General features: G+C 38.4%; 4 protein-coding genes, 1 non-coding gene and 1 pseudogene across 5 annotated transcripts; all 6 read right to left on the reverse strand.

Annotated features, from left to right (window-relative positions):
* Window positions 1-1,249: 1,249 nt before the first annotated feature.
* LOC120874405 (olfactory receptor 8D2-like) lies at window positions 1,250-2,179 on the reverse strand. Its single transcript, XM_040255775.1, has one exon. The coding sequence runs from the start codon at window positions 2,174-2,176 to the stop codon at window positions 1,250-1,252; it is 927 nt and encodes a 308-aa protein (XP_040111709.1). The 5' UTR covers window positions 2,177-2,179.
* Window positions 2,180-20,969: 18,790 nt separating this feature from the next.
* LOC120874885 (olfactory receptor 8B3-like) lies at window positions 20,970-21,901 on the reverse strand. The gene is given in 2 exon segments (XM_040256565.1): window positions 20,970-21,727; window positions 21,730-21,901. Coding segments are annotated over 2 exon segments (930 nt in total).
* A 5,641-nt stretch (window positions 21,902-27,542) lies between these two features.
* On the reverse strand, window positions 27,543-28,475 carry LOC120874364 (olfactory receptor 8B3-like). Its single transcript, XM_040255739.1, has one exon. It carries the CDS (start codon window positions 28,473-28,475, stop codon window positions 27,543-27,545), a length of 933 nt encoding a protein of 310 aa, XP_040111673.1.
* A 10,749-nt stretch (window positions 28,476-39,224) lies between these two features.
* LOC120874365 (olfactory receptor 145-like) lies at window positions 39,225-40,157 on the reverse strand. The gene has a single exon (XM_040255740.1). It carries the CDS (start codon window positions 40,155-40,157, stop codon window positions 39,225-39,227), a length of 933 nt encoding a protein of 310 aa, XP_040111674.1.
* An 11,650-nt stretch (window positions 40,158-51,807) lies between these two features.
* LOC120874379 lies at window positions 51,808-52,738 on the reverse strand (annotated as a pseudogene).
* Window positions 52,739-68,771: 16,033 nt separating this feature from the next.
* Window positions 68,772-68,873, reverse strand: LOC120874905. Its single transcript, XR_005723746.1, has one exon. It is a non-coding gene; the product is annotated as a U6 spliceosomal RNA (small nuclear RNA).
* Window positions 68,874-72,089: the final 3,216 nt, after the last annotated feature.

A 72,089-nucleotide genomic window follows, 5' to 3' on the forward strand; every position in this document is an offset into this window, starting at 1 on the left:
TGTCAGGGCAAGGAAGCACCAAGGAGGTTGTGTTTCTGATCTCCAAGAGGGCTGGATTCCTGCACCAGAGGGAAATTATGGATACAGGCAAAGTCACAAGGTGATAAAAACAAACAAACAAACAAAGCAAACAACACTATGATTCATACAGAGGGTGGGTGAGAAAGAGCTATATACAATTCCAGGAGAAAAGAAAGAGCATTGCCCTCATTAAACTGATCATTCCAATACAGAATAGTAAGTTAAACTCCCCAAGTTGGAACAAGACTCTATTAGACTTCTATCGGATAGTTATGGCTTAAGTGATAGCCTCCAGAGAAAGGCAATGTGAGATTTTAGATTAGTTATAATTGATCTTAACTGAATATGATAAGACTAAGAGAAGGCAATGGCACCCCACTCCAGCACTCTTGCCTGGAAAATCCCATGGATGAAGGAGCCTGGTGGGCTGCAGTCCATGGGGTCGCACAGAGTCAGACACGACTGAGTGACTTCCCTTTCACTTTTCACTTTCATGCATTGGAGAACGAAATGGCAACCCACTCCAGTGTTCTTGCCTGGAGAATCCCAGGGATGGCAGAGCCTGGTGGGCTGCAATCTATGAGGTCGCACAGAGTCAGACGCAAATGAAGCGACTTAGCAGCAGCAGCAGGCTAACTTTGACATCTCTTACCTTCACCTCTCCACCCTAAAGCTATTCTCCCCCAACCCAACACACACACTGCAATCCACCTATATGTGGTTCTTTGCTATAAGTACTGCATCCACACAGCTCAGTCATGATATCAATATTCTCAATATTTCACTATAATGGCTTGGGGATAGAAAAAAAAAATCTTCCCTTGGAAGTTTAAAAATACCTCTCTTTCTGCCTTTCAAGATGTTGAATCAGTTAACATCATCTCTTTTCAAACACAACCCTGAATCCACTTCTTATTTATCAAGCACTTTCAAAATTAATATCTTTAACATATTCTTTTTTTTTGTTGTTCACTTGCCCTCCCTCTTCTGCCAAATCCTGTTCCTTGAATACAAGTAAAATTTCCAAATATTAAATTGGCTATGAGAAAACCTTATTGTTTGATAAAAATGACCAAAATGCCTCAAACATTCTCAAGTACAAATATATATTTTGTAAGTAACAGTGCATTTTGTCTCTAGAGGAGAAAAAGAAATAACACAGAGCTCATGACAATTTTTCATCTGGTTCACTTCTTCCTCTCTGTGGAAATCTCCTTTGCTGGGGTGACTACTTTCCCCTAAGCATCTTCCTCAATGCATTCTTCACATCCTTGTTCCTTAAACTGTAGATCAAAGGGTTCAGCATGGGGATCACAGTGGTGTAGAACACGGAGGACACTTTCTCCTGTTCCATAGTATTGCTCGAAGGAGGCTTGAAATACATGAATGTTATAGACCCGAAAAAGATAACCACAGCCATGAGATGGGAGCTACAAGTGCCAAAGGCTTTGGACCATCCCTTGATGGAGTGCATATGGAGGATACTAGAGAGGATGAAAGCATAAGAGATGAGTACAGCCAGTATCGGTGCCAAGGTATTAACTCCTCCAATAATAAACAACAGTATCTCATTAACGTGGGTGCTGGAGCAAGAGAGGCTCAACAAGGGAAGAATATCACAAAAATAATGACTGATAACATGAGACCCACAGAAGGACAACATTGACATGCAGGTAGTATGAACTGTGGCCCCAAACAAGCCCAGTGAATATACTATACCCATCATTATGGAACAGACCCTAGGGGACATGATAATATTGTAAAGCAGTGGGCGGCAGATTGCAACATAACGATCATACGCCATGGCAGTGAGAAGATAACCTTCTGCTATTACAAAAATAAGGAAGAAGTAAAGCTGAGCCATGCATTCCAGGAAGGAAATAACATTCTTCTCTAACACAAAGTTCACTAGCATCTTTGGAGTAATGACAGAGGAGTAGCAGAGATCAATGAATGACAAATGGCTGAGAAAATAATACATTGGAGAGTGAAGTTGAGAACTGATAGTGATTAAGAAGATCATGCCCAAGTTCCCCACCATGGTGATCACATATATTCCAAGGAACAGGAGGAAGAGTGGCAATTGAAGCTCTGGGTATTTTGTTAACCCTTCAAGGATAAATTCACTCACTGAAGAATGATTTAAAGTAGTCATTCTTTACAAGATATTATCTGCAGAAAGAAGTGAGACAAAATAGGTGCATTCAAGTTATTTTCTGGTTCCCAACGCAGCATGACAGGTCCCGTCTTGATTGGGTCCATCTTTCCTCTGTCCCTTGTCTTCATCCTTCCAGTGATCTCTTAAAAGCTCAAGGACATGGTACTGAGGAACCTATTTGCAGGGCAGGAGTAGAGATGCAGACATAAAAATGGACTTGTGGACACAGATGGGGAAGGAGAGGGTGGGGCGAACTGAGAAAGTAGCATTGACATATATACACTACCATGTGTAAAATGGGCTTCCCTGGTGGCTTATGTGGTGAAGAATCTGCCTGCAGTGTGGGAGACCTGGCTTCAATCCCTGGGTTGGGAAGATCCCCTGGAGATGGAAACAGCTACCCACTCCAGGATTCTGGCCTGGAGAATTCCATGGGCTGTATAGTTTAAGGTGTTGCAAAGAGTCAGACATGACTGAACGACTCTCACTTCCATGTGTAAAATGGATAGCTAGTGGGAAGCTATCTATTTTACACATGGTACTGTATAGACATCAATGCTACTTTCTCAGTCAGTATAGCCAGCATTGTATAGCCCATCCTGGCACTCTGTGATGACCTAAAGTGGTTGGGGTGGGAGGGAGTCTCTACAGGGATGAGATATACATATAACTATCACCAATTCAATTTGTTGTATGGCAGAAGCCAGCACAACATTGTAAAGCAATTATCCTCCAATTAAAAATAAATAATAATTAAAAAAGAATAAGAATCTACCAAAAAACAAAAATAAACAAGCACTCAAAGACAAAGACTGGAAGTATACCTAGAGCCTTGGTTCCATCCAACACTCAAATACCACCCCTCCCCCTCATAAGTCATAGCCTTTTCATTTTACTCCCAGGCTTAAGCCAACAACTACCTCACTTTGAAAAAAAAGCACAAACTTTTAAGACCTAATTAGTTTTTCTTTAATATACTTAAAGGAATGTTGCCCATCCTTTTCTCTGACATATATGAATAGAACCTTCAAATTTGGTTAAAACATGGCTTCTAATCTAGCTCTAATGAAATGAAAGTCATCCTTTTCAATATCTCAATCCATCTATATGAGTTATCATAATATTTTCTAAAATTGGGAATCTAGAAACATAATAGACTTATTAAAGAAATTGTTTATACAAAAAGAAATTCAATCAGTGTCTTTAATCAATTCAGACTCCCACTTATCTCTCTATTGTTCTCTGGATGGAAGTCTTTAGTTAAGCCAGGAAACTCTTTTCATCCTCTATCAGCAGATGTGGTTAACAGAAATAAGATGCCAAAGGCTGTTCTTAGTCTGTATTTTACAACTTTCTTGTTCAAGGGACAGCAAAAAAGGAAGATTAGCTTTCAGGTATATTTTCTGAGCCATCAACAAATCAGTGTTTTATCTCTGGCTCTTCCCTGCTGTCCATAATCAGAGGCCAAATTTGCACTGAACTTTCTCTCTCACAGCTGTTATATCAGAACTGGGGATTTCTCCTTCACTAACTTAGTTTCCCCTAAAGAGGAATCAGGGGAAAGATATTCCTGCTTTCAGTGCATGCACTCTTTCTTACCTAAAGGAATCAAGCCTAATAACTTTTCATTGAGTGAAAAAAAAAAATCAATGGAGAAAAATTTCTGTACATAGAGTGATATAGAATTTGATTTTATTTTGCATGAAAAATAAAAATAAATTCTGTTTCATCACAAACAAAAATGTATGAAACTTCACTTTAATTTATTTTCTCTACCTTCCACAACATGCTGAGGGTGCTCAATATATGTGTTGATTAAAATGCTTAATTACACAGGGTCATTATCTTTGAGAGCACATGAGAATAAATATCTTTTGAAATTGCTTATACGTGGAATCCAAAGTATACACAAATGAATACACTCACAGACATAGAAAACAAACTTATGGTTACCAAAGGGGAATGGAGGTAGGGGAGGGATAAATTAGGAGTTTGGCATTCACAGACATACACTATTAAATATAAAATAGATAAACAATAAGGCCATAATGTTTAGCACAGGGAATTATATTTAATATCCTGTAATAAACAACAATGGAAAAGAAAAATAAAGAACATATGAGAAAAAAAATACATGGTTCTGAATTGAGAAAATTAGATAAAACTTAAGAAAAGAGGATCAGAGTTGCCAGGATAAAACTCAAAGTAACCAGATTAACAAAGACAATGAAATTCAAACATCTCCAGGTAGATGCTCTGAATTTGTCTGAATATAGTTAAGACTGAAGGCAGAGGCTTTTGTTATTCAAACCAAATCAACACTCCATGAAAGGGAGAGAGGTGGGACATTTTGGGTTGAGATTCACTTTGGGTCGAGTACTATAGTTTTTTAATAGGCTCACTCATAAACTGACTAAAACTCTTTTTTAAATCCTAAATAATACTAAAATCATTACCAGTAAGAAGGGTTGTCCAGAGGTCAGAACCAAAAACGATTGTTTTCCTTGTCCAGATATTCCTGCTGATGTTGAGACTCAAGTTGCTGATCTGTCAAGTAAACAAAGCCCATTATTAGATTATGCTTTGATGGAGTCCGGTAGAATAAGAAAAGCAATATATATGCATTAACTCTTCACTTATTTGGAGATGTTTGTCTAGTAACTTACAATTTACCAAGAAACTGAAGGTGAGTAACAATACCTTGAAAAGTGAAAGTCATTCAGTCATGTCCAACTCTTTGTGACCCCATGGACTATACTGTCCATGAATTCTCCAGGCCAGAATACTGGAGTGGGTAGCCTTTCTCTTCTCCAGCAGATCTTCCCGACCCAGGAATCAAACAGGGTCTCCTGCACTGCAGGTGGATTCTTTACCAACTGAGCAATCAGGGAAGCCCCAAATACCTTGAAGACACCAATATAAATGTCACAATATCATGTAACAATATTTATCCATTTGTCAATCCGTTTAGGTTTCTCTTAGTGCCCTGTTATTCTTTTCCTTAAGAAATACTTCTAACAAACATGGAGGAGATCAGAATGAGGCAGAATTTTAAAAGGGGAGGGGAGATACAAGAAAGAAGGCTCAGGATATCAAGAAGAGCAGCTTAACAGCAACAAAGGAGGCCTCCAGAAGAGTGCTTAAAAAAACAAAAGGAAAAAATCCTCAAACTGCATAGGTATATAGGACTTGAGAAAAGTTGAATGTATCAAAATGCAGAATACATGCACAAAATACCTCATGTGCATAAAAGTAATTGCCCTGAATCATCAAAAGAAAGTTAATTTTAATATCTTTAACTCAAAATGCCAGGGGAGCATGAAATGCAATATTTAAATTTCCTATCAAAATAATTCAGTAAATGAAGCAAGAATAATAAGATATTTATATATGTGAGATTTTTATTAGAAGTTAAATGTTATTATGCCAAATGAAATGAAAGCGAATAACTACTATATATGTAGGTAATATGCTCCTCTGTGGGGAGAGAAGAAAAGACAGTACATTGTTTCCCTCTGAATTTTTCTCCCCCATAGCTAGTGGTCTAGGATGCTACTGTGTTTAAACTTTTATAACACCACCAATAGTGAAGGCAGGAAAGTGCCACCTCCTATCCCTGGAGACCATAAATGGAAGTAGCATCATCAACTACTCAGAATGTAAGAATACTGCTCTTTATATCCTTCATCAAGTTACCCATAAAAGATTCAGAGTTAAAATTTTAATATCTATACAGTATAAGTGTGCTTCCCTTGTGGCTCAGCTGGTAAATTATCAACCTGCAATGCAGGAGACGTGGGCTCCATCCCTGGGTTGAGAAGATCCCCTGAAGAAGGGAAAGGCTACCCACTCCAGTATTCTGGCCTGGAGAATCCCATGAACTATAGCGTTTGCATATGTGTATGTCTGGGTGTATGTGTCTGTATGCCTAATTAATTTTTTTAATTCTAAAGCTTTGTTTCTTTAATTTAACAGAGACACACAAATCTAAGAAAACTCATCTTGCAAAGGCCTACTTTTTTAATGCAGAACTATTTAGGGCAGATATTGATTTGTTACTTTCTCTCACTGAAAGATACCATAACACTAATAACATTTTCCTAAACTAATTTGTTGCAGGATGTGGAATACAGAGTTATAGTTATGGGAGAAATCCTGTTCTTATTCTTTCTACGATGTAACTTTATTTGAGAGACAAGAATAAAATTGTCTGGATACTGGAATCTCAAATACTGCTGGGAAAGTAGATGCCTGTCCCTTTCGGATCTGATGAAGTGGGTATTTTTGTCAAGAAGGTAGAATTCATAAAGTTTAATCTTTTGGGTAGAGAATGAAGCTTAGTTCTTCATAGAAGTCAAATATTGTGGAAAGGAGATATTCCTGTTTGTTTCTTTATCCAAAGCAAATGTTATAAAACATCTGTATGACTTAGATCTTTATCAATTTCAAATCTTAAATGCTATGATTGTATAATGACACACAGAGTCTGAAGAGGGGGCTAAGAGCACTTTGTATAGTCTGTGTGACTAAAGCAAATCACTTACCCTCTCTGAATCTTTGTTTCCTCAACTAGAAAGAGTAGCTATGAAGATAAAGACTTGTACTGAGATTTGAAGACTTTATACCACTTGTGATTTCTTACACTTACAAAACACGTTCTGAGTTTACTTTACCTGTGTATGCCTGCTGCTGCTGTTGCTAAGTCGCTTCAGTCGTGTCCGACTCTGTGCGACCCCATAGACGGCAGCCCACGAGGCTCCTCCGTCCCTGGGATTCTCCAGGCAAGAACACTGGAGTGGGTTGCCATTTCCTTCTCCAGTACATGAAAGTGAAAAGTGAAAGTGAAGTCACTCAGTCGTGTCCGACTCTATGCAACCCCATGGACTGCAGCCTACCAGGCTCCTCCATCCATGGGATTTTCCAGGCAAGAGGACTGGAGGAGGGTGCCATTGCCTTCTCCGCTGTGTATGCCAATGTTCCCCCAAAGTAACAGGCACCCTTACCCATGTAATGAAAGTATAGGAATGTATTCACCAAGAAAAGCAGTGTTTGTTCCAGGGTCTCATCAAGAAGGGCACTCTCTTTAACCATGAAAAGCAAAAAAAAAAAATTTAATTATAATTTAAAAAGCAAAGCAGTCAGGAGATTCCAGGTGTTTCTACAGTGGCTTTGGGAGAACTCTCAAGAGTTTGGTGCACATTCGAGGCTTTGAATAACAGAAAGTCAGGATTCAGATTTAAGAAGGAGCTGTGTTAGCCACTATATCAATTCTGTTCTTGTCGTAGGAACGGATTGCAGTAAACTGCTCAGAAAAGCACTGGGAGCAACAAAAGGATGAGGTCATTAAATGCCGCCAATCCCTGACATGCCGTAGTCCATGGGGTCACAAAGAGTCTGATACAATTTAGCGACTGAACAACAACAATAACAATATAGCTGAGCATTCTGACCTTTTCATATCTAAATATCCTCACCAATTTCTTAAACTTTAACAATGGCAGTTAACAGCCCAGTAACTTAGGTCTGATAATTTAGAGCTGCATTTTCCAGTTCTGCCTTGGATAGGGCACCATTTTGCTAGCAATTTCCATCTACATAAGAAAGATCATCTGGTGTTCAGTTAAGCCAATGTAACAGATTTCAGGACAAGAGGAATTTAAACCATTGGGCTCTGTGAAAATCCTTTGGTTCACCGGAGCATCTGATTGGAAATATTGAAACTGAATTGCAGATCATGGGTAATTAAATCAAGAAAATTGTCATCCAGTTTACAGCCTAAAACCAAGTAAGTACATTTAAAGTTCAGGATTACCTTTTTCCAGGCAAAGTTTTCAGAACAGTTGGCTTGTCTTGAAATGTATGTCTTTTTCTTCAGTCACTGAAAAATTAAATGAGTATAATCTCAAAAAAATAAAGAATAGGGTAACATATTGATTAGAGCTTTAATGACACTCTAGCCTCAGTCTACTTAGAACCATGTGTTGGTTTTACCACTTAAGATTTGTGTGACTTGGGACAATTATATCACTTGTGACTCAGTGTCTTCATGTGTAAAACCTGTCTCCTAAGATTTTTTTAGTTAATAGAGGTTAATAAAAAAAAGGTACATATTAAGTACTGAATAACTATTTCATACTATTAACCTAATAACATGAAGAAAAAAATGATTAATTAGGCTGTTTAAATAGAACCAACCCAGACATCACTTTGAACTTTTACTCTGCTGAGAAGTTGATATACACTCACCTTAAGATATTTATTTATTTTCCTTCAAAGACTGCATTTTGATATTGTTTGCAAATATTGAGATGGGGCTTAGAAATACACAACAACTAATTCCCAAAGATCTACAAATCTCTCAAGATTTGGCCCTATGTGCATTAGGCAATCAATGAAAAAAAAAATAGAAATTACATCTCAAAAAGATTTCATCACCCAAGGGACTGGTCTCTGTTAGTAAAACACAATAATAATACATACATTGTCTTCTGTAACACCATGGAATTTACAAACTGTTTCACCAAACATTTCTCTTAGCAAAAATTTTTTGTCTGAATCTACTCTAGTTCTCAGACAGCCCCAAAGAGATGTGCTATCTGGGAAAGCTTTTGAATTTTTTCTACTTAATAGTCCATCTGTTTTCTGTCATAAAATTAATAATAGAACATGGGGTGTCAAGTACAGTTGTTTCTGGAATAAATTTAATTCTTTTGTGTAGTGTATGATTTCCATATTTTAATTACTTTGGGTCACTAGGTCAAATCTCAGCTTCCTTAGCTGTGAAATAATGCTAGACAAATTACATATTTCTGTAGCATAATAGCAAAAGTAAATTTCTGATGCTTCCAAACAGGGTGAAAGTCACTCAGTCATGTTCGACTCTTGTGACACACGGACTCTATACAGACCATGGAATTCTCCAGGCTGGAATACTAGAGTGGGTAAACATTCTCTTCTCCAGGGCATCTTCCCAACCCAGGGATCGAACTCAAGTCTCCCACATTGCAGGTGGATTCTTTACCAGCTGAGCCACCAGGGAGGCCCTCCAAACAGGTTCACTTCAGTTCAGTTCAGTCGCTCAGTCATGTCCGACTCTTTGCGACCCCATGAATTGCAGCATGCCAGGCCTCCCTGTCCATCACCAACTCCCGGAGTTAACTCAAACTCACATCCACTGAGTCGGTGATGCCATCCAGCCATCTCATCCTCTGTCGTCCCCTTCTCCTCCTGCCCCCAATCCCTCCCAGCATCAGAGTCTTTTCCAATGAGTCAACTCTTCGCATGAGATGGCCAAAGTACTGGAGTTTCAGCTTTAGCATCATTCCTTCCAAAGAACACCCAGGGCTGATCTCCTTCAGAATGGACTGTTTGGATCTCCTTGCAGGCCAAGGGACTCTCAAGAGTCTTCTCCAACACCACACTTCAAAAGCATCAATTCTTCGGCGCTCAGCTTTCTTCACAGTCCAACTCTCACATCCATACATGACTACTGGAAAAACCATAGCCTTGACAGGTTAGGTTGCCTTATTAATAGTTCTTTCTTATACTATCATCTTTTGGTGAGCTCTTAGTGTTATTTTTAACAATTTAAGGGAGCTATCCCTCTAGTTCTTCTCCATAAAAATGTTCACATAAATTAGAGATATCTATGTTTGAAGTTATATGTAAATTCTATATATGGAATTTATATGTAAAACCACCACAGAATTTTTGTGAGGACAAAATTTTAAGATTTTAAAATACATGTGAATCAGTTCCAATGAGGTGGATGAAACTGGAGCCTATTATACAGAGTGAAGTTAGCCAGAAAGAAAAACACCAATACAGTATACTAACGCATATATATGGAATTTAGAAAGATGGTAATGATAACTCTGTATGCAAGACAGCAAAAGAGACACAGATGTATAGAATAGTCTTTTGGACTCTGTGGGAGAGGGAGAGGGTGGGATGATTTGGGAGAATGGCATTGAAACATGTATAATATCATATATGAAACGAATCACCAGTCCAGGTTTGATGCATGATACAGGATGCTTGGGGCTGGTGCACTGGCATGACCCAGAGGGATGGTATGGGGAGGGTGGTGGGAGGGTGGTGCAGGATGGGGAACATGTATACACCCGTGGCAGATTCATGTTGATGTATGGCAAAACCAATACAATATTGTAAAGTAATTAGCCTCCAGTTAAAATAAATAAATTTATATTTTAAATAAATAAATAAAATACTGATCTGATTTTTTTTATTGTTTAAAGGTTTGTTCAGACTACTTTCAAGCTATTTTTAATTGAAAGATTATTACTTTACAATATTGGTTTCATTTCTGCCATTCATTAACATGAACTAACCATAAGAGGGGACATATGCACAGACTATTTTTTGAAATGAGTTTTTGATAAGATGTCTATTTACACAAAGTTACCAGTTGCATCTGAGCTTTCAAAGTTATGTAAAATTATTCATATTCTCAGTATTTTTAAAAAATCATATCTGACATTTTACCTTTGTAACACTTCCTAATACATGATTATATAGTTGCTATTCTGGTCACCATGTTTCTTTCTGTAGTGGGAGGGCCTGATCTTTGGGATCGAGGATCACAATAGAGCACATGAATGCCAAAGAATTGATGCTTTTGAACTGTGGTGCTGGATAAGACTCTTGAGAGTTGCTTGGACTGCAAGGAGATCAAACCAGTCAATCCTAAAGGAAATCAATCCTGAATATTCATTAAAAGGACTGATGCTGAAGCTGAAACTCCAATACTTAGGCCACCTGTTGTGATGAGCCAATTCATTAGAAAAGACCCTGATGCTGAGAAAAATCAAAGGCAGAAGGAAGAGGGGATGACAGAAAACAAGAAGGCTGGGTAGTATCACTGATTCAATGGACATGAGGTTAAGCAAGCTCCATGATATGGTGAAGGACAGGGAAGCCTGGCGTGCTGCAATCCATGGGGTTGCAAAGAGTTGGACACGACTGAGGGAAGGAAAAAGGAGAAGGTAAATAAATGGTCTTCCCAACCAGGTAATGGCTAGCAAAAGGCGAGGTGATTTCACCAATGCTCCTATTCCATATGGAAGGAAACTCCGAGAGCAGAGAATAAGTATCCCCTTATCCTCTTTTCTTGGAGTCCAAGTAGTCCCACAATATATTTTATAAATTAATATTCTACTAATAAAAACTGTTGAAGTTCTAATGTATCTATTTGTTGTTTGTGCTACTTCCCACTCACACTGAATCATTCCCTTTCCTGTTTAAGCATTTAATTTCCCATGAGAAAATCCCCTGCAGACTGACAAATGAGAAATTTCCACCCAGAGAAGTTTTGCATATTTTTCAGGCACCCCAGTATTATTATCTAAGATGAAGGAGAAATTGAATTCAAAGAAGGGAAAGACATTAAGCAAATATACACAGTTAAGAGATATTTGGAATATTACCAGGAAAAGTGGGTTTTGGGGGAGAGGGACTAAAAGGAGGCAGTATACCAAGAGAAAATGCTGTAGCTTTGAAAGAGGCCAAATTATGAAAGGCAGTGTTATTATGGTATTTACTTTGAAATATACATACCTGGTGGCTATTTTTAATTTTTCCATATTATCTTATTCTGATAATTTAATGTAACCTACAAATCTCTACATGGTGTATTAGTTGATCTGCTTTTGAACAGATATAAGACAGATTTGGTAAAAGTAAATAAAATGTAAATATCCTGGATGATAAATTTAGAAGCATTGGGACTTCTGAGATAGGTTTCAAAATCATCTTCTTTTACCCAGTGAAATACATCAGCAGCATATTTCCAAAGCACCAGCTATATTTGCCCTTGAGATATATTCTTAGAAATTGCTACCAATGTTAACAAAACATCTCTAACTGTTCTAAAACTCTTTTAATTTCTTTCTGCTTTTTATTTACCCTCAATAAAATTCTTTGATTTCTATTTCCCTGAACAATTTCTCTTGGGAATGAGAAAGCAATATGCTTGCCATGTGTTAATATTTGAAAATCGTCTTATTTCAAACAACCTCTAAGACAAATATTCACCTAATTCATTGTCAAGTCAAAGTAGAATTGTTTGTTGTCAGAAGTTAACAAATCCTTTCATATATCTTATTTATGCCTTAAGATATGAAACTGCAACCACTTTTATAATGATTTTTAATAAATTCATGCTCTAAAACTACAAAAAATAAAATACACATGCATCATTTATATTAACTTTCTGAAATTTTTAAATTAAAAAAATCACTAAGTTTAGATGCAAAGATAGAGACTGGAGAGTATTTAAGCATTTTAATTATCTCTTAAAACTTTATATTAAGCAATATCTTCTTCATACTGAATGGTTGAAACACCAGATTTTATGTTTTAGAAGCAAAAAGTATCATAGTTTATTTTATATTATAATATTAAGAGTATAAAACACTGAATGATTTCCAAACAAAAACTGCATCAACACCAGGAATACAAAGATTCAAAAAAAAGTCTGAGTTTCATAGTCTATTAGGGGTAGCAGAGAAATATTATTTTTCAAGATTAACTGTGTCAAGTAGTATAATAGGGTTAACAAAGACTACTTAAAATGATGAAAAACAGATTGATGCTAGAGAACTTGATAGAAACCAGACTGTGAAGGGCAGCAGTCACCATCGTACTTATTTTCAACACACATTTACACTGACTGCCATGTTATATTTTTTCATCTAATAATTTCTACAGACTAACAGAAGTTGGTAAAAATTTTGCAAATGTTAATAAAACCAGGAAAGAATGAAAGCAGTAAATTACAAAAGCTCTTGTTCACTGCTTTTGTTTTTGTGAGCAAATTTGAAACTGTCAGTTTCATATGAATTCAACTACTGACACCAAAGACGTCCTTAGCACTATTCTATTAATTTATTACAGAATCTGCAATATTTGCCCCAGAGATAGATATCATTCCACAGAGCAAAGACTAAGTAATAGTAAATTTCTCTGTTTTCCTTAATGTTGCAATTACATAATTACAATTGTAAAAGCTAAGAGATGAGGGGAGAGGAAATGTTGAGAAACCTCAGAAACAGAAAGAGAGAAGAAAGAAAAAAAAGAATGCAAAAAAAAAAAAGGAACGAAAGAAGGATGGAAGGAAGGAAGAGACTCTGAATTAAAGTAGAAAATGTATTCCACTTCCATGTGATTAAGGCCAAGATCCAGCCATGAAGAAACCCAAATAAAATCAGCAGAACAATCCAGTCCTAAAAATTCCTCACACAAATTGTTGCTGCCCAAGAAAATACATTTCTCCTTAGAGTTTTCTTCATAGCAAATTTGATATCCTTACTGCATAAACTATAGGTAATGGGGTTCAAGATGGGCCCAACATTTGTATGAAAGACTGAAGTAATATTTCCCCAGCCCATAGACTCTGCATTAGAAGCTGAGAGGTACATGAATGCTGTTGCCCAGAAGTAAAGTAAAAAAATCATTATATGGGAACATCATGTACTGAATCAAAGCTTTAGCTCTGCTCTCTATGGAGCTGACTGATGATAAAAGTATAGGTGAAAGTAGTGCTGATGAGCACCAAAATGTTCATCCTATTAGAAGACAGAATGCAAGCTCATTGCTGCAGGTACTTGTGCAGGAAAGCTGATGCACAAGAAGAATATCACACAGATGGTGGTTGACAATATTGCGATCATGGAAGTTCAGTCTCGCCATACAAGGAATGTGGGCTCTTGTTCCCCTTGGCAATTTCCCATATGTATTATTGTACAATTCAATGTATATGATATCTAATACAAGATCTAGCTATTGTGTACAAATGGGGCCCACCAAAGTATCTAATTCAGCACATAGAAAAAGGTGAAAGTTGGTTATCTTTTATTTTAATATTTACAGAAGTTTACATTGTTAACATTTTGGAAAAAAAAAAGATTTTCTAATGGTTTTTTCTTTTCTTCTGCACTCACCCTGAGATTAGAAGAATACTCACATGAGTAATCTATGAATATTTTCTACTCCCTCCCTGTCCTCTTCTCCTTAATCAACTGCAATCAGACTTCTGCTTCTATCATTTCCATAATATTTACTTCCAAAAAATATAGATCTCCAGTGCAGTTCAGTTCAGTTGCTCAGTCGTGTCTGCCTCTTTGCAGTCCCATGGACTGCAGCATGCCAGGCCTCCCTGTCCATCACTAACACCCAGAGTTTACTCAAACTCATGTCCATTAAGTCGTTGATGCCATCCAAACATCTCACCCTCTGCCGTCCCCTTCTTCTCCCGCCTTCAATCGTTCCCAGCATCAGGGTCTTTTCAAATGAGTCAACTCTTCCCATCAGGTGGCCAAAGTACTGGAGTTTCAGCTTCAACATCAATCCTTCCAATGAATATTCAGTACTAATTTACTTTAGTATGGACTGGTTGGACCTCCTTGCAGTCCAAGGAACTCTCAAGAGTCTTCTCCAACACCACATTTCAAAAGCATCAATTTTTAGGGACTTAGCTTTCTTTATAGTCCAACTTTCACACCCATGCATGACTATTGGAAAAACCATAGCTTTGACTAGACAAACCTTTGTTGGCAAAGTAATGTCTTTGCTTTTTAATATGCTGTCTAAATTGGTCATAATCTAGGAGCAAGTGCCTTTTAATTTCATGGCTTCAGTCATCATCTGCATGATTTTGGAGCCCAAGAAAATAAAATCTGTCACAGTTTCCCCATCTATTTGCCATGAAGTGATGGGACCGGAGGCCATGATCTTAGTTTTCTGAATGTTGAGCTTTAAGCCAACTTTTTCACTCTCCTCTTTCACTTTCAGCAAGAGGCTTATTAGTTCTTCTTTGCTTTCTGCCATAAGTGTGGTGTCATCTGCACATATGAGGTTACTGATATTTCTCCAGGCAATCTTGATTCCACTTATGCTTCATCCAATCCAGCATTTCTCATGATGTACTCTGCATATATGTTAAATAAGCTAGGTGACAATATACAGCCTTGACATGCTCCTTTCCCGATTAGGAACCAGTCTGTTGTACCATGTCCAGTTCTAACTGTTGCTTCCTGACCTGCATACAGTTTCTCAGGAGGCAGGTCAGGTGCAGGTCTGGTATTTCCATCTCTTTCAGAATTTTCCAGAGTTCATTGTGATCCACACAGTCAAAGGCTTTGGCACAGTCAATAAAGCAAAGTGGATGTTTTTCTGGAACTCTCTTACTTTTTCAATAATCCAGTGGATGTTGCCAATTTGATCTCTGGTTTCTCTGCCTTTTCTGAATCCAGCCTGAAAACTTTAAGTTCACTGTTCATGTACTGTTGAAGCCTGGCTTGGAGAATTCTGAGCATTACTTTGCTAGCATATGAAATGAATGCAATTGTGCAGTAGTTTGAGCATTCCTTGGCATTGCCTTTCTTTGGGATTGGAATGGAAAACGACCTTTTCCAGTCCTGTGGCCACTGCTGAGTTTTCCAAATTTGCTGGCATATTGAGTGCAGCACTTTCACAGCATCATCTTTTAGGATTTGAAACAGCTCAACGTGAATACCATAACCTCCACTAGCTTTGTTCCTAGTAATGCATCTTAAGGCCCATTTGACTTTGCATTCCAGGATGTCTGGCTCTAAGTGAGTGATCACACCATCATTATTATATGGGTCCTGAAGATCTTTTTTGTATAGTTCTTCTGTGTATTCTGCAACAGCTCCACCTTTCAGCAGAAAATTGGATTAAAGATTTATTGACATGGCCCCACCCATTAGAACAAGATCAGGACCAAGAGACACCACAGAGACTGAGAAAGAACTATGTTTGAGTGTCTCCTGAGGAGGTATGGTTCAGCAGTGGACTGCTGCAGGAGCAGCAGCTCTGGGTACAGCAGAACTGGGTATGGAATACGTCCTTTTGGAGAAGGTCGCCATTAACCCCACCGTAGAACCTCCAGAGAGGAGTTACCCCACATCCAAGGTCAGGAGCAGCGGCCATGAGTAGATACCTCACATCCAAGGTAAGGAGCGGTGGCTGCACTTTGCTGGAGCAGCCATGAAAAGATACCCCACGTTCAAGGTAATAGAAACCCAAGTAAGACAGTAGGCGCTGAGAGAGGGCATCAGAGGGCAGACAAAATGAAACCACAATCACAGACAACTAGCCAATCTGATTACATGGACTACAGCCTTGTCTAACTCAGTGAAACTAAGCCATGCCATGTGGGGCCACCCAAGACAGACGGGTCATTGTGGAGAGGTCTGACAGAATGTGGTCCACTGGAGAAGGGAATGGCAAACCACTTCAGTATTCTGGCCTTGAGAACCCCATGAACTGTATGAAAAGGCAAAACGATAGGATACTTAACTCCCCAGGTTGATAGGTGTCCAAAATGCTACTGGAGAACAGTGGAGAAATAACTCCAGAAAAAGAATGAAGAGATAGACCCAAAGCAAAAATAACACCCAGTTGTGGATGGGACTGGTGATGGAAATAAAGTCCGATGCTATAAAGAGGAATATTGCATAGGAACCTGGAATGTTAAGTCCATGAATCAAGGCAAACTGGAAGTGGTCAAAGAGGAAATGGCAAGAGTGAACATTAACATTTGAGGAATCAATGAACTAAAATGGACTAGAATGGGTGACTTTAACTCAGATGACCATTATATCTACTGCTAATGGCAAGAATCCCTTAGAAAAAATAGAATAGCCATTATAGTCAACAAAAGAGTCTGAAATGCAGTACTTGGATGCAATCTCAAAAATGACAGAATGATCTCTGTTTGTTTCCAAGGCAAACCATTCAAAATCACAGTAATCCAAGTCTATGCCCAAACCAGGAATACTAAGAAGCTGAAGTTGAACGGTTCTATGAAAACCTACAAGACCTTTTAGAACTAACACCCAAAGAAGATGTCCTTCTTGTTATAGGGGACTGGAATGCAAAAGTAGGAAGTCAAGAAACACATGGAGTAACAGGCAAATTTGGCCTTGGAAGATGGGATGAAGCAGGGCAAAGGCTAATAGAGTTTTGCCAAGAGAATGCACTGGTCATAACAAACATGCTCTTCCAACAACATAAGAGAAGACTCTACACGTGGACATCACCAGGTGGTCAATACTGAAATCAAATTGATTATATTATTTGCAGCCAAAGATGGAGAAGCTCTATACAGTCAGCAAAAACAAGACTGGGAGCTGACTGTGGCTCAGATCATGAAATCCTTATTGCCAAATTCAGACTTAAATTGAAGAAAGTAGGGAAAATCACTAGACTATTCAGGTATGACCTAAATCAAAGCCCTTACTATAACACAGTGGAAGTGAGAAATAGAGTCAAGGGATTAGATCTGATAGACAAAGTGCCTGAAGAAATATGGACAGAGATTCGCAGCATTGTATAGGAGGCAGTGATCAAGACCATCCCTAAGAAAAAGAAATGCAAAAAGGCAAAATGACTGTCTGAAGAGGTCTTACAAATAGCTGAGAAAAGAAGAGATGCAAAAGGCAAAGGAGAAAAGGAAAGATATAGCCATTTGAATGCAGAGTTCCAAAGAACAGCAAGGAGAGATAAGAAAGCTTTCCTCCATGATCAATGAAAAGAAATAGAGAAAAGAATAGGATGGGAAAGACTAGAGATCTCTTCAAGAAAATTAGAGATACCAGGGGAATTTTTCATGCAAAGATGGGCACAAAAAAGGACAGAAATGTTATGGACCTAACAGAAGCAGAAAATATTAAGAATAGGTGACCAGAATACACCCAGTGCAAAGGTCATCTAAACTCTCTACAGCACTGAATACTACTGACTCCTCTTTCCTTCTTGAAATAACCTAATTAACTTTCTTGATACCATGAAGTTGATTATTATTAAAGTTTATATGTGCCCACATATCTACCTGTCCAGACACAATTTTAGAGTCACAGAATATTAGAAGTGGAAAGCTCTAAATCACCAGTTAACCAAACAGTAACATAGTCTTTTGAAAAGAATTTTTAAAGTGCATAATCTTGAGCCCTGATGACAGATATATTCTGATACAGTAGGTCTTGAAATGGGAAAGAAGATAATAATATCAATTATTATTCTGAGTGACTCTAACACATACCCAAGTTAAGAATGATTAATCCAGTTCAGTCCTATTGGCATATGAGTCAAGAAATTGAGAGACAGTGACTGCAAGATATTTTTAATGAATAGAACATGTTATCATCCAGCAAAGCCTCTTATTTTTCACATTATTAAACTGAGATTCTAAAAATGAAATGCTACTACTATGTAGGGTCAAATCCAGGACTATACCTCATTTACTGTAGCTTGAATCCCAAGCAAATAAATAACTACCTTCCAAAAATCCTTTTAAATTGATATTATTATTTTTCTAATTTTGGAAATGAGGGAACAGATATTCTGAAATGCTAAGTAACTCTTTCAGAGTCACGTATTTAGCAAATGACAGAACTGAAATTTAAACACAGGTAGTAAAAATTTACACCAGAAACTGTGAGCTTGCTCACCCTAATGGGCTTCTAGGAGTCTGTCCAACTCATACCTTCATTTCCTGACTCTTAAATACACACAACAATCTACATAAAAATAAATCAATCTTTGTTTTCCATCATTGTGCATTAAGAAAAGCACCGTGGAAGTAAATTGTTACAAAACTCATTCTAGGAGGAAGTGGTAATAATTCTTAGAATGACTCACATTCTCCCCAAATGGGTTTCCCTGGTGGCTCAGAGGTTAAAGCGTCTGCCTGCAATGTGGGAGAGCTGGGTTCGATCCTTGGGTCGGGAAGATCCCCTGGAAAAGGAAATGGCAACTCATTCCAGTATTCTTGCCTGGAGAATCCCATGGACGGAGGAACCTCGTGGGCTACCATCCACGGGATCGCAAAGAGTCGGACACGACTGAGCGACTTCACTTTCACTTTCACTTTCTCCCCAAATATCTCTTTATGACTCAAAGTTTAAAATCAAATAGAAGGATTCACTTATTCCAGACATAGTTACTGAAACTTTACTAAACACCCAACACTATGTTAAGCCCTAGAGATATAGCTGAAAAGACACCCAAGATGCCTTCCCTCACAGGAAAGACAGTTAATCAGATGATTAGAAAAGCATGTGAAAATTGGTCTCATTACTTCATGTCAGGCCTGACTGCTACACTCTAGGAATTAAAAAAAAAAAAAGAGCACCTAAACTACAAGGTGGGTTAGACAGGTTTCCATTCAACTGATACCTAAAATATCAACAGAAAACAAAGTGGGTTATAAAGATAATAACAGCATGCTAGAAAAAGGAAAGCAAATAAAATGTAACCAGGGAGGAAGCCTCATCGTTCAGTGAGCAAAATGAGTTTTCATGGAAAGGTAGGGAAAAGAAAACAAGAGAAACCCTTTATGTTCTCGATAAGTTATCATGTGATTCTCTTCCCAGTTTTGAAAATCCAAGTTGAATAAACATATGTCTTACCTAACATATTCCTTTGTATTGAACTAAAATTTTTCCTACAAATAAATATCCCATAATTTTCTTATCATTAAATACATAGAGTTAGATTGAACATTTAGAAAGGAAAGAAATTTCAGTACAGTGGAATATATGCCACAACAGGGTAAGCATATACTTGAAGGTCATCTACCCATCTTTCTGTCCAGGAAAGACCTCCTGGAGTTCTGGATAACCTAGTACCTGAAGGATAGACAGGCTGCATAAGACAAAGGACTCTTTCTTTGTACATGAATGTGTTCCAGGCTAAGAGAAGAGCTTGTAGAAAAGTATGCAAAGGAACAAGGGTTTATTTAATTTGGGAAGGTTCAGTATAACTTTAGCAGAGTACTGGGAAGAAGCAGGGAGGAAGGAGTGGTAGTGGGACAGTAGATTGGACTAGAGAGGTGAAAAGGGTTCAGACAGAAAGATCCTTGTTTGGTCTACTGTGGAAATTTGGTTCTACCTTGAAAGAAATTCCAGTGAACAGAGTAAACCAGGATAAATGTGATCGTATTGGAAGCATGGAGGAGCATTCCGGTTGCAGTGTGGAGAATGGATATTAAAGGGGAAAACAGGAAACGGAGAAGTCAGTTGGAAGGCTGATGTCTGGATAGAAAGGATGAGAAATGTTCATGAGAAGAACAAGAATTATTAGCACTTGATAAATTCATTATGGAGGACAAGTAAAGAGAGGGGGATCAAGAAAGAAACCTATGGGATTTGAGCAGTTAAATAGAGGATGGCACCATTCACAATGACAGAGCAAAAGAAGAGAAGAGAGTTTGGTAGGCTTGATGATGTTTATGTGATTACGGTGGTTCTTACAAGTTAACTTCAGATGCTTATAGAGCATTCAAACAGAGATATTAGGCAGTTAAACAGGTTTGAAATTCAAATGTGAGTTCTGTGTTTTCTGTGTAGAAATTTTTCATAATCAGAACATTCTTATCTGCTATGAACTAGTCAACTTACTTTCAAAAGGTGTGAATATTCTTGCTGATTTTGGGGAGAAAACACTGGAAGGGAAGATGAAGATACAGAAAGAAGAGAAAGGAGGAAGAAATACATTTCACAACTGTGAGACCCCTGATTCTTTGCTACAAATATTAAGTTGCGTCAATTTCTTCCCAATAATCCTATAAAGTAACAGGATGCCCGTATTCTGCAGTGTTCAACTCAAACCTTCTATGTCAAAGTCTTTCTTTTATACCTCTTTCAATTATGCATCACTTCTTCCTATGCGAAAGAACTCTATATGGAAACAAAAACGATTTTGAAAGAAACCTGTATTCTATCATAGTAATTAATACTGCTCTAGCTCAGAAAGATATTTTTCTACTCAAGGTTATTTTCAGGGAAACCTTAACCTCCTTGTTTCTGAAGCTGTGGATCAGAGGCTTAGGCATGGGCACCACAATGGTATAGAATATGGTGGTCACTTTGTTCTGGTTCATGGACAAAACAGAAGAAGGATGAAGATACGTGAATGCCTCTGACCCAAAGGAAAAAGGAACAACAATTATATCTGAGCTACACCTACTGAAGGCTTTGGACCTTCCTTCTGTGGAACTGATGCAGAGGATACTGGAAAGGATAAAAACATATGAGACAATGATGGTGAGATCAGGCACAATGACATCAAATCCTACGATAATGAGAACCACCAGTTCATTGATGTGAGTGCTGATGCAGGAGAGCTCCAGGAGGGGGAGGATGTCACACAGGTAGTGGTTGATGGTGTTGGCATCACAGGTCAACCTCAGCATGCATCCTGTGTGGGCCCAGGCAGCAATAAAGGCCCCCAAGTATACAATCACAGCCATTAGAGAGCAGACCTGAGGGGACATGGTGACCTTATACAGCAGGGGCTTGCAGATGGCCACATAGCAATCATAGGCCATCACTGTCAGTACATAGCACTCAGCGTTGACAAAGAAGCAGTAGAAAAACTGCTGAGTCATGCATCCTGCATAGGAGATGGTGTTCCTCTTCGACATAAATTTTACCAACAGCTTGGGGGTGATGACAGAAGAATAAGAGAGACCAATATGGAATAAATTAAAAAGGAAGTAGTACATGGAGTGTGGAGGCGAGAAGTCAGTCTACTTATAGTGACCAAGCCCAGGCTTCCTGCCATGGTGATGATGTAAATTCCCAAGAAGAGGAAGAACAGGGGCTCCTGGATCTCTGGATGTTTAGTTAAACCCACAAGGATAAACTCAGTGACCAGTGACCTGTTTCCAATATTCATTTTCTTCCAGTGAGATCTGAAAGATAGGTGAATAGAGTTATATTTGAGGCAGAACCCAGATTCCCCAGGCAATCTCATGCCCAGTCCATTCTGGAGCCAAGAAGCCCAAAGATTCTGCTGAGGCTTAACTATTTTACAGAAGTAAATAATTAATAAATGGATCTGGCTCTGCTCATACCAAGAAAGACAAGTGCATGGTTGGGGGTGGGGGGGCATCAGCATAGTAATACTGGGGGAAGAGTTAAGAGTGCAAGAGAATGTAAGAAGAGCATGCATTTCTCACCATTTCTCCCCTCAATTTGTCACTAACAGTATTTATTCCTTCAGCTGCTTAAGTTTGTATTTGTTAATATTTACTCACCATGCTTCATCTACCCTGTGCCAGCTACCAATCCAGACTGGACACTGTGTAGGGGGAGATCATAATCACAAGTCCATAGCAGAGCTGGGAAAACAGGGAGTCAGAGAGAACCTTTGGCTTCTCAAGTGTACACAACAAGGAAGTCATTAAGTCAGGCCTAGAACCTGGGGCTCCTGCATAAGAATTCCCTAAAGGGCACGAAGCTTAGAAACACTGCAAACCCACTGATCTCAGCACTACCTTTAATTTTTAATTTCCTCCCCTACAGACCTGTTAGTCATCTCTATCTCAGGGCCAGAACTGGAGGAAGCAGAAAAATCTGTTACTTTCCAATGGCTATGGGTTATGAAAGATGTAAAAACAAAAAGGATTCAATGCTCACTTTTCTTTGCGTACAGGCATCAGAACTGTCTTTGTAGTTTCCCCTCCACCTTGGCTCTCCAAAGAGGAAGAGATCTGCTGCAGGAGGCAGCAGAACTGAACTCACCCCGTCTCCTCCATCCCTGTGGAGGAGCTCAGAGCATTTATAAGTCTCAGCATTTCTTTTGCTCTGAGAGTCAGTCAGATGAAGATCATGATTTTTAATTAAGGTGTTGCCCAGAGGTGATCATTAAACCACAAAAAGGACTCCAAACCGCATTCTTTGTTTTCAACATATAATATGTATTTTATTCTGAGCTTCAAGGTCTCAGGGATTTGATAAAGAGATTTTCTCAGGAGCCTCTGCATAGTGCAAATCCTTGAGCAAATACAGATTTATGAAATCTGACACAGTAGAAGATAATTTAACTCTGGTGTCTTTGGAAGCTCAATATTTCACTCAGAATTTCACATTAAAGATTGTACATTTTCCCAGGTAAAAATATTTTCTCTTCCCTTGTCTTTCTTCTAGTGTTTCTTTGACGTTTAGGTATAATTGCTAACATATAGCTAATGATATTTTTAAAATCTATAAAAATATGACATGCACATCTCCCCACACATACATGTTTTTAACCTTATGGCATACGTGACCATACCATGCATATTCTAGATTTGTAAAGCATATCATTTCTTTTTCCTTAGCACTCTCCTTCTTATATGATCTCCCGTCCATCCATCTCCCTTAATTATCCATGTTTATAACCAAGAACACCCTCTATATCTTCCTACTCACTGATATAAAAAGTAATTACAATTATAAAGAGTTTACAATTGATTACAAACTTCATATTTTGACCCTTTGCTTTTTTCATCTAACAGAATTTTACTAAAATGTCTCCAAAAGTCTATGTTATGGATATATCCTAATACATCAAACCACTCCCCATTGATAGAGATCCATAATTTTTATCCAATAGCAATGCTAAAATATTCAACATTGTACTTACACTTGATATTCCAATACATTTATTTTAATGGGATAAATTCCAGAATATCTCCCAGGGACCCTCTCTTCAAGTTCAATTCATCAGCTAGAGTGGCTCACAGAACACAGGAAAAGTTTACTTAGAGTTACCAGCTTATTATAAAATGACCTGATATAGGATACAGATTTGGAGAAGGAAATGGCAACCCACTCCAGTGTTCTTGCCTGGAGAATCTCAGGGACGGGGGAGCCTGATGGGCTGCCGTCTATGGGGTCACATAGAGTTAGACATGACTGAAGCGACTTAGCAGTAGCAGCAGGATACAGATGAATATCTGGATAGAAAAGATGAACAGGGCAAGGTCTGCAAGAAGAGTGTGGAGCTTCCCTGCCCTCCTCAGGTACAGCTCTCCCAGCATCTCCACACTTTCACCAAGAAGCTCTTGGGATCCCATCAATTTGAGGTTTTATGGAAGCTTCATTGCACAGGAATGATTGATTAAATCATTGGCCATTGGCGATTGAACCCAATCTTCAACCCCTCTCCCCTCCATGGAATTCTAGAAGTTCTAGGAAGAGACTGGAAGCTCTAAACCCCTAATAACAAGGTTGGTTCTTCTGGCAACCAGCCTCATCCTTAGATGAGGCCCCAAAGTCACCTCATTAACATTACCAAGTATACCTTTATCTTTTCATCCCTTGAATTGCAAGGGTTTTTGGAGCTCTTTGCCACAAGTGGGGTGGGAGAGCAAATATATTCAATACATTTTATATTATAAATTTGACAATAATAGATATTAATCTAATGTATGTCACCAATATTAAACTATATATTTTTCTTATCTACTATTAGTCCCCTGGTTTGCTTAAGGTATCTCTTTCCAAACAAAAGTTTTTAAACATCATGTAAAATAAAATGTGATTATTTTTATTTCATAATACATGCATAATTACACTATATATCACAGCTCTGATACAACCACTTAAATTTGACAAAAAGGTTATTTCTATTTTTATTACTACAAAGTAAGTCTTCCTGACAAAGTCCTTGATTCATCCATTGCCTTGTACAGTCTATTTCCAACACATTAGACTTCATGTGGTCAGAACCAAGAATTCTGTTTGTAATCCAAGAAAATAGTCTATGGGAATTAAGTAACTTCCCTTGTCACAAAGTAAAAGCCATAAATGTAAAAGAGTGAGAGCTTTATCCTCTTAGAGGAAACTTCTCACTGATATGATTTGAGCCCACTCATGTTTTGGAACATTCTCTGATCCCTCTCCAACAGATCCCCTGGGGTCACTTGAGTCTCAGAACTACACAAAATGAGAAAGACTAGGCATATATTAGGTTCCCCAATTTTCATCTCAAAACAAAGAACGAGTATTGTAAATTGAATTAGGTATGTAAGTTGAATTCAGAAACTCACCCTTCTTAGTTCAGAAAACCACAGACCTGGTTCCTTTATCATTGATTGTCGCTCTGTTGGTATTGGAAATGTAATTTCAGGTTCTTGAGGCTTGATTTCCTTGATTCTAAGAGGAGACAACCTAGAAATATGCTGAGGAAATGTTTATGATCTAGTGTAATTTCTGATTATATTGTCCCTTCAAGCAGTGGGAAAAGTCAAATCCTTTAATTATCACACTTGCTAGTAATTAGACACAGAAAGAGTTAATGTGAGTATAATGATGTAATGCTGTTGGTTAAAAACTGGGTAGAAGCTTTCTAAGTCTCTTCCCAGAAGTGTAGATTATATATATATGTGGAAAAAGGAAATTAAGACCCCTTTGTGTTATCTGTCTTTAATTCTTATGGACCTATTGTTTTAATCATTTTTGCTTTACTCTGGGGCCTGTGCCTCCCTCAGGTAGATCCAAAGTGAATTCCCATCTCTTCATTATCTTCACCTCTGAAGGGAAATCTAGGACACTGCTTCATTCCCTCTCTATGCCCATTTCCTAAATGGGCATATTTCTGTAAGAGTCTTACTTCCAGGTCTCTTTATTTCTTTATCTGAAATTTTTCAAATGTTGTAATTTTCAAGTTTTGCAACAATATGTTCCATATCATACACATAAGCATCCTAACTCGATTCCCTTCCTTTTAGTGAGGTCCAAACAGTGACTGCCGCCATGAAACTAAAAGACACTTACTCCTCGGAAGGAAAACTATAACCAACCTAGATAGCATATTAAAAAGCAGACATTACTTTGCCAACAAAAATCCGTCTCGTCAAGGTTATGGTTTTTCCAGTGGTCATGTAGGGATGTGAGAGTTGGACTGTGAAGAAAGCTGAGCGCTGAAGAATTCATGCTTTTGAACTGTGGTGTTGGAGAAGACTCTTGAGAGTCCTTTGGACTACAAGGAGATCCAACCAGCCCATTCTAAAGGAGATCAGTTCAGGGTGTTCTTTGGAAGGACTGATGATAAGGCTGAAACTCCAGTACTTTGGCCACCTCATGTGAAGAGTTGACTCATTGGAAAAAACTCTGATGCTGGGAGGGATTGGGGGCCGGAGGAGAAGGGGAAAACAGAGGATGAGATGGCTGGATGACATCACCGACTCGATGGACATGAGTGCGAGTGAACTCCGAGAGTTGGTGATGGACAGGGAGGCCTGGCATGCTGCAATTCATGGGGTCACAAGGAGTCTGACACGACTGAGCAACTGAACTGAACTGAACTGAAACAGGCACTTGGTGGCTCAGATGGTAAAGAATCTCCCTGCAATGCAGGAGATGTAGGTTTGATTCTTGGATTGGGAAGATCTCCAGAGAAGGGAATGGTAACCCACTCCAGTATTCTTCCCTGGAGAATCCCATGGACAGAGGAGCCTGGCAGGGTATGGTCCATGGGCTCACAAAGAGTTGGACATGACTAAGTGACTAACATGAAGAAACACACAGAGCTTGAGTTGATAATTAAAGTGAGAACTAGGTTATTTCTTCTAAAACTTTGCCAAACACAATGTTTACAATGGCATGCCAATTTTAAAATTACTTTTTCCTTAAATAATCTGAAAGAATGAAACCTAATTTTAAAGAAAGCTTATTGTTTCTAAAAATGAAATGTTCAATTTTTATTTTGAGGCTTCTCAAATGAAAGGTTTTTGACCAACTTTTAACACAATTTTGGCACCTCAAATAGTGATAAAATATATAATAGAATAGATGGGCCTCTGCAATGCCTACAAACATTCCCAAATTGCGTAATTATTATTTGCTTATTTAGATATACTTTAGAAGCAGAAGTATACTAAGATTAGTGGACTTAAAATCAGAAAGCTAAATTTGGTCTAGACTTTTTCATTGAAAAGATATATAACTGCAAATAGGGCAATAACGACATTAAACTTTATTCTCCCAAACAGGCAATAAATATATATTGACAATCCATTATGTACAGGACTGGGTGTGCAAAGGTAAGAAAACCCTTTTCTAAATGAAGCATAATGTGAAGTGTTTCCAGATGCAAAATGGGATATACTAAACAGTCATTATAGAATCTTCCATCTCAGGCATTAAAGGAGAAATAAAGTGAAGGCTAGAGAGACAGGAAAATCAAACATTGTCTGATTCATGCTTCCAATGGCAAGAGGCAGATAAGACATCTCCAATGACATGTTCCCTGCTTTCATCATCTATAGAACAGTCTTCTATTTCAAGAGAGAAAAACATTCAAAATGATAAAGAAAAAAAAAACAGAGATAATACTTTTCTTCTTACTAGTATTAATAAGTGGGAAAAGAGGAAAGGGAATTGTCCAAACAGTGAGGAAAGAGAGAATACCTACTCTCCAAAAACTGACAATAAGAGAAGATTCAAATTTTCTTCAACATGGTGAGAAAGAAAAAAGATTGACAATAAATTTATTTTAAACACAGAAAATTTCTTCCCTGTGACTAATTGCACAGAGCGATAGTTTCTAATTAAATTTGTCTTCTACTCAGAGTTTTTCTCAGAGCAGTTTTCACATCTTTATTTCTCAAGCTGTAGATTAAAGGATTCATCATGGCAACCACATTGGTGTAAAAGAGAGAAGAGATCTTTCTCTCATTCATAGACCCAGCAGAAGATGGTTTGAGATACATAAATATACATGATCCAAAGAACAGAGAAACAGCAATGATGTGGGAACTGCAGGTATTGAAGGCTTTAGATCTGCCCTGTGTGGACCGTATGTGGAGGATGTTGGTGAGGATGAGGCCATAAGAGACAATGATGGTGAGATTAGGTACAATGATGTTAATACCTGCCACAATGAAAAGTTCTAGCTCGTTGATATAGGTACTTGTGCAGGAGAGCTGGAACAGAGGAAGGATGTCACAGAAATAATGGTTGATGGTGTTTGCATCACAGAAGGTCAGTCTCAGCATGCATCCAGTGTGAGCCATGGCACAAGAAAATGCCACCAAGTAGGAACCAAGTATAAGACTAGAACACACTTTAGGAGACATAACAACATTATACAAAAGTGGGTTGCAGATGGCCACATAGCGATCATAGGCCATTGATGTCAGCACATAGATTTCAGAAATACAGAAAAAACAGAAAAAGTAAAGCTGAGTCATGCACCCCAAGTAAGAAATAATATTCTTCTCTGATGTGAAATTAATCAGCATTTTGGGTGTAAACACAGAAGAATAACAGAGATCTATGAAGGACAAGTTAAAGAGGAAAAAGTACATGGGGGTGTGTAGGTGTGAGTTTACCCCAATTAGAATTATCAATCCCAAATTCCCCATCAGAGTGACAAGATACATTACTAGAAACAGGAGAAACAGGGGGAGTTGGAGATCTGGTTGGTCTGTTAATCCCAACAGAATGAATTCAGTCACAAAAGAGTCATTTCCAGGAGCCATTCTTCTCTAAGGGAATCTGTGGACTTAGCAGAAAATAATAACATTAGAAAACACCTCAGTTCTTGCCATAATATTTCATCCTACAATAGAGTGTATACACTGGCAATGCATGAACTTAGACCTTACCTAGACGTGTGGAATTTACCTTTACCATTATCCTGATAAAGAGTGAAATGGACTTTCACTGTATCAGAGCTTTTATAAGCTAATATAGCAAAGACATCACAAACTTAGCCTGTAGTGGGAAGACCACAGGCAATGATGACGCTGGAAAAACTAAGGTAGAAGAACTGTTGACCAGGATGTTTCCTCATTCACCTGAACTCTTCCCTCACCAGGAAAATCAGAGGCAGTGTTCCTAGCAAGCTGGCACTAGCTTCTAATGCAGATTAGTCTTCACTGGTAAGAACCAAGAACACTGTTTCTAATACAAAATGAAGGCACCAGAATCCTCATGTGGTTATTTCCCCTGCCAGAGAGTAAAAGCTACAAAAGTAGAAGACTGAGAGTTCTACCTACTTAGAGGAGACTTCCTGATTGATATATTCTTTGAGCCCCTGAATGACTCTGAATATTTCCTGACCAATCCCCTGAAGAGATTTTCCCACAAGCTTCACTTGAGTCTCAGAACTACACAAAATGGGAAAGAATGGACATATTTATGTCCCTGGACTTTCATCTCAAAACAAAGATTATATGTAGTAAATTGAATTCAGAAACTTACCCCCCTTAGCTCAGAAAATTCAGGACTGGCTCTCTTACCAGTGATCTCTACCCAGTTGATCCTGGAAATGCATTTTCAGATTCTTGAGGCTTAATTCCTTTGATTCTAAGGGAGACAGCCTGACTTAAATCGACATCTTTCTTGGAAATTTTTCTTAACTAATATAATATCTGATAATTACTTTCAGTCCTTTCGAGCCACAGAGGAAAAAAAAGTCTTTTTATTATTACACTTGCTACCTGATTAGACACAGAAGATTTAATGTGTGTGTAATGATGTGATGTATTTGGTTAAAAATAGGCTAGAAGCTTGTTCAGTCTTTTCCCCAGGGTGTAGATTATATGTATACATGGGAATAAGGCAATTATATATCTTGGATCGTGATCTGTCTTTTGTTTCTTGGGGGCTTACTGCTTTAGTCCTTTTCATTTTAGGTATTGTACATCCCTCAGTGTATCTGAGGGAGAAGACAATGGCACCCCACTCCAGTACTCTTGCCTGGAAAATCCCATGGATGGAAGAATCTGGTACGCTGCAGTCCATGGGGTCGCTGAGTCAGACACGACTGAGCGACTTCACTTTCACTTTTCACTTTCATGCATTGGAGAAGGAAATGGCAACCCACTCCAGTGTTCTTGCCTGGAGAATCCCAGGGGTGGGGGAGCCTGGTGGGCGGCCGTCTATGGGGTCGCACAGAGTCGGACACGACTGAAGCGACTTAGCAGTAGCAGCAGTATATCTGAAGTAAATGCTCATCTCCTCATTACTTTCACCTCTAAGGAAAAACTACTTAATTATTTCATTCCCTCTTTATTCCCATTTCCCCAATGGACATATTCTCTGTAAGGCTCCTATTTCCAGGTTTCCTTATTTCTTTTTCTGAAAATTTTCAAGTGTTGCAGCAACTCATTTCAGTTCTCTCTCTAGAATATCTCTGAAATAATTTGCAATGTTGCATACTCCTTCTATGGGACTTCCCCAGTGGCTCAGTGGGAAAGAAACTGCCTGCCAATGCAAGAGACACAGGTTTGATCCCTGGGTCAGGAAGATCTCCTGGAGAAGGAAATGGCAATCTCTTTCAGTATTCTTACCTGGAAATCCCATGAACAGAGGAACCTGGTGGCTTATAGTCCATGGTATTACAGTCAGACACAACTTAGCAACTCAACAATATATTCCTTCTATAGTTTATACCTTTAAAAAACTTACTTGAAATTTCTACCTGATTTTCCCACTGGATCATTTTCTATAATATTTCAATAACTGAGATTATAAAATTCTCATCACAGAAAAGAATAGGGGCTATGGAGTTAGAGAGAGTGTTGTGAACCTTAAATTCCTACTTACAAACTATAATTCTTTGGGCAAGTGACTTCTCTTTCTGTTTCATCCTGTAAAATAGTGGTGGTAGAGACAGTTTCTGTTTCATTGGACGTCTGTGTTGATTTAATGGAAAAAGTTTAAGTGAACTGGTTAAGAAAGTACCTGGATTATGGTAAATAGTCAATAAATGTCAGCTGTCATTTTCCATGCTCATAAATTCCACTAGGTTCTCCACTCATCAGAACTTTGCCACTTGAATACCTGTGTTCATCTAGAAACTGTAAATTCTATAAGGAAAAACATTTCTTCTATTTTGTTTACGATATGGTTCCCAGATCTAAGACAATGCAGAGTACATAGAAGAAACTCAATAAATGTTTCTGAAAATCATATTATTTTTCTCTAAGATCCATCAGAACATATTCAACATTTCTCTTACACCAAATCACAACATATACAACCACAATGACCTCCACCCATGTTCTTTAGCCATCACACAACTTCTGGCTTTTGATGTTTAAACTGAACTACTATAATACTGAACTTCAATGGCTTCTAATGATTATTTTAGCATTTTCCAACATATTCACTCTTATTTAGCCATAAGCATTTTCATTAAGCTCACTCTTATTTAGCTATAAACACCAAAGTCTGAAATCATTCCTCTATCTCTCTGTAGCTCAAGTACCTTCATTGATTTGTCATTACCCACTTGAAATTCAAGCAATGTAATAAAAATATATTTCCCCAAATTATGATTAAATATTGGTTAAAAGAAATAGAAGAAAAGAACAGAATGGGAAAGACTAGAGATATCTTCAAGAAAATTAGAGATACCAAGGGAACATTTCATGCAAAGATGGGCTCGATAAAGGACAGAAACAGTCTGGACCTAACAGAAGCAGAAGATATTAAGAAAAGGTGGCAAGAATACACAGAAGAACTGTACAAAAAAGATCTTCATGACCCAGATAATCATGATGGTGTTATCACTAATCTAGAGCCAGATATCCTGGAAGGTGAGGTCAAGTGGACCTTAGAAAGCATCATTATGAACAAAGCTAGTGGAGGTGATGGAATTCCAGTTGAGCTGTTTCAAATCCTGAAAGATGATGCTGTGAAAGTGCTGCACTCAGTATGCCAGCACATTTGGAAAACTCAGCAGTGGCCACAGGACTGGAAAAGGTCAGTTTTCATTCCAATCCCAATGAAAGGCAATGCCAAAGAATGCTCAAACTACCGCACAATTGCACTCATCTCACATGCTAGTAAAGTAATGTTCAAAATTCTCCAAGCCAGGCTTCAGCAATATGTGAACCGTGAACTTCCTGATGTTCAAGCTGATTTTCGAAAAGGCAGAGGAACGAGAGATCAAATTGCCAACATGCGCTGGATCATGGAAAAAGCAAGAGAGTTCCAGAAAAACATCTATTTCTGCTTTATTGTCTATGCCAAAGCCTTTGACTGTGTGGATCACAATAAACTGGAAAATTCTGAAAGAGATGGGAATACCAGACCACCTGACTTGCCTCGAGAAATCTGTATGCAGGCCAGGAAGCAACAGTTAGAACTGGACATGGAACAACAGACTGGTTCCAAATAAGAAAAGGAGTATGTCAAGGCTGTATATTGTCACCCTGGTTATTTAACTTATATGCAGAGTACATCATGAGAAACACTGGGTTGGAAGGAACACAAGCTGGAATCAAGATTGCTGGGAGAAATATCAATCACCTCAGATATGCAGATGACACCACCCTTATGGCAGAAAGTGAAGAGGAACTAAAAAGCCTCTTGATGAAAGTAAAAGAGGAGAGTGAAAAAGTTGGCTTAAAGCTCAGCATTCAGAAAATGAAGATCATGGCATCTGGTCCCATCACTTCATGGGAAATAGATGGGGAAACAGTGAGAGACTTTATTTTGGGGGGCTCCAAAATCACTGCAGATGGTGATTGCAGCCATGAAATTAAAAGATGCTTATTCCTTGGAAGAAAAGTTATGAGCAGCCTAGATAGCATATTAAAAAGTAGAGACATTACTTTGCCAACTAAGGTCCGTCTAGTCAAGGCTATGGTTTTTTTAGTAGTCATGTATGGATGTGAGAGTTGGATGGTGAAGAAGGCTGAGCCCCGAAGAATTGATGCTTTTGAAGTGTGGTGTTGGAGAAGACTCTTGAGAGTCCCTTGGACTGCAAGGAGATCCAACCAGTCCATTCTGAAGGAGATTAAGCCTGGGATTTCTTTGGAAGGAATGATACTAAAGCTGAAACTCCAGTACTTTGGCCACCTCATGCGAAGAGTTGACTCATTGGAAAAGACTCTGATGCTGGGAGGGATTGGAGGCAGGAGAAGAAGGAGACGATAGAGGATAAAATGGCTGGATGGCATCACTGACTCAATGGATGCGAGTCTGAGTGAACTCCAGGAGTTGGTGATCGACAGGGAGGCCTGGCGTGCTGCAATTCATGGGGTCACAAACAGTCAGACAGGACTGAGTGACTGAAATGAACTGAACTGAAAACTAAGTAAGAAATTGAATCAGAGTTATCTTTGATGAGAAGCCATGAAAAGACCAATTTGATTTATGAAGTCTTTTGCACAAATTAACTATTGTACAAAATTTAACCTTCTCAAAACCACATTAAAGAAAATGAGAGAATGTTTACTTTTCTGAGACAATGCTATTGCTTTGGGGAGTTCAATCTATTTTATTTTTTAATATAAATTTATTTAATTTATATATATGTGTGTTTGTATGTGAAAAATAAACATTTATAAGTCTATATTTATACACAAATTGCTTACATTTAGTGGAAGGTGGTGAAAGATTATCATTTGACAATATGAGTCTTCTCTTATTAGTAGGAAAGCATCAAACTCTCAAAAAATGTAGTTCCCCACACACAGAACAGTCACTTGTGCTACCAAAATTAAGTGATTTCTTTTTTCATAACAAGTCCAAAGAGAGAGATGGAAAAGACTAATAGGAACTGAATTTCTAATGAATAAAAATTAAGAGTATGGCATCTAAAATTTGGGGGTTTTCTGAAATTTTTCATAGCTCCCTACCTCTTTAGAATCTCTCTAATATATTGTATAATATTTAAATCGACTAGTCAACTAAATTAGGTAAGAGAAAATATGATACATGATATAGCATTTTGAAAAAGAATCCAATGTAAAGAAAAAATTACTAATTATATGAACAGAGGCTAGAAATGCCCCAGGAAACTTCACAAAAGCTTATGATATTAATTTTAAATAAGAGACACTAGACTCTCTTCAGGGAAACACTTGTACTAGTCCTGACTCTCCATCTCAAGGAAAGTCTGATTATACACAATAAAGCTTCCAGTGGAAGTTATGATGTATTAAGAGCTGACTAAGCAGACTGTGCTTCTGAGACACTAAGTAAAGATAATTAAGCAGAAAGACCTGTCAATCCATGTGATCTGATCAGTGCTCAGTTTTCATGACCTCTTCAGAACCAGTGGCCATATTTGAGTGCCCCTTCATTTCCTCAAAAAATTCCATAGCCAGAAATTTCTGAACAAATGAAAGAATGAAAAATCGCATGCAGAAATGCCTCTTAACAAATACTGCAGTGTAACAGTACATGCAGTATTTGAAAAAAAGTGCAGTAATCTGGGGTTCACTCTATTTAGGGTATCAACTATCCTATCAATGAACCACTTACAGGAAAAATATCTTTCCTCTGAGATTCATTAGACAATAAATTCTCCAGTCTACAGCATAATAGATGATAGATGAAGAAAAAGAACATTGGGTCTAAAGATCTTCTTTTCCTAAAAGGGAAAAGAAAGCCTTCTTACAAATATCATCTGTCCTAAAACAACATTCTTCTGAATCAAAACTAACAAAGAGTGAAAAATCAATCTCTGATAACTCTCCCTGTGAGTTAAGAAAGAATGTTATTTGTCTCTGAGTAGGTCCTTGTCAGAGAACGGGGATTTTATCATTTGTAAATGTTTTGGAAATATTTTAAAATGTTTTCAAGATAATCTAAGTAGCCAGCTCCCATTGGTGGGTTGACTTGGATAAGATTTTAATTAATTTTAAAAAAAAGCACTCTGTGGATCAACCTAAGTGGATACACAAGAATTTTTTTTCTTGATGTATGTAAGCACATTTTGTTCCTTTATATCTGTTTACAAGACTGTGAATCAAAATGACAAAGCTTTCTTCCTAGTTTTTATAATGTTTTTTCGAATTAGTGTGACTGTGGGTTTGAACTGCAGTCTACAGAGATTGGGAAATCAAAGTCACTCAGCCCCCAGAAGGGCATCTCCCTCTCCTGCCTCAAGTCTGCCTGGCTGTTCTCCCATTGCTGAACACTTCCAGGTTTTGTCCTTGCAGCTGTTCACTGGTATCCTCTCCTTGATCATTTAACCTCTTGAGAGCTCACAGTACACATTGATATATATAACTGGCTTTACCAAATTGAATGAAAAAGGAGCTTGTGCAAAAAACTTTAAAAACAGATGTCAAGATGTTATGTAAGAGATTAGTGTAATTGTGAAATGTTCTATACATTATCAAATATATAAAGCTTTCTATATTGAATGTACATTATACAGATCATTCATATATGTACATAAAATTTTAAAAATAAAGGGAATTGACTGCTTTGTTAATGATATCCATTCTAGTTTAATTTTTCCCTTTAAAGACTTTATATTTTTATTTATAAGATAGATTTAGTAGTGGTAGTAAACACAGACTTTGCCTCACATTTCCAATATCTCATATAGACAGCTACATTGACATACCTGATCATTCTTAAATCCCTTCATTAATATTTCACCACATCTATATTTCCAGGCACAGCATATCATTTATTTTTCACACAGTATTCAAGGAGGGGTCAAACTGTTAATAAACATAGTTTAATATGTGTGACACATTAATTACAATATTTTTAAGAGATTAAAGAGGGAGAGGAGGTTTCAAATAAAGATTTCAGCATTCAGGTCATCTTATGTGATCACAAACTACAAAGAAAAATATAAACATGTAAAATACATATAAGAACCAAGTTTATTACAGGGTTGGTGTGCAAGAAGAGCAGGAGTAGACACTTAATTCCTATCATAACTTGCTGACTGAAAATTTTACATCAGATTTATTATTTCTTAATTTAAAGATTATGGAGTAATAAACCCATGTAAATATTTTAACATATAACTAGGATTTGTTTCTAAAAGGCAGTAGTTTGTCATAAAAATATGTTCATTGAGAGATTCGAACAGCTGGTTTTGAGTAGGTGTTTTAGGAGAGCATAACTCAGCACAATATATTTCCTTTAAATACTAAAGGAACATGGATATTGTGGATAATTATAATATTTAAAGGTCAATTTAAATAAATATGTGGTTGATGTTTGAATATCAAAAAAAAATAAAATAAAAAAATAAAAAAAATAAAAATTGCTTTAGCAAATTCCCCAAAAGAGGGCTCTTAAGAAAATTTTCAAAAATCAGATTAAGATCCTTGAAATATATGGCTAACATTTTTTAATATAAATTTATTTATTTTAATTGGAGGTTAATTACTTTACAATATTGTATTGGTTTTGCCATACATCAACATGTATCCGCCACAGGTACACATGTGTTCCCCATCCTGAACCCCCCTCCCTCCTCCCTCCCCGTACCATCCCTCTGGGTCGTCTCAGTGCACCAGCCTCAAGCATCCAGTATCATGCATCAAAGCTGGACTGATGATTCATTTCATATAAGATATTATACATGTTTCAATGCCATTCTCCCAAATCATGAGCCTATTATACAGAGTGAAGTAAGCCAGAAAGAAAAACACCAATACAGTATACTAATGCATATATATGGAATTTAGAAAGATGGTAACAATAACCCTGTATGCAAGACAGCACTGAATTTCTGATGAATGAAAATTAAAATCATGCCGTGTGAAATTTTAAATGTAAGTTTCTTTGAAACATCTTCTTAGTTCTCTTAGTTCTTTTTAGAATCTTCCCAATATAATGTATAATATTTGAAATCACTAGCTAGCTAAATTAGGAAAGAAAATATATATTCGTGATGCAACATTTTGGAAAAGAATCCAATTTCACACCAATTTAGAAAAAGTTCTGTCCTGGTTGATGGGCACAGGAGAAACCAAGGGCTTACAAGATTGACTCTAAGATTAACACCTTCAGCAGAACCATAACTTCCCTCAAAACCTGTCAGTGCCAGTCACATAACTCAAGAAAGGAAGAACTACAAAGAGATAAAACCAGTCAGTCCTAAAGGAACTCAGTCTTGAATATTCATTGGAAGGACTGATGTTGAAGCTGAAGCTCCAATACTTTGGCCACCTGATGCGAAGAATGGAGTCATCAGAAAGGATGCTAATGCTGGGAAAGACTGAAGGCAGGAGCAGAAGGAGACGACAGAGGATGTGATGGCTGGATGGCATCACCGAATCAATGCACATGAGTTTGAACATGCTCCAGGAGTTGGTGATGGACAAGGAAGCCTGGAGTGCTGCAGCCCATGGGGTCACAAAGAGTCAGACACAACTGAGCAACTGATCTGAACATTTAAAGTACTCTGGCTTGATACCCCCTCCACTCAAAAGAAGTCCAAACACAGAGATGCACAGTTCCATTGCTAACTGAAACAATTCCATTGCTAACTGATTAGTTTGCTGAACAATCAGCAAAGTTGCCTCCTTTACAATGTTACTACAGGTAATTATTACAAATTGTATTTTAAGTTACTTATAGTTTTTTCAAATTAACCAAAGATATAAATTACTCATTTTAAAGAGTAGTTCTTTTATGTAAATAAACAGATTTCATTCTAATTTTGAGGGTCATGAAATGAAAGATTAGTGCCAAGCTTAATTCACTCCTAGGGATACTCAAATTGTTATAAAATATATAATAGAGAACATGCAGCTCTGTCCTATAGGTTTCTAAATGACCCAGTTAATTTCACTTGTTTAGATGCATTTCTTTCCATTCAAAAAAAAAAAGTTTATAGAGGGAAAAGTGAGTTTAAAGAAAAAACAAATTTCTAACCAAGATCAACAATATTATGTAAATAGAACTTGTTAAGGAAAAATCCATCATGTTCATATTGCAACTGGGAGATGAAATATGAGTGGTCACCCAAAAATATCAGCCAAGGTTTAAGTTATGCTGAACATCTCAAACAAAAACAAGTCAAACATCAGCTTTGCCAAATTTCAAAATACATAAATACTGACTGGAGATTATGACGTGTTAACTAATGGATATTATTCAACATATCTTAGAAAATGATTATGATGTCACTGATACAGCATATTGAGGATTTTTAAAGTAGCACATTTTTGCTTTCAAAAAATAATCCAACATTGATGTCATAACTTGCTTTATTCTCCAAATATTTCTTTCACATTGTCATTATTCTTCCAGCTGCAATTTGATGTTTCTGTACCTAAAACTCCATATGAACGTACCACACAGAAGCCAACAAAACCAGAAATAATCTACTTGTTCAAAAGTCATCTAGTTCTGTTGGTTTAACATTTTAAATCATAAATAACTTAAGCTTTCATCTTATATAGAGAAATTCTGTGATCTCAATAGTATCTAGGGTCCTGCACAAGGAGTGAGTCCATGGGTAAAAGTTTTCTACTCAAACAGAATAACATAATCAAGAGTGTATAGAGTATACCGAAGAATAATTTACTTGACTTGAAGTCAATGTAAGAATTTAGTCTACAATTTTTCTTTCTAAAGCTGTGTGACTTTAAGTAAATCATTATCCACTTTTGGCTTCCCTTTCCCACCCACGCAAAACATGTATTTTGATGACTGGTTATGTGTCAGTTTTACTTGCTGCTGCTGCTGCTGCTAAATCGCTTCAGTCGTGTCTGACTGTGAGACCCTGTAGATGGCAGCCCACCACGCTCCGAACACTGGATTGAGATTCTCCAGGCAAGAACACTGGATTGGGTTGCCATTTCCTTCTCCAATGCATGAGAGTGGAAAGTGAAAAGTGAAAGTCCCCGACTTTCATTCCCAACTGTGAGCAACCCCATGGACTACAGCCTACCAGGCTCTTCCATCCATGGGATTTTCCAGACAAGAGTACTGGAGTGGGGTGCCATTGTCTTCTCTGTCACTTACAAAGGTGAAAAATAAAACTCTTTGCTAAAAGAAGCTTACCACTAAAGGTTTACATATGGGAAAGGGATTATCCTTGATACTCTTAGAACCATCAATATCTGGTATCTCAAGAAGGTATATTATTGCCAAGTTAAATATGGAAAGATAAGAGTAGAAACAGAGTATCTTATTTATCCTTTTTATTGCAAGTTGATAGATTAAAAATAACCCATGTGATATGTTTCAGTCTAATGTTATGTAATTCATTATGTGGAGGTCATTCATCTTTTTCCAGTGGAAAAATAATTTCAAAATGATAATGAAAAAAGATAATATATTCACTATTTAATGTTATTACTATGCAAGAAAAAGAGATGATATGTATTTTGAAAACACTGAAATATATATATATAAATGGAAATAAATTATTCACACAGGACTTAAATTTCTTTAAGATACTAGGTTAAAAAAAGGTAATAAAAAATATGGTAAGAAGGTTTCCATTAAAATTAAAAACTCAACATCTCATGGTACAAGTTGCTTGTGCACACAGAGAGTTCTAATTAAAACTGTCTCCTACTCAGAGTTTTTCTCAGAGCAAGTTTAACGTCTTTGTTCCTCAAGCTGTAGATTAATGGGTTCATCATAGGAACCATGTTGGTGTAAAAGACAGAAGAGATTTTCCCCTCATCCATAGACACAGCAGAAGGTGGTTTGAGATACATGAATGCCCCTGATCCAAAGAAGAGAGAAACAGCAATGATGTGCGAACTGCAGGTGCTGAAGGCTTTGGACCTGCCCTCTGTGGAGCTGATGTGGAGGATGTTGGTGAGGATGAGACCATAAGAGACAAAGATGGTGAGACTGGGTACAATGATATTGATGCCTACCACGATGAACATTTCCAGCTCACTGACATAGGTACTTGTGCAGGAGAGCTCGAGCAGAGGGAGGATGTCACAGAAATAATGGTTGATGGTGTTTGCATCACAGAATGTCAGTCTCAGCATGCATCCAGTGTGAGCCATGGCACCAGAAAATGCCATCAAGTAGGAACCAAGCATAAGGCTGGAACACAGTTTAGGAGACATGGCAGTGTTATATAAGAGTGGCTTACAGATGGCCACATAGCGGTCATAGGCCATTGATGTCAGCACATAGCATTCAGAAATGATAAAAAAACAGAAGAAGTAGAGCTGGGTCATGCACCCCATGTAAGAAATAATATTCTTCTTTGGTAAGAAGTTAATCAGCATTTTGGGTGTAAATACAGAAGAATAACAGAGGTCTATGAAAGACAAATTAAAAAGGAAAAAGTACATGGGGGTGTGTAGGTGTGAATTCAGTGCAATTAGGATTATCAATCCCAAATTTCCCAGCACAGTGATCATGTACACTCCTAGGAACAGGAAGAATAGAGGGAGTTGGAGATCTGGCTGGTTGGTTAATCCCAACAGAATGAATTCAGTCACAAAAGAGCCATTTCCAGGAGCCATTCTTCTCTAAGGTGATCTGTGAGCACAGAAGAAAAAGGTTACATAGAGAACAATGACTCAATTTTCACACAGTATCTCCTCTCACAAGTGTGGTGTTTGGGCTGGGGATATCTGAGAATAACCCAGCTTGGACTCATGGAATTGTCTTACCTACTCTCTCATGGATTGTATTACCATTATCCAGAAACTAAGTGACAGGGAATTTCACTTTTTTGGGTCTTTATAAACTAAGTAGGAAAGAGTATCAAAACTTAGCCTACAGAAGAAAGAAATCACTGCACTGTGCAGACTTGACTGCTTGGGGAAAAAACAAAGAGTTGATAAAGGAGAGGTTTGGATAAGGATTGACTCATTCTTCCCACATCTCAACATTTCTCCTTTCACTTGGAGTCTCCCCTCACCAGTAAGACTATAGGCAGAGACTCTAGCAATTAGGTGCTGGCCTTTATTTAGAAAGATCGCAATGATGACCCTGTATGCAGGACAGCAAAAAAGACACAGATGTGTATAGCGGACTTTTGGACTCTGTGGGAGAGGGAGAGGGTGAGATGATTTGGGAGAATGGCATTGAAACATGTATAATATCATGTAAGAATCGAATTGCCAGTCTATGTCCGATGCAGGATATGGCACGCTTGGGGCTGGTACACGGAGATGACCCAGAGAGATGTTGTGGGGAGGGGGGTGGGAGGGGGGTTCATGTTTGGGAACGCATGTACACCCGTGGTGGATTCATGTCAATGTATGGCAAAACCAATACAGAATTGTAAAGTAAAATAAAAAATAAATTAAAAAAATAATAATAAAGTCTATGCTATTAAAAAATAAATAAATAAATAAAGCAGATTAGACCTGGTGGGGTGAGAACAAAGAAAATTGCTTCTTAACTAAAACTAAATGGCCAGAGTCTACCAGAGGTTAACTCTTCACCCCACATTACAGAGTAAAAGCTGTAACTGTAGATGAGTGAGACTTCCATCTATGGAGAGGGAACTTACTGACTGATCTAATGCATCCTTTTAGGCCCCTAGTGTCTCTGAGCGTTCACTGATCCATGTCTTAAATAGACATTTTTCTAAGTTTTATGTGAGTCTCAAAGTGCTAAATTGGAAATAAGCTGTGATATCTTAGATCTTTGAACTTCCATTTCAAACAAGAAGGACATGAATAAATGGAATTCAGAAACTCACCTTCCTTTCTCCAGAAAACCCCAGGGCTTTCTTATCATTGGTTTTACCCTCTGGTCTTAGTAGGGCAATTCCAGGTTCTGAAGCTTTGGTTCCTTTGATTCTTAAGAGAATGCAGCTCACATATATTTTCTGATTTGACTTCAAAATATTTTAAAAATATAGATTATAATTTCTGTTTATGACTTTCAGTCCACTCAAGCAGCAGAGAAAAATAAACATTTTTATTATTATTATTGCCACTTGGTAAGCCAAAGATTTAATGTGAGGGTAATGTTATAATGTACTCAGTTATAAACGTGGCAGAAGTTTGCTCAGTCTCTTCCCCAGGGAAACACTCTATGTATAATAGGGACCTGGGGGGATTTCATTTGCATCCTGTACCTTAATCTGTCCTTTGTCCCTTAGAGATTCAATAGATTACTCAAGTTTTCCTTTCACTTAAGGATTGTCCATTCACCAAAGTAGACCAAAATCTTCCATTTTCTGTTCATTTAGATTACAGAAATGAAGAGGAAGCCCTAGTCTCCTTTTTCCTACAAAAACAGCTGATTCAAAAACAATTTATGTACTGAATATGTAAGATTCAGAAACTTGTTAAGAGAGTTTTTCACCCAGTTCATGGAAAAAGATATACCACGCAAATAGAGACCAAAAGAAAGCAGGAGTAGCAATACTCATATCAGATAAAATAGACTTTAAAACAAAGGCTGTGAAAAGAGACAAAGAAGGACACTACATAATGATCAAAGGATCAATCCAAGAAGAAGATATAACAATTATAAATATATATGCACTCAACATAGGAGCACCACAATATGTAAGACAAATGCTAACAAGTATGAAAGGGGAAATTAACAATAACACAATAATAGTGGGAGACTTTAATAGCCCACTCATACCTATGGATAGATCAACTAAACAGAAAATTAACAAGGAAACGCAAACCTTAAATGATACAATAGACCAGTTAGACCTAATTGGTATCTATAGGACATTTCACCCCAAAATAATGAATTTCACCTTTTTCTCAAGTGCACACAGAACCTTCTCCAGGATAGATCACATCCTGGGCCATAAATCTAGCCTCGGTAAATTCAAAAAAATTAAAATCATTCCAAGCATCTTTTCTGACCACAATACAGTAAGATTCGATCTCAATTACAGGAGAAAAACTATTAAACATTCCAACATATGGAGGCTGAACAACACGCTGCTGAATAACCAACAAATCACAGAAGAAATCAAAAAAGAAATCAAAATATGCATAGAAATGAATGAAAATGAAAACACAACAACCCAAAACCTGTGGTACACTATAAAAGCAGTGCTAATGGGAAAGTTCATAGCAATACAAGCATACCTCAAGAAACAAGAAAAAAGTCAAATAAATAACTTAACTCCACACCTAAAGCAACTAGAAAAGGAAGAAATGAAGAACTCCAGGGTTAGTAGAAGGAAAGAAATCTTCAACATTAGGGCAGACATAAATGCAAAAGAAACAAAGGAGACCATAGCAAAAATCAACAAAGCCAAAAGCTGGTTCTTTGAGAGGATAAATAAAACTGACAAACCATTAGCCAGACTCATCCAGAAATGAGTCCTAGCAAATCAGTGTTGGTGCTCTGCTTACTCGCTCAGTCTTGTCCAACTGTTTGTGACCCCATGGACTATAATCTGCCAGGCTCCTATGTCCATGGGGATTCTCCAGGGAAGAATATGGGAGAGGATTGCCATGCCCTCCTCCAGGAGATTTTCCCAACCCAGGGATCGAACCCATGTGTCCCTCATGGCAGATAGATTCTTTATCTTCTGAGAAACCAGGGAAGCCCAAGAACACTGGAGTGGGTAGCTTATCCCTTTTCCAGGGGATCTTCTTGACCTAAATGGAACCAGGGTCCCCTGCATTGCAGGTGGATTCTTTACCAGCTGGGCTACCAGGGAATCCCAATTAACTGGCCTATTAATGACTCACTTATAAGAAAAATGTTCCCTCTGAGATTTTCTAATCCATCAATTCTCTACACAGTCTAGAAAATAACTCTTATTAAGGAGTAAAGGAACAATGGGTCTTCAGGTGAAAGCTTTCTTATAATTAAAACGGTTCTGAAATAACAATTTTCTTCTATATCAGAACTTGAACAGTGCAAAAAGCTCAGGTTAGTAAGTACCCTCATCATTTTTGGTTTCTACACCAAGGTAGAGTTTATAGTGAGACTGTATCTCAGCCTGTTCTATCTACCTCAGTGTGGCCTTTTTCTCACCTTACAAGGTGAAGAAAGTGCTCAGCAAGTTTTCAGATCTTTTTCAGAGGTGATTCTTTCATATATAGCTGTAGAATCCCTGCATTCATGGAGGGAGGTGAGCTCAGGATCTTCCTATGTCACCATATTGAACCACATTCCCTAAAACTGGGCTTCCCTGATAGCTCAGTTGGTAAAGAATCTGCCTGCAATGCAGGAGACCCTGGTTCAATTCCTGGGTCAGCAAGATCTGCTGGAGAAGCGATAAGCTATCCATTCCAGTATGCTTGGGCTTCCCTTGTGGCTCAGCTGGTAAAGAATCCGCCTGCAATGTGGGAGACCTGAGTTCAATCCCTGGGTTTGGAAGATCCCCTGGTGAAGGGAAAGGCTACCCACTCTAGCATTCTGGCCTGGAGAATTCCACAGACTGTATAGTCCCTGGGGTTGCAAAGAGTTGGACATGACTGAGCAACTTTCACTTTCACTAAATGTATACAGTCAATTTTTTCTCAATAAAACTGCAAAAGTATGAAAATTTTACTGAATAAGATATTTTATTTTTAACTGACAAAAAATGCATGGCCATTGGACTTCCCTGGTGGTCCAGTAGTAAAGACTCCACCTGCCAATGCAGGAGACATGGGTACAATTCTTGATACAGGAAGATTCCACATGTCCTGGTACAACTAAGTCCATTCACCACAACTACTAAGCCCTTGGGCCACAACAACTGAAGCTCAGGCTCTAGAGTCCAAGTGTGGCAACTACTGAGTTCACGAACCACAACTTGAGAGCAACCCTCACTCACCACAACTAGAGATAGCCCAAATACATGTTTGGAACAGCTTAAGTATGGGATTCTATCTCTTCAGTTGTAAATTTAATGAAGTCTAAACAGAGATAAGTGCTCTTAATTTTTAAAATTTAGTGTCACATTGATCTGTGCTGTTCTGACAACACTTTGAAGGCTTAGTACAATACAAGGTAAAAATATCTTAATTTTCATATTGGTTGTATGATGAAGTGATAATGTTTTGGGTCTATTGAGTTACAGGAAACACTATTGTAATTAATGTCACATCTTTATCTTTTATCTTTGTAATTCGTCTAGCAGAAAATTTGAAATCACATGTAAAAGGACTTGGAGTATATTTAAATTGGATATTGCTATAACCACCCTTTTTTATTTTTATTTTTTAATTTCCTTCCCATTTAGGTCACTACAGAGAACTGAAAAGAGGTTTTTGTGGTATACAAGAAGTTTTATTAGTTATCTATACTATACATAGTAGTATTTATATGTCAGTCCCAATGTCCTAATTCATCCCACCTCTTCTTCTTCTTCTTTTTTTTTTTTATGTTGTTCAGTTTCCCAGTCTTGTCTGACACTTTGCGACCCCATGAATTGCAGCACACCAGGCCTCCCTGTCCACCACCAACTCCCGGAGTTCACTCAAACTCACGTCCATCGAGTCGGTGATGCCATCCAGCCATCTCATCCTCTGTCGTCCCCTTTTCCTCCTGCCCCCAATCCCTCCCAGCATCAGAGTCTTTTCCAATGAGTCAACTCTTCTCATGAGGTGGCTAAAGTACTGGAGTTTCAGCTTTAGCATCATTCCTTCCAAAGAACACCCAGGGCTGGTCTCCTTCAGAAGGGACTGGTTGGATCTCCTTGCAGGCCAAGGGACTCTCAAGAGTCTTCTCCAACACCACACTTCAAAAGCATCAATTCTTTAGCTCTCAGCTTTCTTCACAGTCCAAGTCTCACATCCATACATGACCACTGGAAAAACCATAGCCCTGACTAGACGGACCTTTGTTGGCAAAGTCCAGTGAGTATTCAGGGTTAATTTCCTTTAGGATTGAGTGGTTTCATGTCCTTTTTGTCCAAGGGACTCTCTGAAACCCCATGAACTATAGCCCACCAGGCTGCTATGTCTGTGGGGATTCTCCAGGCAAGAATACAGGAGTGGGTAGCCACTCCCTTCGCCAGGGGATATTCCTGACCCAGGGATCGAACCCAGGTCTTCCATGTTATAGGATGATTCCTTACCTATCTGAACCACCAAGGAAGCCTCTTCCCTTCTTAGTACCCATAAGTTTGTTCTCTACATCTGTGACTTTATTTCTGCTTTACCATTTTAACTAATTTCAGTTAATCTCTACTATTTTTCAGGATGTAATTTAGGAACTTTCTCGTCTGTGATTCAGAGGACCATCTTTGTTAAAACTAGAAAACCACGTGTCTCTTTCAATTCTGGTTTCCTCGATGTGTATGCCCAGCAGTGGGATTGCTGGGTCATAAGGCAGTTCTATTTCCAGTTTTTTAAGGAATCTCCACACTCTTCTCCATAGTGTCTGTACTAGTTTGCATTCCCAACAACAGTGTAAGAAAGTTCCCTTTTCTCCACACTCTCTCCAGCATTTATTGCTTGTAGAATTTTGGATCGTCGCCATTCTGACTGGTGTGAAATGGTACCTCACTGTGGTTTTGATTTGCATTTCTCTGATCATGAGTGATGTTGAGCATCTTTTCATGTGTTTGTTAGCCATCTGTATGTCTTCTTTGGAGAAATAAGAAATGAATCGCCAGTCTAGGTTCGATGCAGGGTGCAGGATACTTGGGGCTGGTGTACTGGGATGACCCGGAGGGATGATGTTGGGGGGCAGGTGGGAGGGGGTTTCAGTATTGGGAACACGTGTACACTCGTGGTGGATTCATGCTGATGTGTGGAAAAACCAATACAATATTGTAAAGTAAAATAATAATAATAATTTTATATGTACCACAGCTTTCTTATCCATTCATCTACTGATGGACATCTAGGTTGTTTCCATGTCCTGGCTATTATAAACAGTGCTGCGATGAACATTGGGGTACATGTGTTTCTTTCAATTCTGGTTTCCTCTGTGTGTATGCCCAACAGTGGGATTGCTGGGTCATAAGGCATTTCTATTTGCCAATGGAGTATTACTCAGCCATTAAAAAGAATACATTTGAATCAGTTCTGATGAGATGGATGAAACTGGAGCCAATTATACAGAGTGAAGTGAGCCAGAAAGAAAAACACCAATACAGTATACTAACACATATATATGGAATTTAGGAAGATGGCAATGATGACCCTGTATGCAGGACAGCAAAAAAGACACAGATGTGTATAGCGGACTTTTGGACTCAGAGGGAGAGGGAGAGGGTGTGATGATTTGAGAGAATGGCATTGAAACATGTATAATAACATGTAAGAATCGAAATGCCAGTCTATGTCTGATGCAGGATATGACACGCTTGGGGCTGACGCGCGGGGATGACCCAGAGAGATGTTGTGGGGAGGGGGGTTCATGTTTGGGAACGCATGTGCACCTGTGGTGGATTCATGTCAATCTATGCCAAAACCAATACAGAATTGTAAAGTAAAAATTAAAAATAAATAAATTAATTAAAAAAATAATAATAATAATAATAATTTTAAAAGGTGAAAAAAACTAGAAAACCAGAGCTTTCAGCTCTGTTTGTTACATAAGTTTAGTCACATTCTGTAGTTTGCCTGATGGACTCTCAGTTGTGAAAATTTGAACAATTCCCCTTGTTACTTTTTGGCTTCAACCACATACATTAAAAAAGCAAAACCAACTAAGAATAACTATGCTGTGTAAGCAAAATACCCTGACTTCTTTCCCTCTTTTGAAAGAAGTCCAAATAGACAGACACTGTACTTATTTCTAACTAAAATGTGTTCAAATTGCTCAGCTCTCTGCTAAGTTATCTCTTTAGAAATGTCACCACTCTTTATTAAAACAAATACTATTTAAACTATTTTATTAATTTTTTCCAATTAGTCAAAGACAAATTACTTTCAAGGAAATTTTTTCTGTAAATGAAGCACATTTCATTTGCATTTTGATGTTCATGAAAGATTAGTAACTGGGTTTCAGCCACCTTTGCGACCACCTCAAATTATGATAGAATATATAACTTAGTGGACACACCTCTGTGATGATAACAGATTTCTAAATAACACTGATATTATTTATACCTCTTTATATATACTTCTTTTTCAGCAAAGAAAACAAGTTTTTCAAAATGAATAGTAAGTAAAGGAAAGGGAAAAAAGCAGAAAGCTGCAGCCAAGATCAACTATTTCACATAATTAGAACTTGTATAGTTAAAATAAATTGTGTTAATATTGGAATCAGGAGAGGGGATGAGTGGTGTTTTTAAACTGAGACAGGATTTAACAATCACAACATCCAAAAAACTAACAGACAAACAAACCAGTTATGCTGAATTTTAAAATAACTGAATAGTGAGTGGAGACTAGGAATGTGGCAAATGGTGAATATCATCAAAGGTATCTTAGAAAATATTTAAATTCTCACTTGATACACTGAATTGAGGGTTTTTAGAGTTGCCTTTTTTAACTTTTTTTCCCCAAAATGATAATAATTCAGGATCCTTTCCAGAAGTCATGGTCACAACTTGGTTCATTCAGACAATATTTTTTTTTCTTTAATTTCTCATTGCCATACCAACTGCAGTTCAAGGTTTTCATACCTAAATATCCAAATGGAAATAGCATATGGGAGCCAACAAGAAGGTGTTATTTAGTAATTTCCAAGTCCTCCAGTCCTGTGAGTTTCGTTTATTTTTTCTTTTCGTTCAAGTAAATTATGCTTTTATCATCCAAATAAATTATGTGACCACCACAATATATCTAGGGCCTTCCAGAATGGAGAAAGCAATAGGTAAGGGCTTTCATTATCTACCATTCTTTGTTCTAAATTCCTTTTTCTTAAATTGAGTTCCAGATATCCCTAGATATTTTATCTCCTGGGGCTTCCCAGGTGGCTCAGTTGTAAAGAATAAGCCTGTCAGTGCAGGAGACAAAGGCTCAATCCCCAGGTTGGAAGATCCCCTGAAGAAGGAAGTGGCTAACCACTCCAGTATTCTTTTTTTTTTTTTTTACTCTATTTTATTTTACAATACTGTATTGGTTTTGCCATACATCAACATGAATCTGCCATGGGTGTACATGTGTTCCCCATCCTGAACCTCCCTCCCACCTCCCTCCCCATACCATCTCTCTGGGTCATCCCAGTGCACCAGCCCCAAGCATCCTGTATCCTGCATCGAACCTAGACTGGTGATTCATTTCTTATATGATATTATACATGTTTCAATGCCATTCTCCCAAATCATCTCACCCTCGCCCTCTCCCACAGAGTCCAAAAGACTATTCTATACATCTGTGTCTCTTTTGCTGTCTCACATACAGGGGTATCGTTACCATCTTTCTAAATTCCATATATATGTGTTAGTATCCTGTATTGGTGTTTTTCTTTCTGGCTTACTTCACTCTGTATAATCAGCTCCAGTTTCATCTACCTCATTAGAACTGATTCAAATGTATTCTTTTTAATGGCTGAGTAATACTCCATTGTGTATATGTACCACAGCTTTCTTATCCATTCATCTTCTGGTGGACATCTAGGTTGCTTCCATGTCCTGGCTATTATAAACAGTGCTGCAATGAACACTGGGGTACACGTGTCTCTTTCAGTTCTGGAAAATCCCATGGATAGATGTGCCTGGCAGGCTAGAGTCCATCAGCTCGCAGAGTTGAATGTGACTTAAGGTACTGAACAACAATTTTATCTCCTGAAGAGCTGTTCTCTCTCTACCTGCTTCTCCAAACATGACTGTAACTTTTCCATCTTCATTTCCAAACACCACCAATGTATGGAAATTGTACATTATAATTTTAACAAGGCTTTATGGACACTGGAATGTATTTATGATACTCAATGGGATATAAATTCAGATTGAAACTGTATCATGACCACTCCCACGAGGAACTTCTTATTTACTGCCATGTGTCTCTCTGAGTCTTGACATATTGCATGATTTAGGCTCCTTTTTCCCACATGTACTGTTCCTGAATTACAGATAGTTGCAAACTTTTTTCAAGTCTTTAGTTTTTGTTTTTTGTTTGTTTGTTTGTTTGTTTTCAGAAAAAGTAACTTCCTTGTTTGAACCACTCTGCTCCCAAATATATTAACCCCAAAGTTTTCCTAGGTCCCAACAAAAAGAAAAAACAAGCTATTTTTCAACAAACTAACTTTAGAAAGTGATAGTCACACTGAGGGAAATTCATTTATCATCTTGGGACAAGGCAGAGTCACCTTTGAAATTAGCAGTGTTTTCTCATATTCCACCATTACTGAAGTAAAAGTAATAGAAGAAAGTAACAGCAAAATAGATTACAAAGTAGCAAACTTGAAACCAGGTTTTTTTTGTAAAGTTAGGTGACTTAAGTAAGACTGTGTGGATCACAATAAACTGTGGAAAATTCTGAAAGAGCTGGGAATACCAGACCACCTGACCTGCCTCTTGAGAAACCTATATACAGGTCAAGAAGCAACAGTTAGAACTGGACATGTTCCCAATCCCGAACCCCCTTACACCTCCCCCGCTCCCCACACCCGTGGAGGATTCATGTTGATGTGTGGCAAAACCAATACAATATTGTAAAGTAAAAAATAATAATAATTAAAAAAAAAGAACTGGACATGGAACAACAGACTGGTTCCAAATAGGAAAAGGAGTACATCAAGGCTGTATATTGTCACCCTGGTTATTTAACTTATATGCAAAGTACATCATGAGAAACGCTGGGCTGGAAGAAGCACAAGCTGAAATCAAGATGGCCGGGAGAAACATCAATAACCTCAGATATGCAGATGACACCACCCTTATGGCAGAAAGTGAAGAGGAACTAAAAAGCCTCTTGATGAAAGTGAAAATGGAGAGTGAAAAAAGTTGGCTTAAAGCTCAACATACAGAAAATGAAGATCATGGCATCTGGTCCCATCACTTCATGGTAAATAGATGGGGAAACAGTGGAAACAGTGTCAGACTTTATTTTGGGGGGCTCCAAAATCACTGCAGATGGTGATTGCAGCCATGAAATTAAAAGACGCTTACTCCTTGGAAGGAAAATTATGATCAACCTAGACAGCATGTTAAAAAGCAGAGACCTTACTTTGCCAACAATGGTCTGTCTAGTCAAGGCTATGGTTCTTCCAGTGGTCATGTATGGATGTGAGAGTTGGACTGTGAAGAAAGCTGAGCCCCGAAGAATTGATGCTTTTGAAGTGTGGTGTTGGAGAAGACTCTTGAGAGTCCCTTTGACTGCAAGGAGATCCAACCAGTCCATTCTAAAGGAGATCATGTATGGCAAAACCAATATTATACTGTAAAGTAATTAGCCTCCAATTAAAATAAATAAATTTAAATTAAAAAAAAAATAAAGGAGATCAGGCCTGGGTGTTCTTTGGAAGGAATGATGCTAAAGCTGAAACTCCAGTACTTTGGCCACCTCGTATGAAGAGTTGACTCATTGTAAAAGACTCTCATGCTGGGAGGGATTGGGGGCAGGAGGAGAAGGGGACAACAGAGGATGAGATGGCTGGATGGCATCACTGACTCGATGGGTGTAAATTTGAGTGAACTCCGGGAGTTGATGATGGACAGGGAGGCCTGGTGTGCTGCGATTCATGGGGTTGCAAAGAGTCGGACACGACTGAGGGACTGAACTGAACTGAACCACTTTAACCTTAACTTTTGCATGTGTACAATAAATATAGTTTGATGAACTCTTATGTCTACGCTTGACTGTACAAAGGTTAAAAAAAAAAAAAAAACTCTTTGCCAAAAGAAGCTTGAAGCATAACATTTATATGTGTAAAATGGATTATCCTTGATAGTCATCATAGAACTTTCTTGAAAAGAGCATGAAAAGAGTAGAAATACTTAATTCATGCTTTTAATAGCAAGTGGCAGATAAAAACACCCTCGATGATACAATGTCACTCTATTGTTGTAGAATGCTATAATTTGAAGACCATGCATAATGTTCCAAAGAAAAAAAAGAGTTCAAAAGTGACAATGAAACAAAAAGATGGAGATAATGTTATGATTTAATTAATGCTATTACTAAACAAGAAAAAAAAAAGGTAGAGAAGATATTTTGGTAATCGTGAGGAAAAAAAAGACCAACTCCGAAAAACTACAAATTACTTATGAAAAAAGACTCAAATTTCCTTTATCAGGTTAAGGAAAAATTAGGATTAAAAGGCTGCCTTAAATAATATATAACTGCAGCACAGAATCTCCTTGTCATATAACCAACTGCACAGACAGATTCTCCTTGATCATCACTATCTCATACTCAGGGTATTTTTCAGAGCAAGTATAATGTCTTCGTTCCTCAAGCTATAAATTAAAGGGCACAGCAAGGGAACGGTGTTGGTATAAAAGACAGAAGAGATTTTTCCCTCATCCTTGGACCCAGCCGAAGATGGTTTGAGGTACACAAATGCACCTGATCCAAAGAACAAGGAAACAACAATTATGTGGGAACTGCAGGTGCTGAGGGCTTTGGATCTTCCTTCCATGGACTTGATGTGGAGGATGCTGGAAAAGATGAGACCATAAGAGATAAAGATGGTGAGACTGGGCACAATGATATTGATGCCCACCACAATGAAAAGTACCAGCTCATTGACATGGGTACCTGTGCAGAAGAGCTGGAAAAAAGGGAGCATGTCACAGGAAAAAAAAAAAAAAGGCTGATGATGTTTCCATCACAGAAAGTCAGTGTGAACAGAGTGTGAGCCATGGCACCAGAAAATGCCATCAAGTAGGAACCAAGGACAAGGCTGGAACACACTTTAGGGGACATGGCAGCATTATACAAAAGTGGGTTACAGATGGCCACATAGCAGTCATAGGCCATTGACGTCAGCACACAGATTTCAGAAAGAGAAAAAAAAACACAAAAAGTTAAGTTGGGTCATGAATCCCATGTAAGAAATAATGTTATTCTTTGATATGAGGGTAACCAGCATTTTTGGTGTAAACACAGAAGAATAACTGAGATCTATAAAGGACAAGTTAAAGAGGAAAAAGCACATGGGGGTGTGCAGATATGAATTCATCCCAATTAAAGTTGCCATGGCCAAGTTTCCAAACACAGTGTCTGTTTTATGTTACTAGGAACAGGAAGAACAAGGGGAGTTGGAGAACTGGTTCGTCTGTTAATCCCAATAGAAGGAATTCAGTCACAAATGAACCATTTCCAGAAGCCATTCTTCTCTAAGAGAATCTGTGGACAGAAGAAAAATAATTACACAGAGAAAAATTCAACTTTCCCACAACATCTGTTCTCAAAAGAATGCTGCATGCACTGGCAAGATCTGAGACCTGGCTAATGTGGGCCATTGCCTATTTTATCATTATCATGAAACTGAGTGACATGGGCCTTCCCTCGTTAGTCTTTATAAGCTATATGAGCAAAAGTATCATGCCTACAGCATGAAGCACTTTGCTTCCCTATGCAAACATGACTGCTGTAAAAACCACAGGATTGTGGAGAAGTTTGGAAAAGGACAGAGTAGCCCTTCTCTCTCCCATCAATTCTTCCTTCATATGACACAACTCTTCACAGTAAAATTGGAAGCAGCAACCCCGCTCAGTTCAGTTCAGTTCAGTCGCTCAGTCATATCCGACTATTTGCCACCCCATGAATCGCAGCACTCCAGGCCTCCCTGTCTATCACCAACTCCCGGAGTTTACTCAGATTCACATCCATCGAGTCAGTGATGCCATCCAGCCATCTCATCCTCGGTTGTCCCCTTCTCCTCCTGCCCCCAGTCCCTCCCAGCATCAGAGTCTTTTACAATGAGTCAACTCTTCGCATGAGGTGGCCAAAGTACTGGAGTTTCAGCTTTAGCATCACTCCTTCCAAAGAACACCCAGGACTGATCTCCTTCAGAATGGACTGGTTGGATCTCCTTGCAGTCCAAGGGACTCTCAAGAGTCTTCTCCAGCACCACAGTTCAAAAGCATCAATTCTTCGGGGCTCAGCCTTCTTCACAGTCCAACTAGCACATCCATACATGACTACCAAGAAAACCATAGCCTTGACTAGACGGACCTTAGTCGGTAAAATGTCTCTGCTTTTGAATATGCTATCTAGGTTGGTCATAACTTTTCTTCCAAGGAGTAAGCGTCTTTTAATTTCATGGCTGCAGTCACCATCTACAGTGATTTTGGAGCCCAAAAAATAAAGTCTGACTCTGTTTCCACTGTTTCCTCATCTATTTCCCATGAAGTGATGGGACCAGATGCCATGATCTTCGTTTTCTGAATGTTGAGTTTTAAACCCCGCAGGCATGGCTTAGTTTCATTGAGTTAGACAAGGCTGTGGTCCAAGTGTGATTAGATTGACTAGTTTTCTGTGAGTATGGTTTCAGTGTGTCTGCCCTCTGATGCCCTCTTGCAACACCTACCATCTTACTCGGGTTTCTCTTACCTTGGTCGTGGGCTATCTCTTCACGGCTGCTCCAGCAAAGCACACCGGCTGCTCCTTACCATGAATGAGGGGTATCTCCTCACCAGCGCCCTTCCTGACCGTCAATGTGGGATGGCTCCTCTAGGCCCTCCTGGGCCCACACAGGCACCGCTCCTTGGACGTGGGGTTGCTCCCCCCGGCCGCTGCCCCTGGCCTCGGGCGCAGGGTGGCTCTTCTCGACCATTCCTGTGCCATCACAGCCTGGCACTCTCGGCCACTGCCCCTGACCTCGGATGTGGGGTAACTCCTCTTGGCCGCTGCCCTTTGGGTATGGAGTCCTCCCAGCTTCTGCCCCTGACCTCCGATGTGGGGTAACTCCTCTCAGCAGCACTTAGTGTGCCAATTTCAGCCGCCTAGCAACCCCACTAACCTGGTACTTCTCTCAAACAAAGATTGGACTTGGTGGAGGGGGAATCAAGAGGATTTTCTAAACCAAAACTAAGGGACCAGAATCTAGGAGGGATTAAGTTACTGCTACATGTCACAAAATAAAAACCATAAATATAGAAGAGTGAGATGTCCTTTGATGGAACTGATTGAGATAACGCATTCTCTGAGCAAAATAACGTCTTTAAACTTTCTTGGCACCCTGCCTTTAACGTATTCTTCTGCCAGTTTTGCTGAATCCCAGGACTACAAAAATGAAAAAGAAAGTCATCTATCTTAGCTCCTTGAACACTCATCACAAAAGGAGGGTATTAATATAAGTGGAATTCAGAAACTCACCTTTCTTAGGCCATCAACCTTGTTATTTCCTTAATCTGATTTCTTACCTCCATGTCTTGGAGGAGCAACTTCAGACTCTGTGGCTTTGTTTCCTTTGTTTCTAAGAGGATGCAGCCTACACTTAATTTCTGATATGCACCATAAATCTTTCAGAACTACAGCTCACAATTTTTGAGCAAATTGAGTTTTTATTATTATCATTTTTGCCACTTGGTAAGCCACAGAAGATTTAATGTGAGTGTAATGATGTCATACACTCAGTTATCCCAGGGCAGAAGCTTGCTCAGACACTTCCTCAGGAAAACATTCTAGGTGTAATAGGGACCTGAGGGGATTTTATTTACAAATATGACCATTACGTGTTTTTCATCACTTAGGGATTCAAATGTTTACTCAAGTTTCCTCTTCATTATAGGGATTATTGTCTTCCCTGGCAGTCCAGTGGTTAAGGCTCTGAGCTTCCAATGCAGGAGGCTGAGTTCAATACCTGCTCAGGGAACTAAGATCCCACATGCCAGTGGTACAGACAAAATACATTTGGGGCTTCCCTAGTGGCTCAGCTGGTAAAGAATTTGCCTGCAGTGCGGGAGACCTGGGTTCAATCCCTGAGTTGGGAAGATCCCCTGGAGAAGAGAACAGCTACCCATTCCAGTATTCTGCCCTGGAGAATTCCATGGACTGTATAGTTCATGGAGTTGAAAAGAGTCAGACACAACTGAGTGACTTTCACTTTCATAGAGATATACATCCCCTTAGGAAAGCCGAAAATAAATTCCTGGGATGGTTTTTCCTGTGGTCATGTATGGATGAGAGAGTTGGACTGTGAAGAAGGCTGAGCGCCGAAGAATTGATGCTTTTGAAGTGTGGTGTTGGAGAAGACTCTTGAGAGTCCCTTGGACTGCAAGGAGATCCAACCAGTCCATTCTGAAGGAGATCAGCCCTGGGATTTCTTTGGAAGGAATGATGCTAAAGCTGAAACTCCAGTGCTTTGGCCACCTCATGCAAAGAGTTGACTCATTGTAAAAGACTCTGATGTTGGGTGGGATTGAGGGCAGGAGGAGAAGGGGACGACTGAGGATGAGATGGCTGGATGGCATCACTGACTCGATGGACGTGAGTCTGAGTGAACTCCGGGAGTTGGTGATGGACAGGGAGGCCTGGCGTGCTGTGATTCATGGGGTCGCAAAGAGTCAGACACGACTGAGCAACTGAACTGAACTACCTATTCAGCAAGATGATAGAAAAGCAAGCCCTATAACCACCTACCCTCCATGAACACACTGATTCAGAAACATTTCAAGTACAGATTTCCTTTGTAAGAAATCCAGAGAGTCGTTAGAAAGGTCCAGCTCCTAGTAACATACGAAACCAGTTATACAGAAACTGTTAGGGAAATTCAGGAAATCCTCTTTTCATAGTACTTATTCTTCCAAAGAACCTTCAGGTTGGGACCAACTCCCCAGCTCTAGCTTCTCCCTGGGGAAGGAAAGGTATGCACTATGTAGCTAAAGCCCCAATTTTTATTTGAGCTTCCCAGGAGACTGGCTTCAAGACAGCCTGTGTGTCAGAAAGCATAGGGAACCCAGGATAAAGAATTAGTAGCTATCCTGGGTGAGAGGGAACCACCCAGGGCTGAAAGTCACTATAGCTCCCCGTCACCAGATCAACAGAGAACAAAGTACTGAAAACCCCTCTCTTATAGCTTTCCCTGGAGAGGAAGGAAGTGCACCATACATCTCAGGGCACAGCGTATCTGGGGGCTGCATGTGGACTCGGCTTCGGTCTTGCTTGTTTAGACCACTGAGGGGACCACACACACTTGGAGCTCCTGGAAGCCCACTAAGAACAAAGAGAGAAGGCTGAACTGACACAAAGGTTGAGTGGTCCACACTGGCCAGGCTTATTCGTGCTTTCTCCAGCACAAGGCTAGCCCATGAATTATCAGGACAGGTGAGTGTTTGGTGTAACCTGCAGACCCCAAAGCAGAGTCAATGAAGATGAAAACTAGTTGAAATATTTTCCAAAAGAGATTAAGATAAAGTACTCCAAACTGACTTTAATGGAATGGATATGTAAAGTACCTGACATAGAATTCAAACAACTATCACACTTACTGTAATCAGAGAATAATACATAAACAAAGTGAGAATTTCACAAAGATACAGAAAACTTAAAAATACTAAGCAGAAATCATGGAGCTGAAGAATAGAAGAGAGAATAGAGAATGTCACTTAGTCATGTCCGACTGTTTGTGACCCCATTGACTGTAGTCCGCTAGGCTCCTCTGTCCGTGGAATTCTCCAGGCAAGAATACTGGAACAGGTTGCTCCTTCTCCAGAGTATCTTACCAACCTAGGGATTGAACCCGCACCTCTTTTGCTGCAGGAGGATTCTTTACCGTCTGAGCCACCAGGGAAGCCTAAAGAACACATACGTATGTATTTATTTACACACACACACACATATTTAGTAGGGTTTCCCTGGTGGCTCAGTGGTAAAGAATCCACTTGCAAAGGAGACGTGGGTTCAATCCCTGGGTCAGGAAGACACAGTGGAGAAGAAACTGGCAACTCACTCCAGCATTCTTTCCTGGGAAATCCCATGGACAGAGGAGTCTGCTGGTCTAGAGTCCATGAAGTCACAGAAGAGTCAGACACAACCTAGCAAATAAACAACATTTAGTAGGGAAAATCAGTATCATTTTTACTTATATAGCAGGGTCCCCTTAGTAGTGAAAGAAAATACCAGACTCTCTGAAATTTGTCAAACTGCATGGAATAATAAGTGGTCACAATTCAAAACTCAGAACAATGACCTGTGCTACCACAAATACGGGATATTTTTTGCAAGGCAACTCTAAAGGGAGAAATATTGAAAAGATTAAAAGACATTGTATTATTCCATTTTGGCTGCTACAATAAAATCTGGGGCTTCCCTGGTGGCTCAGATGTTAAAGTATCTGCCTACAGTGCAGGAAACCCAGGTTCAATCCCTGGGTTGGGAAGATACTCTGGAGAAGGGAATGGCAACCCACTCCAGCATTCTTGCCTGGAGAATTCCATGGGATTTCAGGACAGAGAAACCTGGTGGGTTACAGCCCAAAGGGTGGCAAAGAGTCAGACATGACTGAAAACTAATACACACACACACACATACACACACACACACACACACACACACACAGTAAAACCTACAGATTGGGGGGCTTTATTAAAAAAAATAAAGTTTATTTCTCAAAGTTCTGGATCCAAGGAAGTCCAAGATCAAGGCATTGGAAAATTCAGTGTCTGGTGAAGTTCTTCTTCCTGGTTCACAGCCTACAATTTCTTGCTATATCCTCTCAGAACCAAAGAGAAAGGAGACCTCTCTGCTGTCTCTTTTACAAAAGCATTGATCCCATGCATGAAAGCTCTATCCTTATGATGTATTCAACTACCACAGTTCTCACCTCCTAAGGCTGTCACACTGAGGATTAAGTTTCAACATATGAATTTCAGGAGGACACAAACATTCAGTCTATAGTAATCAAAGATTACACATTTTGACATTTTAATTTTAGGTTTCACTTTGAATTTTTTTCCTTCATTCTTTGTATCTACAACCTAAGATCTATGTTTGGGATCATTCCAGTATATCATATTGAATTTTGAAAATGCTATACTCACACAATTAGATAGAATGGGGAAATTTATGATGTAGTATTTTGGAAAAGAATCCAAATAAATAGACAATTATTAATTATGTGAATTGTGATTAGATATCCTGCTAGGAAACTCCAGAAATATTTGTGATATTAAAAAGAAACAGCAGACTCTCTTCACAAGAATCATTTTAACAACAAAAACTCCCCATTTCAAAGCACGTAGCCATGATTGAGGGATATTCTTTTAGTCAAATCTTGTCATATTTTTAAATTTTAAGCAGACAATAAGAATAGAAATCCTGGGTGCAAAGGCAATGGATAATTGCATTTCTGGGCAACAGAACTTAGAAATGTGTCCTAGCAAATCCTACAATGTTACAGTACATGTATTATTAGAAGAGAAGTGCAGTTATCTAGGGTTTATCCTACTATGCATATCAACAGTCCTAACAATGACTTGTAGGAAAAAGGTTTTCTCTTAGATTTGCTAGTTCATATAGACAAATTATCTATGTAGTCTAAAACATATCTCTTGGCAAAGGAAAAAAAGAACACCAGGTTTTAGGGGACAGGTTTCTTAAAACTTCAAGTATCTTAAAATAAGCTTTTGTTCTGTATCAGAACTACAACCTTGTGTGAAAAAAAATAATGTGTTAATTGTCCCTGTGTATTAAGGAATAAATAGAGTTATGAGGTATGAAACAGTCCCTATCAGTGAAGAGAATTAGTCTCAATTGGAAATTGTTTCAGCAATAATCTAAGTAAACAGCTCCCTCTGATGGGGACTTCTGTCTTAAATAATATTGGAACTAACTTAACAGAAAAAAAAATCGCTGTAAGAAATATACCAAGAGTATACATGAGATTTTCCTAGAAACACACAACCTACCAAAAATGAATCAAGTAAAGATCTGTGGCAAGCAAATGAGTAAAATTAGACCATTGTCTTACACCAAACATAAAGTTAATTCAAAATGGATTGAAGAATTAAATGAAACCATAGAGACCGGAAACCATAAAATTTCTAGAAGAAAACACAGGTGGTAACCTCTCTAACATTAATCCTAGAAATGTTTTTTTAATTAATTAATTTTAATGAAAGCATAGTTTATTTACATTGTTATATTAGTCTCACATTAGTTATATTAACAGCATAGTTATTCATTCATTTAGATTTTTATATTTCCTTTATAAATGAAAAATGTGCATTTTATCTTTCTCTATATGACTTATTTCACTAAGCATGATAACTTCCCAAGTCCACCTGTCTTCCAAATAGCAAAGTTTTTTGACTGATTAGTACCCACTGCATATATATCCCAAATCTGCTTCATCCCATTCATTTACTAAGGGACACTTAGGTTGCTTCCACATCTTGGCAGTTATAAATAATGCTACTATGAACACTGGGGTTGGAATTAGTGTTTTCACTTTCTTCAGATATATACTCAGAGTAGGAGTTGCTGGATCGTACAGTGATTCCATTTTTAGTTTTCTGAGGAACCTCCATAATGCTTCACATAATGGCTGTATCAGTTTACATTCCATCCAGACTCCATGTGGATCTCTCTTTATAGCCTTGGTTGTGAACAGTTGTTTTGCTAGTCCCCAGGCTGATTTCAGCAAGAGTTGCTCTATATGTGGTTGTAATCTGATATGTTCTTCAGGGAAGGTGGACCCACTGTCTTCCTACTCTGCTATCTTGATCTCCCTTTTCATATTTGTAGTTTTGATTGTTATAGGCAATCTCTGTGCTGAGGGTCAGGCTTGGGCAAAACAAGTTCTTCTCTGGTGTGTTTGAGCTTACACCTCTCACTGTACATGCAGGAAGAGTTTCTAATTTTTTGTGTGTATGCTTCTTAAAAGTCCTAGTCTTTAATGTTGGGCTTCCAAAACACCAAAAAAAAAAAAAAAAAAAAGAGAGAGAGAGAGAGAAGAAGAAGAAGAAATGGGAGGGATACAAGGTACTGGTCTTTAAATTCCCTGAAACTCACTTCAGCTGGGCTGGGGAGAAGTTGGGGAGGGGCAAAGCCATGGTGGGGTGATGCACCAATTATGGCTGCTCTCCTCTCTGCACCTCTGATTCAGAAGCAACAATCAATAATCAGAGAACAGACATTGGATATTTGGAGGAAAATGTCCTATTTACCACCTGGCTCCCATAAGCATTCTTGCAAAGTTCAACTGGAACTTATGCTGATGGGTTAGCCATAGAGTTGTGTGGGAGCGTGGGTAGCTGCACTACAGTGAAAATGACTGAAATCAACCACAATAACTGTCCAAATATCCTGGAAGTTGTGAGGCTTCAATAGACTACACAGCTCCAAAATAGTTATATAAGATAGATTCTGGCAGTGCAATTGTTTTTAAGTGGGGAAATATTTGCAGGGCTTCCTATTTGCCCTCTTTCCAGGATCCTCCTCCTTCCCCTTTTACATAGCAATCTGTTTCCTTTTACAGCTACCCTCCAACTCATCAACCCAATTATACATGTTTAAACCTAGCATACCCTCTCATATTTTCTTACTTGTTCGATATCCTCAAATACATTTAGAGGGCCTACGTCCTGGATTTAAAAGAAATATTTTTTATCTTTTTAATTTTTATTTATTATTATCATCATTATTATTTTACTTTACAATATTGTATTGGTTTTGCCACACATCAACACGAATCTGCCAAGGGTGTACACGTGTTCCCAATCCCGATCCCCCCTCCCACCTCCCCCCCTACACCATCCCTCCGGGTCATCCCAGTGCACCAGCCCCAAGTATCCTGCACCCTGCATCGAACCTAGACTGGTGATTCATTTCTTATATGATATTATACATGTTTCAATGCCATTCTCCCAAATCACCCCACCCTCTCCCTCTCCCACAGAGTCCGAAAGACTGTTCTATATTACTCAAAATAGCATCTGACTTCTTGTTTTTGAAGAACATTTCTGACCATTTAAAACAAATTCATTGAAACCTCTTCAGTGTTCTATGCCATAAATATAATTTATCCAACCATCTCACATAGACAGAGATTTTATATATTTCCAGTTTTTATCATCAAAAGCAATGACAAAATAAACACCAGTATACATACATCATTTTATGACAGTACTTTTACTTCAATAGCATCCCAGAAGTTTGTCTTTCTGTGTGTTATATAAATCAAATATTTCTCTGAAGTGTGTGAGTCAGTCAGTTCAGTCGCTAAGCCTTGTCTGACTCTTTGGAACCCCATGGATGGCAGCACACCAGGCTTCCCTGTCCATCACCAACTCCCTGAGTTTGCTCAAACTCATGTGCATTGAGTTAGTGATGCCATCCAACCATTTCATCCTCTGTGTCCCCTTTTCCTCCTGCCTTCAATCTTTCCCAGCATCAGAGTCTTTGCAAATGAGTCATTCCTTCACATCAGGTGGCCAAAGTATTGGAGTTTCAGCTTCAGTATCAGGTCTTTCCAATGAATATTCAGGACTGATTTCCTTTAGGATTGACTGGTTGGATCTCCTTGCAGTCCGAGGGACTCTCAAGTGTCTTCTCTAACACCATAATTCAAAAGTATCAGTTTTTCAGCACTCAGCTTTTTTTATGGTCCAACTCTCACATCCATACATGACTACTGGAAAAATTATAGCTTCGACTAGACGGACATTTGTCGGCAAAGTAATGTCTCTGCATTTTAATATGCTGCCAAGGTTGGTCATAGCTTTTCTTCCAAGGAGCAAGCGTCCTTCAATTTCATGGCTGCAGACACCAGCTGCAGTGATTTTGGAGCCCCCCAAAATAAAGTCTATCACTGTTTCCAGTGTCTCCCCCATATTTGCCATGAACTGATGGGACCGGATGTCATGATCTTAGCTTTCTGAATGTTGAGGTGTTTTTTTTTGTTTTAATTTATATTCAATTGAAGGATAATTGCTTTACAGAATTTTGTTGTTTTCTGTCAAACCTCAACATGAATCAGCCATAAGAAAGAAAAGAAAGAAAGTCGCTCAGTCGTGTCCTACTCTTTGCAAACCCCATGGACTGTAGCCTACCAGGCTCTTCTGTCCATGGGATTTTCCAGGCAAGAATACTGGAGTGGGTTGCCTAGGTATACATATATCCCCTCCCTTCTGAAACTCCCTCCCATCTCCCTCCTCATCCTAACCCTCTAGGTTGATTCAGAGCCCCTGTTTTAGTTTTCTGAGCCAAATTACCATTGGCTATCTATTTTACATATGGTAATGTAAGTTTCCATGTTACTGTTTCTATACATCTCACCCTCCCCTCCCCACTCCCTATGTCCATAAGTCTATTCTCTATGTCTGTTTTTCCATTGCTGCCCTGTAAATAAATTCTTCCATACCATTTTTTCTAGATTCTGTATATATGTGTTAGAATACAATATTTATCTTTCTCTCTCTGACTTACTTCACTCTGTATAATAGGCTCTAGATTCATCCACCTCATTAGAAGTGACTCAAATGTGTTCCTTTTTATGGCTGAGTAATACTCCACTGTGCATATGTATCATACTTCTTTACCCATTCACCTGTTTATGAACATCTAGGTTGCTTCCATGTTCTAGCTATTGTAAATAGGGCTGTAATGAACAATGGGATACATGTGTCTTTTTCAATTTTGGTTTCTTCAGGGTATATGCTTAGGAGCTCGGTCATAAGGTGGTTTTATTCCTAGTTTTTAAAAGAATCTCCATACCATCTTTCATAGTGGCTGTATCAATTTACATTCCCACCAACAGTGCAAGAGCATTCCCTTTTCTCCACACCCTCTCCAGCATTTCTTGTTTGTAGACTTTTTGATGATGGCCATTCTGACTAGTGTCAGGTGATATCTCATTGTAGTTTTGATTTGCATTTCTCTAATAACGAGGGGTGTTGAGAATCTTTTCATGTGTTTGCTAGCCATCTCCATGTCTTCTTTGGAGAAATGTCTGTTTAGGTCTTTCCCCTATTTTTTGATTGGGTTGTTTGTTTTTCTGGTGTTGAGTTGTATGAGCTGCTTGTATATTTTGGAAGTTAATCCTTTGTCAGTTGTTTCATTTGCTATTATTTTCTCCCATTCTGAGGGTTGTCTTTTCACCTTGCGTATAGTTTCCTTTGCTGTGCAAAAGCTTTGAAGTTTAATCAGGTCCCACTTGTTTACTTTTGTTTTTATTTCTGTTACTCTAGGAGGTGGGTCATAGAGGATCTTCGTTTGATTTATGTCATGAAGTGTTCTGCATATGTTTTCCTCTAAGAGTTTTATACCTCTGGTCTTATATTTCTGTCTGTAATCCATTTTGAGTTTATCTTTGTGTATGGTGTTGGGAATTTTTCTAATTTCATTCTTTTACATGTAGCTGTCCAGTTTTCCCAGCACCATTTATTGAAGAGGCTGTCTTTGCCCCGTTTTATACAGTTACCTCTTTGTCAAAAATAAGGTACCCATAGGTGCATGGGTTTATTTCTGGCCTTTCTATCTTGTTCCATTGATCTATATTTCTGTTTTTGTGCCAGTACCATCCTACCTTGATGACTGTGGCTTTGTAGTATAATCTGAAGTCAGGAAGGTTGATCCATCCATTCTTCTTTCTCAAGATTCCTTTGGCTATTCGGGGGTTTTATGCTTCCATATAAATTGTGAAAATTTTGTTCTAGTTCTGTGAAAATGCCATTGGTAATTTGATATGGATTGCATTGAATCTGTAGATTGCCTTTGGTATAATAGTCATTTTCACAATATTGATTCTTCCTACCCAGGAATATGGAATATCTCTCCAACCGTTTATGTCATCTTTGATTTCTTTCATCAGTGTCATAATTTTCTGTGTACAGTTCTTTTGTCCTCTTAGGTAGGTTTCTTCCTGGACAGTTTATTCTTTTTGTTGCAATGGTGAATGGGATTGATTTCTTAATTTCTCTTTCTGATTTTTCATTGTAAGTATATAGAAATGCAGGTGATTTCTGTGTGTTGATTTTATAACCTGCAAGGTTGTTAAATTCACTGATTAGCTCTAGTAATTTTCTGATACTATCTTTAGGGATTTCTATGCACAGTTTCATGTCATCTGCAAAACTGAGAGCTTTATGTCTTCTTTTCTGATCTGGATTCCTTTTATTTCTTTTTCTTCTCTGATTGCTGTAGCTAGGACTTCCAGAAATGTGTTGAATGATAGCGGTGAAAGTGGGCATCCTTGCCTGGTTCCTGATCTTAGGGGGAATGCTTTCATTTTTTCACCATTGAGAATAATGTTTGCTGTAGGCTTATCATATATGGCCTTTACTATGTTGAGGTAGGTTCCTTCTATGATTGTTTTTTAAATTTTAACCATAAATGGGTGCTGAATATTGTCAAAGGCTTTTTCTGCATCTATTGAGATTATCATATGGTTTTTATCTTTCAGTTTGTTAATGTGGTGTATCACATTGATTGATTTCTGTATATTGAAGAATGCCTGCTTGCCTGGAAAAAAACAAACTTGATCATGGCGTATGAGCTTTGTGATGTACTGCTGAATTTTGTTTGCTAAACTTTTGTTGAGGATTTTTGCATCAATGTTCAAAAGTTATATTGGCCTGTAGTTTTCTTTTTTTGTATTGTCTTTGTCTGATTTAGGTATCAGGATGATGGTGGACTCGTAAAAGGAGTTTTGAAGCATTCCTTTCTCTGCAATTTTTTGAAAGAGTTTTAGAATGATAGACGTTAGATCTTCTCTAAATGTTTGATAGAATTCTACTGTGAAGCCCTCTGGTCCAGGGCTTTTGGTTTTTTTTTTTGGAACATTTTGATCACAGCTTCAATTTTACTGCTTGTAATTGGGTTGTTCATAATTTATATTTCTTCCTGATTCAGTCTTGAAAGATTGAACTTTTCTAAGAATCTGTCCATTTCTTCCAGGCTATACATTTTACTGCCATATTGTTGTTCATAGTAGTCTCTTATAATTCTTTGTATTTCTGCATTGTCTCTTGTAATCTCTCCTTTTTCATTTCTAATTTTGTTGATTTGATTCTTTTCTCTTTTTTTCTTGATGAGCCTGCTAAATGTTTTTAAATTTGTTTATCTTCTCAAAGAACTAGCTTTTAGTTTTATTAATCTTTACTATTGTTTCTTTCATTTATTTTTCAATTATTTCTGCTCTGATCTTTATGATTACTTTCCATCTACTAATTTTGGGGGTTCTTTATTCTTTTTCCAGGTGTAAATTTAGGTTGTCTATTTGATGTTTTTCTTGTTTTTTGAGGTATAATTACATTGCTATAAACTTCCTTTTAGATCTGCTTTTGTTGCATCCCATAGGTTTTGAGTTGTCATGTTTTATTGTCATTTGTTTCTAGAAACTTTTTGATTTCCCTTTTTATTTCTTCAGTGTCCTGTTGGTTATTTAGAAACGTGTTGTTTAATCTCCATGTGTTTGTGTTTCTTACAGATTTTTTCTTGTAATTGATATCTAGTCTCATAGCATTGTGGTTAGAGAAGATGCTTGACACAATTTCAATTTTCTTAAATTTACTGAGGTATGATTTGTGACCCAAGATGTGATCTATCCTGGAGAAGGTTCCATGTGCACTTGAGAAGAAAGTGTATTCTTCTGCATTTGGATGATGTCCTGAAGGTATCAATGAGATCCATCTCATCTAATGTATCATTTAAACTTGTGTTTCCTTATTAATGTTCTGTTTTGATGATCTGTCCATTGGTGTGAGTAGGGTGTTAAAATCTCCTACTATTATTGTGTTACTGCCAATTACTCATTTTATGTCTGTTAGTGTTTGTCTCGTGTATTGAGGTGCTCCTATGTTGGGTGCATAGATATTTACAATTGTTATGTCTTCCTCTTGGATTGAGCCCTTGATCATTATGAAGTGCCCTTCCTTGTCTCTTGTAATATTCTTTATTGTAAGGTCTATTTTGTCTGACATGAGTGTTGCTACCCCAGCTTTCTTTTGCTTCCCATTTGCATAGAATAAATGTTTCTATCCTCTCACTTTTAGTCTACATGCGGCTTTAGGTCTGAAGTGGGTTTCTTGTAGACAGCATATATATAGGTCTTATTTTTATATCCATTCAGCCAGTCTGTCTTTTGGTTGGAGCATTTAATCCATTTACATTTAAAGTACTGATATGTATGTTCCTATTGCCATTTCCTTAGTTGTTTGGGGTTGATTTTGTAGATCTTTTTCTTCTCTTGTATTTCTTTTCTATATAAGTTCCTTTAGCGTTTGTAGTGAAGCTGGTTTGGTAGTACTGAATTCTCTTAACTTTTGCTTGTCTGAAAGTTTTTATTTCTCCATCAATTTTGAATGAGATCCTTTCCAGGTGCAGTAATCTTGGCTGTAGATTTTTCACTTTCACTACTTTATATCTTGCCATTCCCTTCTGGCCTGCAGAGTTTCTGCTGAAAGATCAGCTGTTAAACCTCTGGGGTTTGTCCTGTATGTTGTTTCTTTTCCCTTGTTGTTTTTAATATTCTTTCTTTCTGTTTAGTCTTTTTAGTTTGTGTATGTGTGGCAAGTTTCTCCTTGGGTTTATCCTCTATAGGACCCTTTGTGCCTCTTGGACTTGACTGACTATTTCCTTTTCCATGTTGGTGAAATTTTCAACTACAGTCTCTTCAAAAATTTTCTCATACCCTTTCTTTTTCTCATCTTCCAGGACCCCTAAAATTTGAATGTTGGTGCATTTGATATTGTTGCAGAGATATCTGAGACTATTCTCAGTTCTTTTCATTCTTTTTACTTTATTCTGCTCTTCAGAAATTATTTCCACCATTTTATCTTCCAGCTCACTGATTCATTCTTCTGCCAGATAATGCTGCTATTGATTCCTCTAGGGTATTTTTATTTTCAGTAATTGTCTTGTTTGTCTCTGTATGTTTATTCTTTAATTCTTTTAGGTCTTTGTTAATTGATTCTTACATTTTTCTCCATTCTGTTTTCAAGGTTTTGATCATCTTTACTATCATTATTCTTAATTATTTTTCAAGTAGTTTGCCAATTCCTCTTCATCTATTTGGACTTTTGTGTTTCTAGTTTGTTCCTTCATTTGTGTTGTATTTCTCTGCCTTTTCTTTATTTTTTTTTAACTTATTGTGTTTGAGGTCTCCTTTCCCCAGGCTTCAAGGCTAAATTATTTCTTTCTTTTGGTTTCTGCCCTACTAATGTTGGTCCAGTGGTTTGTGTAAGCTTCGTAGAGTGAGATTTCTGCTGAGTTTTTTTTTTCCCCTGCTCTGATGGGCAAGGCTGAGTGAGGTGGTAATCCTGCCTGCTGATGATTGGGTTTTATTATTGTTTTGTTTAGTGTTTAGATGAGGCATCTGGCATATGGTGCTACTGGTGCTTGGGTGATGCCAGGTCTTGTACTCAACTGATTTCCTTTCTGTGAGTTCTCAATACTTTATACTCCCTAGGGATATTTCTCTGGTAGTCTAGGGTCTTGGAGTCAGTGCTCCCACTCCAAAGGCTCAGGGCTTGATCTCTGGTCAGGAATGAAAATTCCACTAGTGGTTTGCTATGTCATTCAGTTCAGTTCAGTTCAGTCGCTCAGTCGTGTCCGACTCTTTGCGACCCCATGAATCGCACACGTCAGGCCTCCTTGTCCATCACCAACTCCTGGAGTTCGCTCAGACTCACGTCCATCGAGTCAGTGATGCCATCCAGCCATCTCATCCTCTGTCATCCCCTTCTCCTCCTGCCCCCAATCCCTCCCAGCATCAGAGTCTTTCCCAGTGAGTCAACTCTTTGCATGAGGTGGCCAAAGTATTGGAATTTCAGCTTTAGCATCATTCTTTCCAAAGAACACCCAGGACTGATCTCCTTCAGAATGGACTGGTTGCATCTCTTTGCAGTCCAAGGCATTCTCAAGAGTCTTCTCCAACACTACAGTTCAAAAGCATCAATTCTTTGGCATTCAGCTTTCTTCACAGTCCAACTCTCACATCCATACACGACCACAGGAAAACCCATAGCCTTGACTAGACCGACCTTTGCTGGCAAAGTAATGTCTCTGCTTTTGAATATGCTATCTAGATGGTCATAACTTTTCTTCCAAGGAGTAAGCGTCTTTTAATTTCATGGCTGCAATCACCATCTGCAGTGACTTTGGAGCCCAAAAAAATAAAGTTTGACACTCTTTCCACTGTTTCCCCATCTATTTCCCATGAAGTGGGAATGTTCTGTGAATGTTGAGCTTTAAGCCAACTTTTTCACTCTCCTCTTTCACTTTCATCAAGAGGCTTTTTAGTTCCTCTTCACTTTCTGCCACAAGGGAGGTGTCATCTGCATATCTGAGGTTATTGATATTTCTCTTGGCATTCTTGATTCCACCTAAGTGAGATTAAAACAAACAACCAAAAATAAAAATCAAAGAGAAACCCCAGACAAGTGGCAGTTAAAAAATCAGGTAAGTAATAATTTTTTAAAATATATGGAACACTTCACTACTTTGCAGGCCATCCTAGCACAATGGCCATGCTATCTTCTCTGTAAGGTTCCAATTTTAGTATATGTGCTATTGAAGCAAGCAATGAAGATTGAGTTTTAAGCCAACTATTAAACTCTCCTTCTTCAATTTCATCAAAAGTCTCTTTAGTTCTCTAGCTTTTTGATGATCCAACAAGTGTTGGTAATTTGATCTCTGGTTCCTCTGCCTTTTCCAAATCCAGCTTGAACAACTGGAAGTTCACAGTTCACATACAGTTGAAGCTTGGCTTGGAGAATTTTGAGCATTACTTTACTAGCATGTGAGATGAGTTCAATTGCACAGTAGTTTGGAGATTCTTTGGCATTGCCTTTCTTTGGGATTGGAATGAAAACTGACCTTTTCCAGTCCTAGGGCTACTGCTGAGTCTTCCAAATTTGCTGGCATATTGAGTGCAGCACTTTCAAAGCATCATCTTTTAGAATTTGAAATAGCTCAACTGGAATTCCATCACCTCCACTAGCTTTGTTCATCATGAAGCTTCCTAAAGCCCACTTGACTTCGCATTCCAGGATGTCTGGCTCTAGGTGAGTGACCATACCATCGTGATTATCTGGGTCATGAAGATCTTTTTGTATAGTTTTGTGTGTTCTTGCCAGCTGTTCTTAATATCTTCTGCTTCTGTTAGGTCCATACTGTTTCTGTCCTCTATTGTGCCCATCCTTGCATGAAATTTTCCCTTAGTATCTTGAATTTTCTTGACGAGATCTCTGGTCTTTCCCATTCTATTGTTTTCCTCTATTTCTTTGCACTGATCACTGAGGAAGACTTTCTTACCTCTCCTTGCTATTCTTTGGAACACTGCATTCAGATGCTTATACCTTTCCTTTTCTCCTTTGCCTTTAGCTACTCTTCTCAGCTATTTGAAAGACAACCATTTTACCTTTTTGCATTTCTTTTTCTTAGGGATTTTTTTTTTATCACTGCCTCTTTTTCAGTGTCGTGAACCTCTGCCCAAAGTTTTTCAGACACTCTGTGTATTAGATCTAATCCCTTGAAACGATTTTTCACTTCCACTGTATAATCATAAGGGATTTGATTTAGGTCATATCTGAATGGCCTAGTCGTTTTCCCTACTTTCTTCAATTTAAGTCTGAATTTGACAATAAGGAGTTCATTATATGAGCCACAGTCAGCTCCTGGTCTTATTTTTGCTGACTGTATAGAGCTTCTCCATCTTTGGCTGCAAAGAATATAATCAATCTGATTTTGGTATTGACCATCTGGTGATGTCCATGTGTAGGCTCTTTTCTTGTTTTGTTGGAAGAGGATTTTTGCTATGACCAGTGCATTCTTTTGGCAAATATCTGTTAGCCTTCACCCTGCTTCATTCTGTATTCCAAGGCCAAATTTGCCTGTTACTCCAGGTGTTTCTTGACTTCATACTTTTGCATTCCAGTCCCCTATAATGAAAAGGACATCTTTTGGGGGTGTTAGTTCTAAAAGGTCCTGTAGGTTTTCATAGAACCATTCAACTTCAGCTTCTTCAGCATTACTGGTTGGGGCATGACTTGGACTACTGTGATGTTGAGTGGTTTTCCTTGGAAACAAACAGAGTTCATTCTGTAATTTTTGAGATTGCATCCAAGTACTTCATTTTGGACTCTTTTTATGACTATGAGGGCTATTCCATTTCTTGTAAGGGATTCTTGCCAGCAGTAGTAGATATAATGGTCATCCAAGTTCAATTCACCCATTCCAGTCCATTTTACTTCACTGATTCCTAAAATGTCTATGTTCACTCTTGCCATCTCCTGTTTGACCACTGCGAATTTACCTTGATTCATGGACCTAACATTCCAGGTTCCTATGCAATATTGTTCTTTACAGCATCAGACTTCACTTCCATTATCAGTCACATCCACAACTGGGCACTGTTTTGACTTTGGCTCTCTCTTCATTCTTTCTGGAGTTATTTCTCCACTCTTCTCCAGTAGCATATTGAGCACCTACCAACCTGGGGAGCTCATCTTCAAGTGTCCTATCTTTTTGCCTTTTCATACTGTTCATGGGGTTCTCAAGGCAAGAATACTGAAGTGGTTTGCTTTTCTCTTCTGCCGTGGACCACATTTTGTCAGAACTCTTCATCATTTTCTCAAAGGCTATAACAATTCTTCTCACAGGGAATAAATGAAACATTTATGTCTTCTCCAAATATTTCTGAATTACATTTCTCTATTATTCAACTTGAGAATCCTTTCATTAATTTCTAAATCAACCTGGGGACTAGCAGAACAACTGTTCACAACCAAGGCTGTAAAGAGAGATCCAAATGGAGTCTGGTTGGAATGTAAACTGATGCAGCCATTATGTGAAACATTATGGAGATTCCTCAGAAAAGTAAAAATAGAATCACTGTTCAGTTCAGTTCAGTCACTCAGTCATGTCCGACTCTTTGCAACCCCATGAATCTCAGCACACCAGGCATCCCTGTCCATCACCAACACGTGGAGTCCACCCAAACCCATGTCCATAAAGTTGGTGATGCCATCCAGCTATCTCATCCTCTGTTGTCCCCTTCTCCTCCTGCCCTCAAACTTTCCCAGCATCAGGGTCTTTTCCAATGAGTCAGCTCTTCGCATGAGGTGGTCAAAGTATTGCAGTTTCAGCTTCAACATCAGTCCTTCCAATGAACACCCAGAACTGATCTTCTTCAGAATGGACTGGTGGATCTCCTTGCAGTCTTCAACACCACACTTCAAAAGCATCAATTCTTCGGCGCTCAGCTTTCTTCACAGTCCAACTCTCACATCCATACATGACCACTGGAAAAACCATAGCCTTGACTAGACAGACCTTTGTTGGCAAATTAATGTCTCTGCTTTTGAATATGCTATCTAGGTTGGTCATAACTTTTCTTCCAAGGAGTAAGCATCTTTTAATTTCATGCTGCAATCACCATCTGCAGTGATTTTGGAGCCCAGAAAAATAAAGTCTGACACTGTTTTCACTGTTTCCCCATCTATTTCCCATGAAGTGATGGGACCGGATGCCATGATCTTCATTTTCTAAATGTTGAGCTTTAAGCCAACTTTTTCACTCTCCTCTTTCACTTTCATCAAGAGGCTTTTTAGCTCCTCTTCACTTTCTACTATAAGGGTGGTGTCATCTGCATATCTGAGGTGATTGATATTTCTTCCAGCAATCTTGATTCCAACTTGTGCTTCCTCTAGCCCAGTGTTTCTCATGATGTACTCTGGATATAAGCTAAATAAGCAGGGTGACAATATACAGCCTTGACATACTCCTTTTCTTATT

This window comes from Oryx dammah, unplaced genomic scaffold (assembly GCF_014754425.2).
Source record: "Oryx dammah isolate SB20612 unplaced genomic scaffold, SCBI_Odam_1.1 HiC_scaffold_15, whole genome shotgun sequence".
Classification (NCBI taxonomy): domain Eukaryota; kingdom Metazoa; phylum Chordata; class Mammalia; order Artiodactyla; family Bovidae; genus Oryx; species Oryx dammah.

Excerpts from the sequence above, each read along its gene's own strand:
- LOC120874364 (XM_040255739.1), bottom strand. The coding sequence starts at position 28,475 with ATGGCTCCTGGAAATGACTCTTTTGTGACTGAATTCATTCTGTTGGGA.
- LOC120874365 (XM_040255740.1), bottom strand. The coding sequence starts at position 40,157 with ATGGCTCCTGGAAATGGCTCTTTTGTGACTGAATTCATTCTGTTGGGA.
- LOC120874405 (XM_040255775.1), bottom strand. The coding sequence starts at position 2,176 with ATGACTACTTTAAATCATTCTTCAGTGAGTGAATTTATCCTTGAAGGG.